This window comes from Ascaphus truei, chromosome 4 (assembly GCF_040206685.1).
Source record: "Ascaphus truei isolate aAscTru1 chromosome 4, aAscTru1.hap1, whole genome shotgun sequence".
NCBI lineage: Eukaryota > Metazoa > Chordata > Amphibia > Anura > Ascaphidae > Ascaphus > Ascaphus truei.
Window position 1 is genome coordinate 401,294,478 of NC_134486.1, and position 72,089 is coordinate 401,366,566.

Sequence of the window (72,089 nt, forward strand, 5' to 3'; positions counted from 1 at the left end):
TTTGCACCCCCCCTTGATTGGTAAAGTGGTCAGCCCTCCAACTGCTCTTGTGCCCCACAATGTCTCAAAAGTATTTAAGCACAAGAGAACATTGTACAGTCCATATGTTGGTCCATCAAAAAGGTATCACGCTTATAAATAATGTATTAAAAAATATATATTTGGGGGAATAGGAGTCACTGACCTTTAGGGCCTAAAGCGACGAAGGAGCAGCTCAGGGAGTATACTGACTGATAACTATGGCACTGAGTTTCTATTGGGGGGACCTGGTTAAATTCCTGGTGTCAGCTCCATGCGACCTTGGGCAAGTCACTTTATCTCCCTGTGCCTCAGGCACCAAAAACATCGATTGTAAGCTCATCGGGGCAGGGACCTGTGTCTGTACAAATTCTCTGCGTTGCGTACCGCGCGCTATACTGCAATAGTGAAGCGCTTGGAGTCCCATTGGAATAAAGTTATTATTACACGCTATCTGTACTAAAACACCCAGACATTATGGAAAGTATTATTATTATTGCTTGTACAGTAATAGAAATAGGAAGTGATTACATATAGAATGATGAATTCTGTTCTGCCTAATGTGAGCGTGTAAATCAAAATAAATAAATGAATTATAGGATCAGCATGGAAAAGTAATGCCAATTTGTAGAGGAACAGAGTGTTAAAAAAACAAAAACAAAAAGACCCTGAGACTTGACACACCTCTAGTAGATTATCACTGTCCCTTCTCTGTCTTGAGTAGTTGGGTGGTAAGAACACTGCTGGCGCGGCTTCTCATACTGACAGGCCAGAAAGCGACAGCTGAGGCAACAAGGGTTCCATAAAATGCTCGTCACCTGCAGGCAGACCATACTCTTAGTGCGGGCCACATGCATCAGCACAAGCAGAAGCAGCAACGGAAGGTGGGGGGGAGACTAGCCCTTGAACACTATTACATTGTTGAGTATGTCATCACCCTGACCATGTGACATGGACTCCTTATCTTACTGAGAAAACAAAAAGTAGTCTACATCCCAATTTCCACTTCACTAATCTGCAATGAACGGTGCCCATTCAGCAATTTTATTATTTCATTTTAAACCTATAAGTATCTATTTTATGTTTGCTAAATAACAAGTATTAATTAACGATATACCAGAAGTTTGGAAACTAACGAGTCACTGACCCGGACTACAGCAAGATGGGTCTCTGATCCGAGTTTAACATTCACTTGATATTATTGGCTTATGTTTCTTTGCTGCAGGAGGAAATCGCTAACAAAATACAGGGACATGAAAATATCTAGTGAGACAAACCCGTTACTGAGGAGACAATGTATGTATGTATGTCTTTATTTGTATAGCGCCATAAAATGTACATAGCGCTTCACAGTAGTAATACATGTCATATAAATAACAAATATAAATAACAGATCATGGGAATAAGTGCTTCAGACATACTGTAAAAGTAACATTAAGGAAGGAGTCCCTGCTCCGAGGACAAGAATTGAAGCAAACCCGAGACGCAAGAACAAGTATTGAAGAGGCAGAGCCGTGCAAGGTATCCGCAAACTGAAGATGTAAGGAAAGGTAACTGCGATATCGTAAGGAATACTATCGAAGATCATAGAAGCTTGAAGACAAAGCAGAGATTTATGATTGAGAACAAGCAAAATCATTGCACTCAAAGAAGACGATGGATGAACAATAAAAGACTGTACACTTACCATAGAGTGAGTTAAGGAGATCTACACTGAATTTACGAGATAACACAGGGCACAGTCCAGCAGAGGAAAAGCGAGAAGAAACCACCAAGGATGTACCATGCGTCCTCCCAGAAGAAGTGGCAAAGGCAATAAAATCCATGAAGAATGGGAAGGCCCCCGGGGAAGATGGAATTACCATTGAAATATCGAAAGAAGCTGAGGAAGAAGTAAAGAAAATCCTTGCAAAACTCAACATGGAGTTATCCTGATCCACAAGAAAAGGAGACAAAGACGACCTCAAGAACTACAGACCAATCAGTCTACTTCCAATCACTAACAGAAATGTTATCAAGATGCTCACTAATCTGCTGCAGCAGACCCTGGATTTTTCCCAGTCTAGAGAACAAGAGGGGTTTTGCAGTGGATACAACACAATGCACCACATCCAAGTGTAGCCCCGGTCTTATTTTGCCTCCAGAGACCCCCTTGTAGCGTGCTGAGCGATCGCGGGTGCTGCCGGAGGCAGCGACGGACCCGCCGGCACTACGCAAAGGTGGGGGCCGGAGCAGGGAGCGCTCCGAGTCCCCGGAGTCCCGGCGGCGCACCCGGCTAGCGGGGGCCGCCATTACCAGTGCTCGCGCATGCGCAGAAGGCTCACAGGAGCCAGTAGGGACTCGCGCATGCGCAGGGCAAGCGCGCACGCGGCCCCAATGGTACAGAGGCCTCCACGGGACTACAAGTCCCATGAGGCATAGGGAGGCAGGCACCAGGTGCCTCATAGTGGCCAATGAGGGCCCAGGATTCCCAGACATGGGAATAGATACATTTTGCGGGTTTTGGAGCACGGCAGTTGGAGCTGGGAGCAGGAAGGGGAAGGAAGGGTGTAGGGAGCAAGTGGCTCCTACACCAGGTAAGGTAGTTCCCCAGATCCCAGGCAGGCCCCAATCCCCACCAGGGTAGTGGGTAGGTACTGAGGGACGGCCCCTAGGTTAGGGACCCTGCCCTTAGGTGTGAGTGTGCAGTCTTGTCAGTGTCACGGCTGGCAGTGCTGTGAGTGCTGACAAGTAGGCACAGTGTGTGTGTGCAGTGCGGTTGCTGCAGGTACCAGGTTGGTTGCAGTGTGTTTGCTGCAGGTACGGTGTGAGTGCAGTGGGTTGCTGCAGGTGCCAGGTTGGTTGCAGTGTGTTTGCTGCAGGTACGGTGTGAGTGCAGTGGGTTGCTGCAGGTACCGGTTGAGTGCAGTGCGGTTGCTGCAGGTACTGTGTGAGTGCAGTGTGTTTGCTGCAGGTTTAGGTTGAGTAGTCAGAGGGGATCCGGGAGGTGAAGGGAGAGGTAGTGTGGGTGCAGGTGTCAGTGACCCACCTGCATAGGACAGGCTACCCCGCAGGCCCCTGGGAGTGTTCCCTGAAGTCACCGAAGTTTGCTGTGCTGCAGAGACGCCCATAGTGAGAGCGAGCATCACCCCTTACTGTGTGGACAGCTAGGGACAAAGGGACAAGCGTGCGGAGCAGGTTTGCTGGCGAGTCGTCTGGGACCAGACGGCTGGACATTGAGATCCAGGAGACAGACCGCTGATTCATCTGACCCTTTGTGAAGAGGTACCGGTCACCGCCGTGACCAGAAGGTACTATAACATCAAGTGCACCAACACCGGTCAACAGGCGCTGATCCCGCCTTAGGCTAAACTCTTTAGGAACACTGAGCGAGTGGTTAAAGAACTGAGTCTATACCAATAGTACTATACATGGACACGGTGTGTGGGGCACGCGGTGAGGGGACGGAAACGTTACTCCTGATGAGTGGGCAAGCCACTAAGGTTATACCGTTATAGTATAAGGTTATACGTGTTGGGTTATATTGCTATAAGATAGAGTGATATGGTATCGTGCATTGCATCATATATGTGTGTTGTTGTATTTCTTGCCCAGGGGAATCTCACATCACGGGGATCCTGGGTAAGTGGAGGCTATGCGCTAAGTAAGTGTATAAGTGTTACCCCAGGCTCCCAGCTAGCGGAGGCTCAGATCTCCTGGAGCCGCAGGTGTTGTACATTGACCAGTAGTTCCTTTGGGAGGGTTCAGAAAAAGGGCTACACAAGTCATACAAGAAGTGATTTCCAAAAGTAATGAATACGGTCTATCAGTCATCTCAGGATTTGTAGATCACGAAAAAGTATTTGATGCTGTCTACACCTCATCGGTTCTAAATGCATTAAGAAGACAAAGTGTTGAAGAAGCGTACATTGATATTATAGGAAACATTTACGAGAGTGTTACATCAACCATTAGATTACATTAAGATACAAGCAAGATAAGGATCAGCAAGGGGATGTGACAGGGAAACACCATACAAAGTTTTTCACAGCAACACTTGGAGAATTGTTCAAAACATTACATTGGGATGAAAAAGGATTATTTTTGCCATTGGTCCAGAAGACCTCCAGCAACAAAATCGGAGAACTCGCCGAAGCAAGCAAGAAAGGGAGTCTCCATATAAATCTCAGCAAGACCAAAGTGATGTTCAACATGTGTGTCAAGTCTGCACAGATCGAAATTAATGGAATAGAACTAGAAGAAGTCGAAGACTATGTCTAGCTTGGCTGACAAGTAACAATAGATAGTAACCCTTTGAATTAAAATCAATAGGAGAATGAAGATGAGATGGAGCACATTGAGAATAAACAAGACCATCTTCCAAAAGAACCTTCCACTGTGGCTTAAGAGGAAATTTTTCAACAAGTGTACCCTGCCCGTGCTCACATATGGATGTGAAACTTGGACCATAAATGCAATGATAATTCAGAAGCTTCGGACAACTCAAAGAAGTATGGAGATGTAAGCTGGGTATTACTGGGCGAGACAGGAAAAATAATGAATGGGTTCGAAACCAAACAAAAGCCTACGACATCATGGGCGAAGAAATTGAAATGGAAGTGGGCCGGATATATCGCAAGGAGAAATGCCCATCGTTGGGAGCAAAATAAAAAAAGGGTGGTACTCATCTGGATTCCAAGGGAAATTAAAATACCAAGATGACGACCAGAAGTAAGATGGGGAGATTAAATCAGAAAATGTGTTAGATCAATGTGGAAAAGAGAGGCTTGCAACCGCAGTACCTGGAAGATCATTTTGGAGACCTTCATCCAGCCATGGGGAGACTAGGGCCGAAGATGAAGATAAATATTATACACACAACCGTGTGTAATATTAATACACACACACACACACACACACAGGATCAGCACTCAAAAACTAAAATCACAGAAAATGAAAGACTTACATTTCCTTTTGGTCTCATCAAGTTTCTTCTTTAATGTATCACTAAAAGCAGCAATACAGAAAATATATCAGAACACACAGAGGGAAAGGGAAAGTTATCAGACACACTGTTATATGTGCACAATAGAGGCTGACGAAGACGTCAGGAGGCCTTGAAACGTTGCTCTATTGTGCACATATAACAGTGTGTGTCTGCTAACATTTCCTCTCCCCTGTGTGCGCTGAGATAGATAATTTTTCTGTATTGCTAATTTCTTTTTTTTTTAATACATTAAAAAAAAACTTGGTGAGACAAAAGGAAAACGCAAGTCTTTAATTTTCTCTTATTTATATTTTGAGTGTTGAGCCAGTATTTTTTGTATACTGTAGTTGTATTGCGCCTCCATCTGAATTATAGTATTAGTATGTATACTAATGTATGTAATGAATATGCACAGACACTCTATACTCCATCACGAAGAAGGAAGATACTGCTCACCTGTGGGACATCACTTCTCACAACCAGATCATTCCATAAATGATCTAAAAATCAAAATCCTCAATGGAATGTTTAAAAGCACCCAAGAACGGAAAACATTTGAACTCAGAATGATAAGACTCTTTGACACCAAAAACAAAGACTTAATGCGGACATGGGTTTTCTCACACCCTACCAAAATTGTCTGTAATTATCCTGCTTGCCTCTATTCTTATCCACACTTTCTCCCCCCCCCCCCCCCAGTATCCCTCCCCCTCCCCACCTTTTTTTGACAGTGTCCCCTGGCTTCAAACACTTAACAACCTACCTTATCTACAGTAAATATCTGTTGTTGTGTTTTTTTTCCTCTCTCCACACTGTTTTAGCCATAGATTCCGTTGTATATCAGTATTGCTTGACCTGATGAAGAGAGCTTAACTCTCGAAAGCTTGTCCTATGACATAAATTGTTAGTCCAATAAAAAAGGTATCACCGAATACTGAAGAACTAATTTATTCTGCACTATCGCAACTGGACTAACACGGCTCTTTATATATATATATAAAGAGCCGTGTTAGTCCAGTTGCGATAGTGCAGAATAAATTAGTTCTTCAGTATATATATATATAATATATATAAATAATATATATATATATAATATTTTTTTTAATAGAATGAACGGGCACTCACCCTGTATGTATGTATGTATGTATGTATGTATGTATGTATGTATGTATATATATATATATACACAGTGTTCGACAAACCTATACATTTGCTCGCCCCGGGCGAGTGGATTTAACCCCCGGCCGAGTAAATATTGGCCCAAGCAGCACACGTTTGGTACTAGGTGGCGAGTAGATTTTTTTGTGTGGCGAGTAGATTTTTTGGTGATTTGTCAACCACTGTGTGTGTGTGTATATATATATATATATATATATATATATATATATATATATATATATATATATATATATATATATATATATATATATATATATATATATATATATATATATATATATATATATATATATATATATATATATTATATATATATATATATATATATTTAGCCGAGCTTTATAATCAAATTATTCTGGTAGCTCTGGAGTTGGCTACCCCTGAAGTATACGGTCGTCTACCACGAGTCAGAGGTCAAAAGATGTGATGACATCAGAGGGCTCAGAGTACCACTACTATTTAATTTACACCTCCGGAGCTGCACTACGGTTTTTTTCCCCATTGCCTCTCTCTGCCTCTCTCTTTGCCTGCCTCTCTCTCTCTGCCTGCCTCTCTCTCTCTCTCTGCCTGCCTCTCTCTCTCTCTCTGCCTGCCTCTCTCTCTCTCTCTGCCTGCCTCTCTCTCTCTCTCTGCCTGCCTCTCTCTCTCTGCCACTCTCTCTCTCTGCCACTCTCTCTCTGCCTCCCTCTCTCTCTGCCTCCCTCTCTCTCTGCCTGCCTCCCTCTCTCTCTGCCTGCCTCCCTCTCTCTCTGCCTGCCTCCCTCTCTCTCTGCCTGCCTCCCTCTCTCTCTGCCTCCCTCTCTCTCTGCCTCCCTCTCTCTCTGCCTCCCTCTCTCTCTGCCTCCCTCTCTCTCTGCCTCCCTCTCTCTCTCTGCCTCCCTCTCTCTCTCTGCCTCCCTCTCTCTCTCTGCCTCCCTCTCTCTCTCTGCCTCCCTCTCTCTCTCTGCCTCCCTCTCTCTCTCTGCCTCCCTCTCTCTCTGCCTCCCTCTCTCTCTGCCTCCCTCTCTCTGCCTCCCTCTCTCTCTCTGCCTCCCTCTCTCTCTCTGCCTCCCTCTCTCTCTCTGCCTCCCTCTCTCTCTGCCTCCCTCTCTCTCTGCCTCCCTCTCTCTCTGCCTCCCTCTCTCTCTGCCTCCCTCTCTCTCTGCCTTTCATCTTTTTTAGCATAAATATTGGATGAGTCTTTCTAGATTTTGGTCAAAATAGCTTTTTCAACAGCATTACATTTAGATTATTTTGAAGCCAGACACAGTACCACTACTTTTCTTACACCCCCCCCCCCCCTTGTCCACCGAATAAAATTGTGCATCAAATAGAGAGCTACAGGCCCTACCACAATAATATGACTTTTACGTCCATATGGATAAGTGGTCCGTGGTTCTGCGAAGTCACAAATGTAACGGGATCCGCAGTTTTTAAATGTAACAGTGTTTCCCCCACCTGGTGGGAGATTTGGCCATTACTTAACATGTGGTGCATGATACCTGCTGGTAACAGGAGGGCTGAGTCATCCGCCGATGGTAGTGGGGACACAGGATCAGGTTTCTGGGGTACGTGACCCACATGGTTCTCTAGCAGTGCAGGGACTCCATCTGCCACAGCTCCAAGATGAATGGAGGCGATCTTCTGCGGTAGAAATACTTCTCCTCCTCCCAGTAAGATCACACCTAGACAGGAGGTATATGCAAACAGGAACGGTCTTTATTGATACCACCACAACACAGCACGGCAGTGTTCTGCTCAATCACAGCTTCTCAGGATCAGCTATCCACTGGATGATGGTCCCTGGACAACCACTACAGGTCAGGGCCCCTGCAGCTGTCCTAGCTCTTCCCGACTCCCCTATTAGAAGCCAGGGTATAGGCTCACACTCACTCTCCCCCAAGGGGGGGAGAGGAACAGGGATGGCCCCAATCTCAGACCCCCAGTTGTGTGACCTTGCCTCTCGCAGTGGGGAGAAGCACTAATGAATTTGGGGCGGTACCGCCTTTAAGTACAGCCAGGAGAAGGGCACCAGGTCTCTTCCATGATTGGACATCCTCAGGCCCAATGTCACCGCCTCCCACTGTCACTCAAATGAAACACCATGGAGTGGGGAAACCCCATCTTAACGACTGGCAAGGCCCGTTCTTACCATGGCTTACTGCCAGTACAAGGGCGGGCTAGTAGCCACAGGTGGAATGGCTACATCAAAAAGATGAAATACACTGGTTTAGATTAACCAGGTAATCCTCACATTGCTAGAGCATACGGGATAACGCGCTCTCGTCATGTACTGAAAAATGTAGGATTTGTCTACTTTGTCCGTGAGAATAATTCCCTTAGTCCAATGCAAAAAAATGGAAGATGAACAATAATCTCCCGGGTTTTCTATACAAAACCTACCTGAAAAGAGTTTATCTCGGCCAGCCTGTGCTATAGCCGCTGAGCACACATATGGTTAAAGCAGCAGAACATGTAGCACTGCGCAATGTAATTGTTTTTGTTACAGGATTGAGGTAGAGCGTCTCCGGAGCGGAACTGCATTAATATTTCAGCTCCGGGGACCCCCTGATTCGAGAGATGCTTACCTCCGTAGCGGTGCCAGTATCTGCAGCCAGGGACCTTGTGTCTCTAACGTAATGGCAGCGTTTAAATGCCTCACGGGCCAATAGGATCCCGTGATGTCGTCCCTTGCGGCTTCCTATTGGCCCGAGTGACCTGGACATTTAAATGCCACAGAGATACCGGCAGCACCTACAGAGGGAAATATCTCTGGAAGCAGGGGGCGCCGCGGGGCTGAAATGAGCACAGTTCAGCTCCCGAGACCCCCTTGCTTCAATTCTATCATTTAAAAAAAGGGGTTTATAAAAATCGCGCAGTGCTACCTGCTTTGCTGCTTTTTACACTTTGGCTGCAGGAAGAACAGCAGCGTGGTGCAGTAATGGTGTACAAAAGATCTTCCTCATACTGTTCCATGGTGCGGCCACGCTCGGTCCTGTCGCCTCAGGGTGGCCTGTAAGACGCGCCTGACATGGTTTCGGCAGCCTCAGCACGTGGAAGTCTCGCTGGGAGAGGGAAAAGAACAGATTAGCCATTCAGGAGTTACATTTACAAAACATCTCAAGTTTAACTTATGTTAAGTTTAGACGACAGATACTTGATCCTATACTGTATTTGTATTTACAGTATTTTGATCGAGAGGAAGGCAAACAAAAAAACCCCAGCCTCATGCTGTCTCATAAGGGGAAAATATACAAGTTATTTTTAATGTTTTATTATTACTTTGCTCTTTTCTCCCCGGATATAAAGTACACGTCTTGCATTGCTTAAACTCTGCAGAATCTTTCTGGGGACAATTTAAAAAAAATAATAATATTTACAATGACCAAATTCCTGGAAGGCTCATCTGGGACAGGCAGTCAGGTCTGCGCTTTGGGAGGGAGGAGAGGATGGAATTATAGTGAAAATATGGGGATCGCAGTTTTATTTATATAGCCTGGCCTTCGGCAGCTATGTATTCTTCTGGGTCTTTCCTCTGTCAGTCCTGTTAGAACAGGCAGTGGAAAGGTTAATTCCTCCAGTTGGCCTGTTTTGCATTTCAGCTCTGAGTATGTAGCAATATTCAGGGGCAGACCTAAGCAACATTTGAATGTGTTAATCCAAAGGGTGGATATGGGTTGGAACACCCCCTGATGTGTGTGTGAGCCAATCGGTATCCAGCTTTGAGTTGTAATGATTCAAAACTAGAGACACTCCCTGAGGATATTCAAATTGAGACATATTCCCAAATTCAGTTAGTGATCAGTGAGTCTAGAGAGAGCTGAGAGATAAGAAGCTAAGAAGAGGTCTCCCCCTCTTGCCCCACCTGGGTAAGGGGGGTTGGTGGGAATTCAAGCTGCCATGAGCAGAGAGGCAGAGATTACACCATAATATCATGCTGTATGCTGTCTGCACACCTATGCTGAATAAAGATCCACAGAAAAGAAGCTGCAGAGTGTGTCCCTGTTCCTGTGTCTGGAGAATGGAGTGTCAGTGGGGGTCTCTCCTCTGGAGACCCCAGGTGATCCCTGCTGGCTGTAGGCGCTGTGCACCCTGAGAGAGCAAGGTAACCTGTCCCACACCACACCTCCTGTCCCTATCCTGGGCTCTCCCCACAACACCGCGGAGCACTCGGCCCTCCTGTTTACCAGCAGGTCACAGCACCCAGACCACTCAGAGTGACCAGGAGTGTACCCCCCAATCTCATGTCGGGTGGGGTACCATAGAAGGGTTACATTTATATATTTTTTTCTTATATAGGACTCACAGCATACACACCAATGTGAATATAGTTCTGCCGGCACATGGAGTCCTCCCGCCCCATAAAGCAGGGGTGCGCGAGGTTGCAAAGGCCCCGCGGTTGCAAAGGCCCCGCGCTCTCTCTTCCCCAAGGCATTTAAATGAAATACCATGGCTCCGCGCGAGGACTCTGCAACTCGCTTACCATGATTCAGCCGGCGTCGGGCGACCGTCGCATGACCCCGCGGCGTCATTTGATGCCGCAACAAAAAGGTAAGGGTGGGCACGAGCACTGGGGGAGAGCAGGCAGGGGGTGAGGGGCAGTAGCTCCAAAGGTTTGCTCACCCCTGCCATATAGCTTTGAATAATTTTAGTGCTTGAGGCACGGAGATGGAGAGGCTGAAGTCGCAAGGAGAGCCGACACTGGGTTTTGAACCGAGATCACCCACTTCAAAAGGCAGCGGACATTACCAATGAGCTACCCCGCCAACCAGCAGTATACTCAGGGCTGATTAAAGGGGCGGCTCTCAAAATAACGTGACATTTTTCTTTATGTAAAAAAAAAATATTCAAAAGGAGCAATCGTGTATGTATGTGTGTGTGTGTGTGTGTGTGTGTGTATGTGTGTGTGTGTATGTGTGTGTGTGTGTGTGTGCGCACACACGGTATACACATATTGTACATCACAACTGTTAGTGCACCTTTTACAGTGTTTTATATATACATACATACTTTAAATCTTACCTAAACCAAGGGTCTCTCCGAACTGAGGGGAGGGGCTCCCCAGTTTTGAAGCAGCGAGGTGGATCAGCTGTTCATTGGGAAAATAAGGAAACAAAATGTATTTATTTATAAAATATTTTACCAGGAAGTAATACATTGAGAGTTACCTTTCGTTTTCAAGTATGTCCTATGGCTGCCGGGGCCAGGGCTCACACTTGTATTGTATGTCTTTATTTATATAGCGCTTCACAGTAGTAATACATGTGGTAATCAAATAATTAACACATAATATACATAACAGATCATGGGAATAAGTGCTTCAGACATAAAAGTAACATTAAGGAAGAGGAGTCCCTGCACCGAGGAGCTTACAGTCTAATTAGAGCAGGAGAGACGGCTGTGGGCTTCAATAAATCAGTTTTTAATTGAAGGACCTACATGACTAATTACAGGGTGAATAATTAATAATTTGGCAGGATTTATGCTGACAAATTTAACATTTATATATTTTAAACTAGGATGCTGTTAAAGCCCCAGCTGATCCCAAATATAATTTAATTTTCATAAATTACATTTTTCATCCTGATCACATCAAAATCGCGAATTATTTATGTTTGAGGAATATTGATTTTAAAAAAATAATAATAATTTCCCCCAAGCCCACCCAAAATGTAATTTGTTTTATTGTTCTGCCTTGATCACTGCCTCTGTGGAATAGCTGCTGCATAATGAGCCTGAAACCAACACAATGTTGCATGTATCTGTATTCCATGCATCAATCAACCCAGCATGGCCTGCAGCCTCACAGTCAAAAAGGTATTTTGGCCCTGATACCAGGGTACAATATTATAATATAAGCAGAATACAGCCGGTCCTCGGTTATCCAACGGAATCTGTTCTGGAAGTAGCGTTGGATAGTGAAACCGTTGTAAAGTGGGTCCCGTGTTAATCCGTGGCGGTGAGCGTTGGATAACGGCCCGTAGGGTGGCATTGCAAAGCGTTGGATATGCCATTCGTTGTAAAGTGAAACGTTGGATAACGAGGACTCCCTGTAATGTTGCCCGTTAGCTTGCGCAGCCATGATGTCACGCGGCTGGTTCGCCCTCATTGGCTGAACCGCCGCCATGCCAAAAATCTTTGTCTTTTTAAAACGCGGTCCCGCCATCGCGCTCCGTTGTGTGCGCGAGCAATAGGAGCGGCCTCATAGGGAGTCTGCACTTTGTTTTTGCCGCCCGCTTGCGTGCAAGCACAAAAGCATGGAGTATAAGATCAGCCCGAGGCTTCGTCCCTGGTGGCTGCGCGCGCGCCGCGCACAAAGTGCAGCCCTCTATGGGGCAGGCCCCAGTCGGCGTGTGGGCGCATGCGTACAAAGCACGATTTTGCCTTCGCCAAAAGACAAGATTTTTTGTTGGCCACGTCAGGGCGGCGGCTCTGCCAATGAGGGCGAACCAGCCGCGTGACGTCATGGCCGCTCCCCCCTCCCCTACTCAAGACGTGCGTCCCATCGCTACCCTAGACCACAGCTTAAACTGGTGCACGCACCGCCAGGTGCTCCGACGCGCGCAAGCAATGGCTGGGGCCGCAGCCTTAGGCTTGTTCTATAATAGGTGCGGGAGCGCATGCGCGTGTGACGCACACTTTTTGTGTATACGGTCCGTGCTGCCGGGAGGGACATGCTGGGAAGGTACTGTGTGTGTGAGTGAGTGAGTGAGTGAGTGAGTGAGTGTGTGTGTGTGTGAATAATTTATTTAAAAAAAAAAAAAACCGACATGTATGAATAAAAATTATTTACATTTACACACATACATTACAGTGGCGATAGCGGCGCGGAAATTAACTTTTCGCAGTCATTTCCCCGATCGCCCGGCTCCACGTTCACTGCCGTGCGCGCGCTCGGCCCCATTATGGAAAGCCTGGCTAACCACAGCCAATTATAAGTGCCGCGCGCACGGCGCAGCAAGTGCGCCCACTATATTACGGGCCTTAGGCTGCGCTTATAGTGCCGGCGACGTCAGGCTGAGATGACTTCCAGCGATGGCGACCAAGCCGTCGCGTCGTCTATAAGCGCACATGATGGCGGCAATGCATTTGTTTTGATGCGACGTCGCATCGCCGGCGCTATAAGCGCAGCCTCATGCCAGGCTACACATACAGCACATTTCCCATGTAGCTGCTCCATGTCTGTAAGTTCCCTGCATAGCTCCCCATATTGCAATGATCTCTGTACACGCCCATTATAGGCTGCGCTTATAGTGCCGGCGACAGCGACGTCGCAGCAAAACAAACGTTTTCAAGCCGTCGCGTGCGCTTATATTCGGAGCCACGCGATCGCTGGAAGTCACTTCAATTTGATTTTTCCAGCGACCGTAGCCTGACGTGAGCGTCGCTGTCACTATGAGCGCGGCCTAACATCCCATCCCACATTGCAATGCTCCCTGCCTGTACACGTCCATTTAACTTCCCATCCCACATTTCAATGCCCCCGACCCTAGCAGCACTTCCATACCCTATTCCTTGTTATCTATCTACAATTGTGCTCCCTGCTGGATTCCCCCACATTGCAATACCCCCTTATAAGCACCTGCTGGATTCCCCCACATTGCAATACCCCCTTATAAGCACTTCCCTGCCTGCCTTGCAATGCAGGATTTGCCATGCCCATAAAGCAATGCTGTATCCCCCATACTGTAAATGCAAGTTTCCCATAGTCCATTCAAGCAACATGATGGCGTTATTCCCCTGCGTGCATTCATGCCCAGCCTTGCAAAGTACTCCTATCCCAACTCATCAGGCACCCTGTGGCTGCATGCAAAGACCTGCTCCACACCGGCTTCCCTAGCCCCTCCCCCGGCTTCTGCCTCACATGGGTACAAGCACGTACACCCACTTACCCCTCACCCCCCTCCTGCAGCCACAAGATCAACACGTGGAGCTGTCTGCCTCACTGCAGCTCTTCTTGTACAGGGGCAGGGCTTCGTTTCCACTGTCCAACCCATTACCCAATAATGGGTAAGCATGCTGTGAGCATGCCCCAGTGATCTCAACCAGGATAGATATACAGTATATATATATATATATATATATATATATAGATATACAGTATATATATATATATCTATATATATATCTATATCTATCTATATCTATATATATATATCTTTTATGTCTGAAGCACTTCTCCCCTTCATTTATTATTTATATTATTTGTTATTTTTATGATTGTCACGTGTATTACTGCTGTGCAGCGCTATGTACATTAATGGTGCTGTATAAATAAAGACATACAATACAATATATGGGCCAAAATAATTATTCAAACAGGGTTGCAATGCCCGATTTTATTTTTATATATATATTTTCCCCTTCAATACTTCAAATATAAGCATATTGAGAGCATGTAAACACATATGTTACAAGTGATCAGCTGTTATTAATTGGTTTACCATGCATGTTGAATTCCCCTGGCTAATTATATACATAACACTTGCAGCATTAAAAAAAAAAATATATTATTATTTTACCGTATGAAAGTCTTTTTGTGTGTGTGTGTGTTTCCATAACAAATGCACGAGGTTTTCCCCTCCAGCCTGCCCCCCCCTCTGCACGTTCTTCTCATCCACCACTTCTGCGCAGGCTTCAGGAAATAAAAAAAATAAAAAAGCACATTAATAAAAACAAACACAACACAGGGATCCTTTCTCTGCGGAGGCAAAAACATTCTCAAAACATGGCCGAGAAAGTGCGTTTAAAGGGACTAGCTTAAAACAAACATCTTCCCATGCCAAGAGACACACCCACTCCTAGCAACACACGCACACATATATATGTGTGTATATATATATATATATATATATATATTTTTTTTTTTGGGGGGGGACAGATTAATAGTCTGACAGTGTCCGCGTGATTATGTGAAATGGCCCCCCTGGGGGAGGGGGGCGGCAATATGCACAAAAATAACAATAAATATAAAATAAAATAAGGGAACATAATAATTAGATTGTAAGCTTTTCGGGGCGGGGGGGGGGGGGTCTCCCCTTACGTGGTTATCTACCTGTCGTGCTTATCCCCATTTTTTTTGGTCATTTTTACCTTGTATTGTAATGTTGTAAAGCACGGCGTATACTGTCGGCGTGACATGAATAAAATGATGCATAACATACACAGCGCATAGGGGGAAAAATATATATATATATATATAAAATAAAAACCGAATAGACGATGCCGTTCTGTGGCTAGCGTTTTTTTATTATTAAGCTCGGCTAACACGGTACAGATACCTCTACATCAATATATATATATAAATTGGGGACCAGGCTCCATTACAGGCTTGGTGGGCGTGTGGATAACTGGCAGCCCTGCCACCAATGGGCTGGAGAGGGCTGAGCATGTGGGCAGCTTGTTTACAACTAAAGAGAAGAGGCTTTCACCCAGGCCGGCAGCAGGAGGAGGAGAGAGAGAGAAAACACCCATCTCTGATCCAAATGCACTGACATGTAAGGAGTAAAACCCGGAGGCGCCCGCACTGCCATGTGCACCCTGCAATAACCCCCGGCGCGCTAAACCGGGGCACGGAGGGGAGGGGAGCGGGCAGCTTGGTGTAGCGCTCTGCGTTTTGCTGCCACATGAATGAGTGGGGAGGCTGGTGGCACCCAGTGAGCTGCAGGAATCCAGCTCGGGTTTTTGTACGGGAGGCTGGGAGAGAGGGGGGAGAGGAGAGAGAGAGAGAGAGAGAGAGAGGAGGAGGGAAGAGCAGCAGCAACAGCAAGGAGCAGAAGCAGGAGGGGGAGAGAGCAGATTAATTCCCCAAACAAGCCCAGGGAGTGTTTACATCGAGCGGAGGGGACTGCAAAAGGTAAGAAAGAGCGGGGATAATGCTATTCCTATAAGGGTGCAATAGTGTGAGATGGGGGTACTATATATGTGCAGTATATATACACATGTTCTATAGGTATCTGTCTGCGCAGCTGACACATGTATGCATCATTTTATTTATAAAGTGCCAACAATGTACGCAGAGCTTTACAACATTACTCATGCATGCTTTATTTTTTTTGGGGGGGTGCACGCCAGCCCCGGGGGTCTGCACCTTTGCAGCCGTGCATCATGTTCTGCGGGTTGCACAGGGTGCCAGCAATGTGTTGCAGAAAGGCGCCCTGCTGGCAGCAGCCCCCCCCCCCCCCCGGCTGTGCAGAAAGGGTGCAACCCACTTGTTTACCACAGCCTGGCGTGGAGTTTTCCCTCTTTTTATAGCATGCAAAACGTGCCAGGGTGCAGGTTTAAAGTGCGTTAGCACCGGGCATGGCGCTAACGGGTGGGGGGGGGGAGGAACAGCAGCAGCGCCTTGTTTATCTGCTGAGTTGCAGAAGGGGGCGTGGGTGCCAAAGCCTGACTTGCTTTGCAGCGTGCATTTCTGCACCGCCGACTTTTTTACTTCGCAGCCTCGCACTGCACGATTACTGCGTAGCTGCAAAAAGTATTCACCGTCTTTTTCTTATAGAGCTTATGTTTTTTTTGTTTTTTTTTCTATATGATTGCAAAAAAGGGGGAAAAAAATGTCCCCTCCCCTGTCTGCACACACCCCCCTTCTCTGGTGCTTGAATGTCAGGGCGGGCTGAGCCAGAACCGGCAGGGACACACCCCCTGAGAGCTGGGAGGGGTGTCCAGCCCCTGTGCCTGCCTGGGCTCTGTTATGTGAGATCCTGTACAGCTCTGCTTGTTTCCAAATTACAGCACAGGGTCTCCCTTCCTGCGGAGTCTCCCTTCCTGCAGGGAGCTCCTGTGTATGTGATCCCACTGCAGAGACCCCGACCAGTTCAGGAGATAACTATTTCCAGTTGGATTTCTAGTGTTAATAAATATAGTTAGTTGCATCGTCATTATTCTCTTTAAAAAAAAATAATTATTCTCGCGTATGAGATATAGATTTTGTATTTTTGTTTTCTTTTTTTTATCTAAAAAAAAAAAACTGGGGGTTTCTACAGAACATTTCTGGCCTGTTATCCCATTTTACTTATTTATTTGTTTATAAAATGTTTTACCAGGAAGTAATACATTGAGAGTTACCTCTCGTTTTCAAGTATGTCCTGGGCACAGAGTTAAGACAAATAATACATGGTTACAAATACAGTTACATAAATGAACAGGGTATACATTATATACAAGACATTGCATGCACAGTTAAAGATAATATATATTATGGGCGTATGTAACAGTTACAGACCAGATTAAAATGTTAGACAGCCTTAGATTTGACTACTGGTTGTTAAAACCGATGTGGTCCTCCCGTTACTCTTGAGTATTTCTAGTATCTGTAACATGCTGCAAATATAGGGTTAAAGACCCTATCCCCCAACACACATGGCGATACCTCACCGCCCCCCTCTGGCTGCAGAACATCGCACGCTCCACCCCCTTTATTGCGTCATAGAACCCACTGCTTCTTACCATTCCCAAATGAAACGCTGCAACTGAGAGTACATTCAGATAATGATGTTGGGGTGCGGATGAACTGAGTGTGCTATGTAAACAGGACAGGTCCTGTACAAGATTAATGCCGTTACCCCAGGAGTGGCGAACTCCAGTCCTCAAGGGCCACCAACAGGTCAGAGTTAAGGATATCCCTGTCTCAGCATAGGTGGCTCAGTTGTAAACTGACCCACTGATAGAGCCACCTGTGCTGAAGCAGATATCCTTAGCACCTGACCTGTTGGTGGCCCCTGAGGACTGGAATTGGCCACCCCGGCGTCACACTTGTGTGTGCCACAGGTTTGGGAATGTCACACCTGTATTTTGAGATCTGCTAAACAACTGTGCTGTCATCTATCCCAACAGTATCACTGGATTAGTGACGTTATTGTACACACAGTTGTGTCCTGCCAGTGTGTTACGTTTCTGCCTGACGTTAATCTCCCTACAGTACACACCCCCTTTGCTTGTGGTGTTGTAATGAATGGGTCACATCCTGTGTTTAACGGAGCCTTGAGGAACGGGAGGGGAATTACTGGAACCCCCTCCTTTTCTGCACGGGATCCACATGTTGGGAGTTTAGGGTCGTAGTGCTGTCAGTGTTGTTATTTTAGATTGGACTGCAGTTTTGTACATACTTTAATTCCAAAAGTTATTTTGTTGCCAGGTGTTTTTTTTTGTGATTGTTTGCATTTCCTAACATTGTAACTTTGTTTAATTCCTTGAAAGAGGAAGTCCATGTGGCACTTATTAAATAGAATATATATAATTAAATAAAATATATATTTATATATTTTATATGCAGACTTTGATTATCTTTATTGAAAACGAATTGCCTAAGCTTACCAATATTCATTGGTTCTCCTGTGATCGATCAGCAAAGGTCCTGCATCCCAGGATTCGCTAAATGGCTGCCTTTCAGTTTCTATCAATCCTTCAGTCAGCGTCACTCAGCAGCTACAATGTATCCTTATATTGCTGAGGAAACATTATCTATTGCTACAGTTTGCAGCTCAAACTGCTGGGAATATTGACAGCAAATGATCACGAACAGGAAAATGTTGCAAAGATATTGCACTGCTGGGGAGGTGGGCTAAAACCTGCTATAGGAATCAAAGGATGCTCAGTATATTAAAAGTCATTAAAAATGGCATTCAGTTGAATAAAAAAATGTAGTAAGTCTTTAATACTACAGAACTGATTTATTTAAAAAACACACACAGGATATTGCATGGCTTGCCCCTTTAACTGCACTGTTACGGGGGCTGACATACTTTGCATTGCATTAACCTTTTCCATTCTGTAGAGCAACATGGCTTTCTTCCATACTTATTGTGCCCACTGTCACAATTTCTTTTAGTTACTGTTGTAACACTCCAGCGATACCTGCTTCTAACTGCAGTCTTTTGGCCACTTGTAAGATAGCTGCCCCCTGATGAAAGTAATAGGGAGGCTGCTTATGCCATTAAATGCTGCTTTTCTATTTCTGCTGTAATCACATTTTCTGTGTGACTTTCTTCCCAAAACGTTGACTAGAAACGAGTCCTCTACTAATATCGAAAAGTCGTGGGAAATATTATTAGTGTTAATATTATTATTTATGTCTATCTTCTGACATTTTAGTTAACACGATTCTCTCAATAGCCTATTCCCATCAACCCCTGTGCAAATTGTACCATGTTTTGGAATTTGTCCACTGAAAATTCGTCTGTGTGTGTGTGTTTATATGTATGTTAAAAAAAAAAAAAGATGTAAATACAGTGTCTTGTATTGGACCTTGTAGGAGATTTAGAATTTGATAAAAGGGGGAACACATGTATGGCCAAGAGGTAACTTCCTGCCAGCCAGCGACAGTAACCTCTCTTATTCTCTTTTACCGATTGGCTCGTGAGCTGGAAGCTGTCCTGCAGCTTATCCCATGTTGGCGATTTTTCATGGGCGCAGTATCTCGGGAATGAGATGGGACCCTGCACACGGGAGACTTTCTCACGTCACATTTTTTCCGTTTGCGAAACTGCTTGGTAAATGAGCTCTAATTGGTGCAATATTCACATATAAGCACATTTACAAAAACAATCGCACTGCATTCTGCGCTGTTCCTGCAGTACGGCCGGAGCTCACAAATATGTGTTTGAATCTATGCAACAAAAGTTCATAATAGTGCAGAAGGGGTTATATGGGTAAGTGCTCCCACTTCGATGTATGGTTGGTTTACACTAGTTTAATCTTGCAGTGTTGCAAGCTCATTGGGTGCTGAAGGAGTTCCTGGTCACACACTTCTATGCTGGATAGTTGTATGTAATAATATGTGACAGCGTGCATCAGCCGCAATGTCGCCTGGTTAGCTGCTGGAAGGTCTGAAGCACACTGCAGGGCTGTTTTATTCACACAGTAAGTGGCAACTTTGTCTTATGTGCGCACACACCTTAGGCGTGTAATATAGTGTGCGTGCGTCAATTAGAATTGGCTGTGTCCAGGCCTGGCGTGCTATACTTCAGCCGCGCGCGCAGCAGTGAGCGGTGGCGCGGCAGATGACGCAAATATGTGAATTTATGTTTTCGCGCTGCTGCCGCGCCACATGACGCTCTTTAGCCAATCACAGTGAGGCTGCAATACAGATTGAGAAAAACGCGCTGAATTGCGCATTACAACAAATTACAACTTTTTGAGTAATTTAAAGTTTTCAAAATAACACACTGCAAATGTTTATTTTTTATTATTACTAAGCACTACACAACCACGCCACCGCTTACAACTATATAAATGAAAGGCGTGCGCCACGTGCAACGCCGGGTGTGCGCACGCACGCCACCGCCTACTATATAACAAGCCTTAATGAAGCATTTTAAAGGAGCATACTGTATGCTCTCCTGAAAAAATGTCTGCCCCCCCCCCCTCCCCTACGTCCCGGTTCAGCTCTGAGGAGCCCACCTGCTTCCTGCGATACTTTGGCAAATAGGTTAAAAAAAAAAAAAAAAAAACGAGATCGAGATCCCCCAAGTACTCCGACTGCAGAACAGCAATTCTCTTCTTCAAGAACCCGAAAATCTTTTGTTTGAGTTAACCGTTACACAGATTTATAATTTAATAATCACTTTTTATTACTGTTACTTATTTCACATTAGCGCCCCTAATTTTTCTGCGTTGTGCACTTCCTGAGATGCTTACCTCCATCGCGGGTGCTTGTAGCGGCTCCACGCGGGCCAATAGGAAGCTGCAAAAGATGACTTCGCGGCTTTCTATTGGCCCTCAAGCTGCCATTTCCGTAGCCCCGCATCGCCCAGCTGGAGCTGCTACCGGCACCCCCTGCGGAGGTTAGCATCTCGGGGAGCAGGGGGTCCCCGGAGCTGAAATTAACGCGGTTCAGTTTCGAGACCCCCTGCTTCAATCCTATAACTGTAAAATAAAAATAAAAAACCAGGGGGGACAGCTCCTTCATAATAGCCTTGGCCTGAACTCATGACCGAGTCTCCTGACACCCACAGAGGCACTTCCCAAACCCTGTGGTCAGACACGGCACTTCCCCACTGTCACTACAAGCATCCCAATATACCACTCCGATTGCAAGCTCTCCGGGGCAGGGATTGTGTTTCCTAGTGTGTCATTTTTCATGTTTTTCGCACTAATTGTGTGATCCGTTTCTATATTCTATGTTTATTTTTATTTTGTGTACGATGTTGACACGTAATAACCAAAAATGTACATGCATCTGATATAAAACCCACCAAAAAAAATCTAATTTAGTCAAAGCCCCAGTTCCGAAAATAGCAGAAGGGGGGAGGTGTTGCTGTGAGGAGCTGGCGTTTTTTTTATTTTTCAAAGGAGAGTAAGCTGTTTCTCCTTCAGCACGGAAGAGGTTAATATTTAGCCCGCAAAAGTCCTTCCCTTTCCTGCGCTCTGAACATATTTCACTGGGCTGTCACATGCCCTGTCCTGCTCGCTGCTCTATCTTAGCAAATCCCCGTTCCTGTCTGCACTGAAAGAGGGGGGTGTGTCTGTTCTCCAGCCCAAGCTGTATATCAACGCCAGCACCAGCCCTCAAGGGCCACCAACAGGTCAGGTTTCCAAGATGCCCCTGCTTCAGCACAGGTGGCTCAAGTCGGAGCATGGATATCTGGAAAACCTGACCTGTTGGTGGCTCTGAAGAGCGGAACGTTGGCCGCCGCTGCTGCATACCGCGTTGCCGGCCTCAGCCGATAGATAATGACAGTCCCCACGTTTTATCAGCTCTATGTGCTAATAGGTAATCTTGGTAATCATAAACCAGGGCTTAGAGTTCAGTGTTGAAACAGGATCTGTATTTCGACACTAACTTGCACTGAGCGGGGTTTCCTTAACCTCACCGCTGCCGTGCTAAGTTTGCTTGTCGTGCTGCCCGGCAGAAAAACCGTCGGGGGGGAGGGGGTGAGTGGCCCCGCGAGTCTTTCTGCACGTCCACGCTTGCTTTTATATATTTATTTTTTGTTTTCTTGAAATACTCGCCGCCTCCTGCTTTTGCCTCGTTTTCTTCACGTCAACGATCCTTTTACTAAATGTAAAAATATTTGTATGGTTTGGAGTTCAAAAAAAAAAATTGTTAGCGTAGTTGTCTTTTTTTTGCACTTTTTAGGGGGGTTTCCACATTTTATTTTTAACTTCAGTGCAGAGATACAGTGGCGGCCGCCTTAACTCTAAAGCGGCTGCCACCGCGGGAATTTTTAAACCGCGTGCAGACTTTTTTTTTTTTCGACGCCTGCGGCGCTTCCATTGTTCAGCACCATTAGCGCTGAACGGAGATGCGGCTGGCGCGCGCCCAAGTTCGGCTGCTGTAGAAAACAGCCCTGAACAATTGCGGGTAAGCTTAGAATAAGCTTAGCCGCAGCTGTAAACAATTAAAAAGAATTATATATTTATTTTTTTTCCGGGTTTTTTGTTGTTGTTTGTTTTCCACTTCTTAACAACTTGTGTGAAGCCCAAGGGCGGCCAACTCCAGTACTTAAGGGCACCAACAGGTTTTAAGGATATCCCTGCTTCAGCGCAGGTGGCTCAATTGGTGGCTGTTGTTGACTGAGCCACTTGTGCTGAAGCTCGGGATAATCCTTAAAACCAGACCTGTTGGTGGCCCTGGAGTACTACAGTTGGCCGCACCTGGTGTAACTTAATGTCACTCAGTCACACACAGTTTTTTGGGGGGCTGCAGAGTTGTCTGATCACTACTGTAACAAACTAAACGAAGGCCAGCGGGCCTGGATATAACGTGATATTTAGCGAGCGTCACTCTTTGTGATCTGTATAGAGTGTCATGAAGCATGAAAATAGTTCATAAGCTTGAAGGGACGTCAAAATGAGTACAGCTGAAAAGGTAGTAGATACATGGGACAGCCTTCCAGCACCGTTGTTGGGAGTAATATATAAAATACATTTAAAACTGCTTGGGATAGACAAAAGGGTATCCGAAATATAGGGTGAAGAAGCAGCCAGAGGTTATTTTGTCCTTCATGGCTCGCCGCCTTTTCCCCTGGAGAAGTACCCCATTGCAACACTGGAATACCCCAGCTAGGAGGCGCTACAGATCAGAGGTGGTGGGCTATGCCAGGAATGATCACAGTGATAAAACGACACTAGATGGCGCTCTAATACTCTATTATAATAATAATAATAGCATGTTCTTGTATAGCGCTGCTAATTGTACGCAGCGCTTTACAGAGACATTTTGCAGGCAGAGGTGCCTGAGGCACAGGGAGATAAAGTGACTTGCCCAAGGTCACAACGAGCCGACACCGGGAATTGAACCAGGCTCCCCTGCTTCAAACTCAGTGTCAGTCAGTGTCTGAGCCACTCCTTCTCCCTCTAAAAGTGCAAATACATACTATTCAGTGTATAAAATAGTGACAAATAAATTGTGCAAAGTGACAAATAGATTAAATCACGTGCAGTAAATGAAGGTAAAAAACACACTCAAACCCTTGGAAGGACTGTTTCAAGGTCCAAACGAACATGGGCAAAGAAGAACCAGGGGAGCGATGATACCTTAAAAAAGAATAAAGACTACATAGTGCAATAAAGTCTAAACAAAACACAAATAGTGGAAAGCTCCCAAGTGAACACACACAATATGCAAAAAATAAATATGCAGTTATCCAACTAAGGTGGATGGTCACAGGCTGGAGCAGGTAGGAGGTAGTACAATCTCAAAAGAGAGAGACACGAAGCCAAGGTAAAATGGTAACACACGATTTATCCAAAACAATAAAATTGGAGGCTTACAAGATCGAAATGGAATGACAGCATAGAAGGTGAGATGATGATGGTAGCTGAGTAGCGATCTCAGGGTCACAACACACCGCTGCAAGCCTCCGTTCTGCGTCTCTGCCAGGGTCCGATACGTCACTTCCGGTGTTTCGGCCGGTTGAAGGTGACGTCACGGGATTCCCAGCAGCTCCCTCTCAATCGTAGGCTGAGGGTCACGCTGTACGCGTTTCGCCGTTCTAAGTGACGGCTTCGTCAGGATCGCTACTTTGCCCAGGAATGATCACAGCCCTACAAATCTATTAGATGGCCCTCTGCCAACTTATAATTAACGGCAAAAACGGAGCTCCTCATATTTCCTCCCAAACCTGGCCCTACTACTTCCTTCCACATTACTGTTGGAAGTACCATCATTCACCCAGTAGCGCAAGCACGCTGCCTAGGGGTCACACTCAACTCTTCTCTCACATTCTCCTCTCACATTCAAAATGTATCTAAAACCTGTTGCTTTTTCCTCCGCAATATTACAAAGATACGCCTATTCCTCTGTTACTCGACTACTAAAACTCTGACACAGGCACTCATTCTGTCCCGCCTCGAATACTGTAACCTCCTGCTGTCCGGCCTTCCTACCTCTCACCTGTCTCCCCTACAATCTATCCTAAGCGCTGCTGATAGAATCACTCTACTCTTTCCGAAATCTGTCTCAGCGTCTCCCCTGCTGAAATCCCTCTCCTGGCTTCCTATTAAATCCCGCATCTCACACTCAATTCTCCTCCTCACTTTTAAAGCTTTACACCCTTCTGCCCCTCCTTACATCTCAGCTCTAATTTCTCGTTATGCACCATCCCGACTCTTGCGTTCTGCTCAAGGATGTCTTCTCTCTACTCCCTTTTGTATCTAAAGCCCTCTCCCGCCTTAAACCTTTCTCACTGACTGCCCCACACCTCTGGAATGCCCTTCCCCTCAATACCCGAATAGCACCCTCTCTATCCACCTTAAGACACACTTGCTTAAAGAAGCATATGAGTAGCACTGTGGCTCATACTGTACTATACACATGATACATAAAGCTTGGCCCCCTGCAGACGCACTTACCAGAATGTCCTCCTAGTGTCTCTGTACAGTCTTTCTACCTACCAAGTAGATTGTAAGCTCTTCAGGGCATGATCTCCTCTTTCTAAATGTTACTTTATGTCTGAAGCACGTATTCCTATTATTTGTTATTTATATGATTGTCACGTGTATTACGTCTGAGTTGTATGTCTATTTATATAGTGCCAAAAGTGTACTCAGCACTTCACAATGAATACAGTACAGGAAATTATAATAATACAATAAGTGCAGCAAAATCAGACAATAGGAAAGGAAATCCCTGCCCCGAAGAGTTTACAATCTAAGGTTTGAGGGGAATTACAGAGACAACAGGTGAGGGAATAAGTGCTGTAGATGGCTGTGCTTGGCCACAATGAGTGACTGGGTGTGAGACAATAGCCATGAGTGCATGCTATTGGGATGCTTGATTTGTGGGGCGAGTTTTAAGGTTAGTCAGTATTAAATGAAAAGGTTGACACAATTTGCATGGGAGGAGATGGCAGGGAGGCATGAATGAGAGCAAGTGTGTATGTCTGGCTTCAGGGAGATCCCCAGCACCAGGAAGGAGTAGATAAAGTGTGTCGATAGAGGATTTGTGTGGGTGTTTTTTTTTATATTGAGGGGTAAAGAAGTTGTTGGGAGAGAGGTGTATAAATAATGGCGCAGTGGAGAAGTTGGAGAGAACAGAGACATTCACAAAGGAGTGAGGAAACAGTAAGCAGAAAAGGCCATAGTGAGACCATAGTGAGATGCAGGAGGAAAGACTTCCCAGGTACTGGAGGATAGTAAGAGTACAAATAATCACGGTGAAGTGCTATGTACATTAATGGCGCTATATAAATAAAGATAAATGCATACATACATTATGCCACAGAAGTTTAAAGAGAAGTGTGGACGAAAATGAAGCAGAAACCTGTTTCCATATTTGACCTTAGAATTCCGCTCGGAGTTACAGGGGGAGGACGGTGTCGTGACAAATGAAAGCATGTTTCAATGATTGGTTCTTGTATGCATTACACTCCATAATGTCCAGAACCAGTTACTTGGTTGCGTTGAAGGCAGGAGGCCTGGAGTTGGCCACCCCTGCGCCAAAGACATTCAAAATTCACCCTGCCATCCTCCAATAGGAAGTCGCACCCCTATCCCCCCCCCAGGAGACATTGCGGTCCCCTTTAGGACCTGTGAGATGTGGTGGCCATTTGTTATTCCCCTGAAGAGAGCAGAAACGCAAGCAACAAAACCTTGCCAAACAGAGGAGTCTCAAAATAAAAAAATAGTGCAGTTCATCTCCGGAGGACCTTCTGCTTCGAATTCTGTCAAATATTTTAAAATGGGACGGAAAAAAATGGCTGCTTTTTTTTGCTTCTTTGGAATTTTTTGTGACTTTGGGCAAGTCACTTTATCTCCCTGTGCCCCAGGCTCCAAAATTCAATTGTAAGCTCTACGGGGCAGAAGCTTATTGTGCCTGCAAAACTATGTACAGCGCGGCGTACACTGTTAGCGCTATATAAGAAGTGGCGTGTGTGTATATTTATTTTTGAAAGAGAAGTAGCCTACAGCACGGATTGTGTTGAGGTTTGTGAATCCACTCTGATTTTATAGTTTCAATGCTCTCCATCTACTTATGTCACTTGTGAGCTCATTCACATGTCTCAGACAGGCCTGCAACCCTGTCTTTCCCCATTATCTCTTAGCATACAATGCTTCTGTAGCCAAGGATTCTGGGTAATGACATGAGCACACAGTGTGTCACCTTTTGCTTTCTATACATTTTAATATGGACCCCTATAACAGCGGCGCGCATACTCCCTGTGCCGCGCACCCCCTACCTGCTCTGCTCCTCTGTCGCGCCCCCCCCCCCCTCGCCTCTAATGTTGCGTCAAATGACGCTGCGGGATCCATTTGACGTCACGTCTCCACGGCAACGGGTGTCATTTCGCACCGCGTTGTCATAGAGACGCGTGACTGGAGCCGGGCAAGTAAAGTTTACCGAGGCCTCGCGCTCTCAGCGCGGGACCTCTGTAAACGCCGAGCACCCCCTACAAAAGTCTTGCGCCCCCCAGTTTGCGCACCGCTGCCCTATAAGCGTATGCCTGCCTCATTACACAGCTTTTCAACACAGCCGGTGTTACAGAAGTGCAGAGCCTGTAACCCTAATCATAGTTTTGGTATTTTTGGTATGATTTTTTTTGTTTTTTGTTGTTGTTGCAAAGAAGGTTTTATTCTCTACCGGCCTCCCTCGTTCAAGCTATCTTGTTGCATCTATCTTGTTGCATCAACACTTACAAGTGTCAAACGTCCTCCTTTATCCTGCCCCTAATGCTCATCCAGTGTTTTACCCGAAACAACATGTTGGCGTCGCCCTATCTTGTTTCTGCTGGAAGGCTGCTCCGGTGCAGTCGCTGCCAGATCTTCACAGCTGAGAAACTGCTCCCATGTTCCACGTGGGTGGAACTGCCCCTTGTATCAATGTTGCTTTATTTAATGAGACGTTCCAAAGCCCCTAGTCCGTGCTGTATGAACAGTGCGACACCGCAGGTAATGCACAGAGCGACGCCGCAGGTAATGCACAGCGCGATACCGCAGGTAATGCACAGCGCGACACCGCAGGTAATGCACAGCGCGATACCGCAGGTAATGCACAGCGCGATACCGCAGGTAATGCACAGCGCGATACCGCAGGTAATGCACAGCGCGACACTGCAGGTAATGCACAGCGCGATACCGCAGGTAATGCACAGCGCGATACCGCAGGTAATGCACAGCGCGACACCGCAGGTAATGCACAGCGCGATACCGCAGGTAATGCACAGCGCGATACCGCAGGTAATGCACAGCGCGATACCGCAGGTAATGCACAGCGCGACACCGCAGGTAATGCACAGCGCGACACCGCAGGTAATGCACAGCGCGATACCGCAGGTAATGCACAGCGCGATACCGCAGGTAATGCACAGCGCGACACCGCAGGTAATGCACAGCGCGACGCCGCAGGTAATGCACAGCGCGACACCGCAGGTAATGCACAGCGCGACGCCGCAGGTAATGCACAGCGCGACGCCGCAGGTAATGCACAGCGCGATACCACAGGTAATGCACAGCGCGACACCGCAGGTAATGCACAGCGCGATACCGCAGGTAATGCACAGCGCGACACCGCAGGTAATGCACAGCGCGACGCCGCAGGTAATGCACAGCGCGACGCCGCAGGTAATGCACAGCGCGACGCCGCAGGTAATGCACAGCGCGACGCCGCAGGTAATGCACAGCGCGACGCCGCAGGTAATGCACAGCGCGATACCGCAGGTAATGCTACTTGGTTTTTTTTTTCATTTTTTATCTGTGTATCTTTATATAGCCCCCACAGTGTGCTTGGTACAATACAGGGAAGTATAATACAAAATCACACAATGGGAAGCGAAATCCCTGCCCCGGAGAGCTTACGATCTAAGTGGTATGTTGGGAGGCTTGCAGAGCCAGCCGTACCAACCGATCATATGGGAAGCAAGATGGGACCTGGAGACTTCTAAGTAAATGTAAAAGCATGTTACAGATTTACAATGATCTGTCTCGTTAGCACCTTGTTAAAGGGACAGTCCCACTGATGTATGTGTTTAATAGGTTAAATCTAGGTGAAGTTTATTATTATTATTTTTTGATTATTATTCGTATGAAACCAGAATAAATATTTCTGGACATTCTCGGTGTCGTGTGTTGTGGGTAATCCTGAATGTGGGAGGAATTTCATTGGGAACAAAAGAGATTGCCTAAGTAAGCATATTTATTTACACGCTTGGATGACCAATAACCAAGTAGAAGGATTTGGGCGGGCTGGACAAGGGGCAGATATACAGCAGCAGAAATAAGGGTGCAAACTCCCAGCCTAAATTACAGTTTATAATCGGGGTTACGTTTCAATATGTACTGTATAACACGGGAATGATATCTACACACCAGCCACCGGTCGCCTAGTTTTAAACAGGTAGCTGTGACTGGTTCAGTTTAGGGCCCCAGTGGTTCTCAGGGCTTTTCTTTAATAACGCTGCAGACAAAGCAATATGCTACATGTGTGTTTTCTTTAATAAATCAGTTCTGTACTATGAGAAAATAGTTGTAGCTTTTTTTTTTTTTTAAACAACTGAATTAATTTTTTTATGTATTATAATGTAACAAGCATTTTTAGTTTCTATAGCAATCATTTACAAAGTCACATCCCCTTCCTCTTCTGAAACAGGCTTTGGCACACCCCTTTTTGAGACCTGCCCTTTCTTTAGCAGTGCACCAATTGTCTAGTGACGGCCTGGTCACATGAACTTTGCATCTTTGGTCCTCTTCTGCTGCACTGACAGCCATTTAGTGAACCCCCGAGCCGAATCTTCGCCGATCGATCTGCAACTTAGCTGATTACTTATCATTGTTTGGATTGTATTGATGCACATATTAAAAGAGGGGGGGACACACGCAGCTTGGACTGCTGCTTTAAGAACCTTGTTTTAAAAAAAATGTTACTTGTAAAAAGCTGCCCTCATCAAGCTGGTAATTTATTTTTTCCTTGCACACGTTGCTAGCTTTCAGTGGTTATAGGGATGCTGCGGGCTCCTTATTTCTTTGCTCGGTCAGTGAGAAGCATTTTATTGGAGCGTTTCTCCCTGATCTTGCTACTCCGTGACGAGCGATGTAAATGTGCCAACATTTGAGTGCATCTTTTCTAGCATCTAACATACTCCGTGCACCTTTTCGTCTCTTGCAGCTGACATGGCCAGCATGTTGTCTAAACGTCTTGGGAAGAGGTCCCTTCTTGGGGCCAGGGTCTGCACCCCGAGCTTGTCTGCGGATGGGATGCTGGTGGAAGGGCAGATGTCCATGCAAGCCGAGCTCACTGGCGCGACACATCTTGGTCCTTACGAGAACGCATGCTACAAGGAGTATGCAGAGGAAAGTAGCTGTGCCTCGGGGACCGTGTCGATAAGTCGCTTCAAGCTTTATCCAGGCCAGAAGGTACGGGTTTTGGGCTTGGCTCAGATACTGGCAATTGACCAGATGTTGTGGGACACCAAATCGCCTGGCAGAATGTGCGGGTGAGGTGGTGACCTTCTTCTCCCCCCAGGTTTTAAAAAGCAGTGACCAGTGGGACAATGTTAAATATAAACGGGGCCCATGGGGAGACTCCTCTTCTTATAATAGAAGTAAAGAGTTAAAAACCTCTGGTGTAACTTTCTTTTGCTGTAACTTACTTAGCTTTTGCAATGCTTTGAATCCACTCTTCAACATGCAAAAAACAAAACCCTGAACCTTTACACTTTTCTTGTACTGTAAGTATTGGCCAACTTCATAAACCTCCTAGCTGTCCGAGAGGCTCGACATTTATTGCACATTAATGCATGGCTGCAGGCAGATAAGGAACAAACTAATCTATTTCCAGCCATAAATGCTTACACCCGTTTCTAGAATAAGAGGAGCTGCTGCTTCTGATTGCACGTTTGCAACCCCAGTTCATCTAGATCTGGGATGGGTAACTTCAGTCCTCAAGAGTCACCAACAGGTCAGGTTTTCAGGGAAACCCTGCTTCAGCACAGATGGCTCAGTTGAAGACTGCACCACCTGTGCTGAAGCTGCGATATCCTGAAAACCTGACCTGTTGGTGGCCCTTGAGGACTGGAGTTGGCAAAAATGTAGGTTTTTTTCCCTGTATCTTTGTGAAATGAACAAAACGTGTGTTCCCGCAGAAAGCTTCTCCCCCTCCCCAAGTACAGAGGGATACATGATGTGCCTAAACCTGGCACTGAACCCAATCCATTCTAATGTGGTGCTGTTTAATACCTCCCTTTATCCTCTTTGCTCCATATAACCACTCCCCAGCTGATCCTAGAATGGCAAAAATCCTCTGTTGGCACCAATTCTAGAATCAGGCTTGCTACAAAGTCCCCACATATCAGGAGAATGGAATGTGATGGGTTAAGTAGCCTGCCCAGTACAAGTGAGACACCTCCGTTCCTGAGGTTTCGCTGGATGGAAAGGTGGACTTAAGTCTCTGTAACTTTCTAATTAAAAAGCCCTTCTCAGTGGTTACATCTGCTAATGTGCCAGCCTGTGCAAAGATAGCTACAGTACTAATAACATTTTGTCTCGGATGGGAATTTGTAATGCTGTGGGGCACGTATTCCTAAGGGAAACCAGTATGTTCTCTTTCCTTGCACCAATAACATGTTGGAATAGTTTTATAGGCAAGGTTTGGCAAGTGAATACCGGAAGGGGTACTGTTCCCTGCCAGGGGACCCTGCGCTCTGCTGCATTGGAGGCCTCTCTGGCAGAGAAGGGGTTACCCCCTTTTTCTACCCTTCCTTTGCTGCGAAGTTGATTTTGCTCAATTGGAAAATCTGGCAATGTGAAAGGAATCTGTGTACGGTGCCAGGGACTGGTCGAGCAGCAAAGAGCATAGCTGCCGGCATTTACGTACTGGCCCCTGGGAGTACTATGGAAAAGAAAATGTCTTAACATGAACTTGTTGGAAAGTTACACCATTTGACTCTGAGCCATTAGTTCTGCTTCCTGGTTCTTGCACGTAACCCTTTTTTTTTTTTGATCCAGTAACTCGGGGGGTCTCAAATCCAGTCCTCAAGGAGCCTGCCTCTCCCCTCCTCCCCAACCCCCAACAGGTCAGGTTTTCGGAATGCCCCTGCTTCAGCACAGGTGGCTCAATCAGTGGCTGTCTTTGGACCACTTGTGCTGAAGCTGGGATATCCTGGAAACCTGACCTGTTGGTGGGGGGTGGGGGGAGGGTGTAGGGGGTGGTCTTGAGGACTGGAGCAGAGATCCTCTGCAGTAACCAGAGCAAGGTTTGGCCGCACTCCCGGGGGCCCGTGAGATTCTCTTGCGGAGAACAGAAGTCTCGTACAGAAGTCTGGCCTATAAAAACAAATCCATTGCTGTGTTTGGAAACATTTTCTTCCCTTGGAAGTAGACTATTTAATGTGTATTATGTGCAGACGCGATGCGTGCTCTCCCTCTCCCGTTGTCTTCAGAGGTGAAGGATAATCTAATAATGTTATAATTGAACATCGCATGTCCTGCAGTATGTCTATCCCTTCTACCTAATGGCTCATACATTTTGGTCCTTTTGCCGTTTAATTATGAAATCGGTTCCCCTTTTGTATATATGTGTGTACTCCAGGGGGTGCGCATCTCCAGTCATCAAGGGCCACCAGCACGTCGGGTTTTAAGGATATCCCTGCTTCAGTCCAGGTGGCTCAATCAGTCGGAGACTGCACCAACTGTGCTGAAGCAGGGATATCCTGAAACACCTGGCCTGTTGGTGGCACTTGAGGATTGGAGTTGCCGGCTCCTGGTCTTTGCTTTTACTGTATAGAATAAATACATAATACGAAGGGATAAAACACAAAGTGCGATAACGGCACCAAACATAAAGTATTTATCACAGGTAAATGTTGAGGGGAGCCACTGCTATAAAGAGTTTGCAATCAGAGTGATTTATTGGGAGGCTTATTGCTAGGGTCTAGTAGGAGTGAATATAATTGGATTGATATAATATATATTTATATTATATTGAGTGAATTAATCATCTTTATTAAAGAAGATGGGATTGGAATTTAGGGGGGGGGGGGGGAGACAATTTTTAGCAAGTTCCAAAGGCAGCAAGTGAGCGGTTTCTGGGGGAAGAGGGCAGAAGACCGGAGGGGCACAAAATGAGACAGCGTGCAGAGCATAATGGGGCAAATGGGCACAGTGGTGAACTGGTGTACAGCTGCAGAAAGACTTCTCCAGGGAAAGTGTATATTGAGTGTGCTATAAATTCCTGCTCTTGGGGGAGAATAGAGCAAGCGGCACACTTGCATAGCACAGTGGGGAATATGTATTGAGGTCTCTGGCCAGGTGTTGTGGTTTTAAAAGGATACCTTGGGATGCATTTTTTTAAAAGAACTCTCTCTATTAAAATCAATATATTAAGTACATTGTGCCCAGCTTGTCAGGAAGTGGATAGGAGGAGTAGATTTATTGAACTGAAGGAGAACTTGGGTATAACTGATATATATACACTAATATAATCTTTAGCGTATCTTAATTTTCCGTGCTTCATATGCCTGTTAAGTCTCTTTAAATCAGGATTCCCAAAGTTCAGTCTTCAAAAGCAACCACCAGGCCAAATTTTCAGGGCAACCTATAGCGCAGTATGTTGTCCTAATGATATTTTAGCTTTAAACTACAAGATGCGTACAAACTCCCACGGGTAGTGAAGCGCTGTATCATCCGGTCCAAGCAAAGGAAAGTGAATCTATGCACTAACATTATACAGGATTCAAACGTACAAGAATACATTGGACTTATCCCGACACCATGCTTGTCAACAGGCGGCCATCTCTGATACTGTAGTGCCGACGAGTATTCTAAGGCCTGGGACCCGGTGCGCCAGGCGGTGCGGGCGGCCACACGCGAGTTCCCCACCAGCAGGGGAATCCACCCGAGCCGGTCCCGGTCCCCCCTGGCTGCACAGCTCACTACACGCTGTGACGCGTCAGCCGCTACGGGATACAAGAGAATGGTGATCCCTAGCGTTGACGCGTCACGTGGTGTGGCTGTGAGCCAATGAGGAGGGGAGGCTTCGGGAAGAGGAGAGGCTTCGGGGAGCGGGGAGGAGAGTGTGGGGGGAAAGCAGCGTGAGTGCCTGTGTGTGTGTGTGTGTGTGTATGTGTGTGCCTGAGTACGTGAGTGCCTGCCTCTGTCTGTGTGTGTCTGTGTGTGTGTGTGTGAGAGAGTGCCTGCGTGTGTGCATGTGTGCCAGCCCAAGCCCGTGGAGGGAGGGAGGGGGGGGAGAGTAGCGGGTCCCTCCGCTCAAGCCACGCCCCCCTCCCGCTCAAACCTCCCACCCCCGCCCACCTCCCGCTCCCTACAGACTGCATATCGCGGTCTGTGTCTGTCAGCGCCCCGCCTGTCTGCAGTGCGGGAGCGCTGACGGAGGGAGCGGGGCCTTAGCCTTGGGTACATGCTGCAACATTTCAGTGACATTTCTGCAGACAGACTAATGGCCCATAGGATTAACAGCGGGGGTCCCTGGCAGTCCCATTCAAACTGAATGGGACTGCCAGGGACCCCTGCTGTGTTAATCCGATGGGCCATTAGTCTCTGCAGAAATGTCACTGAAATGTTTGCTGCATGTACCCAGCATGTACCTGGGTCCTGTTGGTTATAGCCCCAGATTTTCCAAGGCAAGTTTTAGAATACTCGTCGGCGCACCTGTAAATAACCACCATCGTGGTGGTTTCAAAGTCTCTCAGCTGCAAAACTGTTAAATCTGGGGCAGTATTTGTCACCCGTTCTGCCCCCAAAAAGAAAAAAATTCCATTGATTTTTCAATGGGAGTCCATTTTATTGATACATTTGGTGCAGTTCTTCTGCCCCAGTTTGGCACCCTGGAGATTTTGTTAACTTACCCCTAAGGAGTTTCACGAAGCCTCCTCATTTCGTTAGTGTTAATTGGATGCTAATTGGAGAATTCTGGAAAAACAGTTACCTGTTGGTGGCTCTTGAGAAATACCAAGCAGTAAGGGAGGGCCTTCTGCGCTTCCATGGTGGAATCAAGTCTCTCCCTATTTCCCGGCAGGTGTATATCACCCATAATGGCAAGGAGTGTGTTGGCTTGGTGGAGCAGCACAACCACGTGGACGACGAGGTGAAGGTGTTCGTCTTGGAGCTGGGGCTCCACTTGTGTAGAAAGATGGAAGACGTGCGTCTTGCTGAGGCCCAGAAATCCGTGGCCTTTTCGGTGGAACAAGCACTTCCCACAAGCCCTTCGGCAGCTTCCGGCACAGGACCGAGATCGGTCTCCCTCAACATTGATGTCCCTAAAAGGTTGGTGCATGACTCGAAGGAAGAGCTGTGAGGCTGGGCGGGACTAGTAAAACGAGATATTTCCCACCAATCGGATTTTGGTTGGCCATCACTCATTCCCAAATGTGGGGGGTTCACCTTTTCTGTAGTCACAACTGCTTCTCGTGTCTGACATCTTAAACCTGCTGCTGGAATGACCGTGCTTCTTATGTCATGGGCATGCCACCTCCATATTGCTTATGACTTAATTTCTATGAATCTGTAGCAGTGTTGTCTGTGGGATGGAGAACTATTGTGTTGATCCTTTGAAAGGTATCACAATCTGCACTACACATACAATTCCCCAGGGAACTCTGAACGTGGCGCACTGTCTTTGTGCTTACATACAGCAAGTCTGTTACTCGGCAGCATGTGATGCAGTAAAGGAAGGTTTCTACTATTAATGATGGTTTGTGCTGGTACTGCTTATTAACCTTGTAGGACTGCATTACAGGGTTGAAATCAAACAAAAACTTCCATTTAACATGTATTTAAATTTGCCTTTTCATAAACACAAAAATACCTTTGGGATGCAAGAATAAAAAGGTGACTTACAAATTAAATGGAGATATATTGGGGGAATCCTTGATGGAGAAGGATTTAGGAGTGCTTGTAGACTGCAAGCTTAGCTATAGTGCCCAAAGTCATGCAGCAGCTGCAAAGGCAAACAAGATCTTATCTTGCATCAAACAGGCAATGGATGGGAGGAAAATAAACATTATTATGCCCCTTTACAAAGCATTAGTAAGACCACACCTTGAATATGGAGTACAATTTTGGGCACCAATCCTAAGAAAAGACATTATGGAACTAGAGAGAGTGCAGAGAAGAGCCACCAAATTAATAAAGGGGATGGATATTATAACTTATGAGGAGAGGTTAGCTAAATTAGATTTATTTACATTAGAAAAGAGGCGTCTAAGAGGGGATATGATAACTATATGCAAATATATTCAGGGACAATGCATGGAGCTTTCAAAAGAACTATTCATCCCACGGGCAGTACTAAGGACTCGGGGCCATCCCTTAAGGTTGGAGGAAAGGAAATTTCACCAGCAACAAAGGAAAGGGTTCTTTACAGTAAGGGCAGTTAAAATGTGGAATTCATTACCCATGGAGACTGTGATGGCAGATACAATAGATTTGTTCAAAAAAAGGTTGGGCATCTTTTTAGATGGGAAAGGTATACAGGGATATACCAAATAAGTATACATGGGAAGGATGTTGATCCAGGGATTAAACCGATTGCCAATTCTTGGAGTCAGGAAGGAATTAATTTTTCCCCTTAATGGGGTTTTTTGTTTGCCTTCCTCTGGATCATTAAGTAAGTATAGATATAGGATAAAGTATCTGTTGTCTAAATTTAGCATAGGTTGAACTTGATGGACCTATGTCTTTTTTCAACCTCATCTACTATGTAACTATGTAACCTCGCCCAGCCACAAATCTCAAAATTCTCTCCTATGTACTTTATTTTACAATCAAAAAAAAAAGGGGGGGGGGGAATTAAATTTCATTAGTTGGATAGCCCAAGTAATATATTAAGGTAATCATCTTTATAGGGCTTTTGTCGTTGTTGCTATTTTAGGGTAGAGTATTAGCCCAGCATGGGATCTTTGTTCAGAAGCCCAGGTTAATATGTAAGAATAGGCCACTACGTAAGCTTCCAAGAACGACAAAGATCTTCTTCCTTGTGTCTGATGCTACAGGAGATCAGATGCAGTGGAGATGGATGAGATGATGGCGGCGATGGTACTGACCAGCTTGTCCTGCAGCCCCATTATACAGAGCCCACCGTCCAGTGACAGCATCCAAGGTAAGATTGGAACAGTGTGTGTGTGTGTGTTGTGAATATTTCTTTTTTGCCTGCAAATTGCTTCTCCTGTACTGCCTATCTTAATTGTTTCGCGTTATCTTATGTACTCAGAGAGGCCTCAGTTAATAGATATGGCTGAAAAATGCTTGGTAAATATGGGCCAATAAGACACCTTCCAGTCTATTGAAGTCAGTGGGTTGTAAAGTGTCTGCCAGCACTGGAAGCTGTTTTATTGCAGCAGACTGCTAAGTAAATATGCTTCAAAGTACCTGTCTCAAGGTTAGTTAGAAGCAGACACACACACTGGAATTGGGTTGACCCAAAAACATTGACCGCTAGATGACTACGTGATAACCAGAATCTCACATGCTCTTTGCAGGAGAAAACATAGCTTAACCCGTGGGTAATTGTCCTTGGTGAATACAAAGTGACTATTACTGTGGCGTTCATGTCGGGTAACGCTACATTTTTAGTGGCTTAACGCAGCTGGGTGAATCCGGGTCTAAATGTAGAAAAGGCTAGTGGAATAAAATATCTATATCTATATCTCGCCCCTAATTGTCTATGGAGGATACAAAGCATTTGTGCTGTAGGTCACTTTAGTAACATTGAGTGGTTGAAAGACCAAGGATGCAGGTTCCGATTCCACACAGAAAAATGTAATTATTCTCTTTAAAAAGAACCGGTATTCAGTTTCATTGAATGACTTTCTTTGCGTGAGAACCTGGCGGCCTCATTAGGTTTGCATGTCTTGGACTTGGACATTTTTGAGGAACGCCGCTGCACAAAGTATGTGTTGTTTTTTTATATACATCGTCGCTTCCTATTCCCAGCTCCCCAAGTGACTTGTGACTTGTGGAAGGAAAGTGGCGACGTGTCCGATAGTGGCAGCAGCACGACCAGCGGGCACTGGAGCGCGGGCAGCTGCGTCTCCACTCCCTCCCCTCCCCACACCGAAACCAGCCCCAAGTATACGAGTGAGGTCTACAGCGCTTCCCATGTCGACGAGGGGTTCGAGACCGACCCTGATCCCTTCCTGCTGGACGAACCCGCACCACGGAAGAGAAAGGTACGTAGAAGCTCAAGAACATTGCCACCGGTAGAGGGACAGTCTCCCTCTTGTGAATCGCTTCTGAAAATAAATGCTACCACTCACTTTAGTAATTAATTGGGGCCCTTCATGGTTTTTCATTTGTTTTCTTTAGCCTGTTTGGCATTACCCTATTAACATACCAAGCTCTCCACCTGCCAGGGTACCAGTCAGTAGAAGGATGTGACACTGGAGGTGGGGGGTGACCGTGTCCTTGCAACATGTGACATGACATTTTCAGGTTTACCGTGTTCAGAAATTGACCATGTATTAACGCAGATAGATGTCAAGTTGTTTTTTAAAATGGCAGCTCTGGACGACCTTTGGTTCTATTTCCTCTCACCCCCGCCCCCCCCCCCCCATCTATTTGGAGTGTGGGGTTGCTGTTTTATGTGTAACACTGTCAGTGACTTGAGCAATAACTAATGTCACTAAAGAAAGTTGCAGTTTACAACTAATTAAGCCAGAAATCAGTTGGCTGCGGCCTCTATTAAAGGACGTTTTCCTAGGAGTGATGGGGACGGAGTTGCGTTTGCCTGACTCCCAGGATTTCTGTCATTGCCGCCGCCTTTTAACCTTGTTGAAAAAGACCAAAAACAAACAAGACGTGTGAGTTTACAACACAGGGCTTAGGTGAACTTCCTAATAAACTGTAGATGAATGAAACATTGGGAGATAAGTCCAGGCAGGTGAGGATTTAGTCTAGTGTTTATATATATGCTTAAAATAAGCCAGTCAATTTGTTCTGTATCAAGCTGTGAGTGTAGCTTCTGTTGCAGCTCAATGGACCTTTTTAAGTGATGCAGAATATTCTTCTACACATCCTTGGCCAGCACAAAACCCCAGACCCACAGCATTACATACAGTATTTAATTGTGCCAAACGGAGTGCTACTTGGAAAGTAACCTCCACTGCACAGCAGTAAACAAGCCCCACTCAATGCACATTCAATGTGACAAATGACTATTTGAACTAAATAAAGTAAATGCGTTTGAGCTATATTGTGTACAAACATATCAAGCCTGTAACTACACCAAATTTAGACCCGTGTCCTACAGTACCAATTTTATACTGTGCCCTATGCAGTGGCGGAAATGGTCTACCTTGTCGCCAGGGTTGCTACCTCCGACTGAAGGCCAACCCGGCATCTTCCCCCTGCAACTCACTTCGATATGGCTGCTGCGGCATCTGACGCCGCGTTGCCATGACAACGTGGCACCGCAAGACGTTGGGACGTCACGTAGCGTCTCGCTGTCATGGCAACGGGCGTCACGTGACGCTGTTCCGTCATGTGCCGCTCCCGTTGGCATGTCAACGTGGCGCCATTTGCCGCCATATTGCCTGTATTTGCAGGGGGAAGATGCCGCCGCCATCAACGCCCGCCCACCCAAGGTTGCCACCTACACGGAGATTTACTAGGTAATCCCGGAGATACGTGGCCAAAACCCGTAGGCTCCGGGTGAAAACCGGAGTGGTGGCGACCCTGCTTGTCGCAGTTACAGGCTTGATATGTTCTGACCAAAAGATTGAACTACAGTAGATGATCGATACTTATGAGTAGAAAAAACCATGTAGAAATGACCAAAATAATTGATCATATTGGATGGGCATTCTTTGTTTACTCTTGTAACTTTTGATCAAAGTAACCACAGGTCGCTGACCATCTTGTTGCAGGTCATTTCTAGCATGAGTTAGGGGTCCTCAGGCTGGTCATTTAAAGATTCTAGGGGTGTTCTCTAAAACTGACTCCACTGTGACGAACCCCCCTTTTTTTCCCCCACTGGATAGAAACTGGGGCTCCTTCAGAGCATAGCAAAGCTATTTTCAGCTCTGTGGCTCCACCGGTAAAGTTACTAGTATTACTTCCTGGTTATTAAAGAGGGTTTAAATGACTGTCAATTAGGAAGCCACAACGGATGATGTTGCTGCTTCCAATTGGTCTGAGATGTGACAGCCATTATGTTTGCCCAGGAGGTTTAGATTTTAGCCCCGTAAGTATCAAGGGAACTGGGGGTCCCCGGTGCTGAAAATAGAGCAGTCCAGCTGTGGGGGGTGAACCCCTGACCCATGACCCATGTTCTCATTCCATTTAAAAAATAAATTAAATCACCTTTTAGAGACGACTTTGTCAGCGACCTCTTTCAATGTCTCCTCTATTAAAGGCTACAAATCCGGTCAAAAGGCAGTTTCTTTTTTACATTGCATTCCAGTATCTTTTTATCGTACAAAATGTTCGTGTTGCCACCGCTTTTGCTATTAATGCCTTCTTCAGGTTTAAAAATATTTATGTTATGTATTGTTTTGCAGAACTCTGTGAAAGTCATGTACAAGTGTCTGTGGCCCAATTGTGGGAAACTCCTGCGCTCCATTGTTGGGATTAAACGTCACGTGAAGACACAGCACCTTGGGTAAGAGACATGTACAGTGGCGCCAAGCTTTCATAGCGCACTTGCAGCATCATTGCTCCTAGGAGAGACCTACAGCCAGAGATTCCAATACCTCATGGGTAATTCCAACACCGTCACTGCTGAATTGGCTACTTTCTCAATAAAGAGGTTAAGAAGCGGCATATTTGAATGTTAGGCCGCGGTTTATAGTGGGCGCGACGGAGCGTGCTATTTTCCACGCTGCTCGAAACAAACTGCAGCAGCCGTATCGGGCCGGCTACAGTGGGCGCGATGCAGAGCGCCCAAGTGGCAGATGTTTCAAAATACAAATGATTTGGGGAATTTTTTTGCGCGGCGGCCACGCCACACAAGCGGTTCAGCCGATGAGGGTGACGCCTCCCCCATCGCTCGGGCGACAAGCGCACGTAACGCCAGGCCCTCCGTCGCGCACGTACCCTACTATAATCTCCGCCTTAGGCAGCATCTCTAAGGTTCAAAATTGGTTAATATTACTACCTTGCCCGTTTTTAACCCATGTTACTCCATGATTTCTATACTTGCCCATTTGCTGCGAATAGTGCCTGTGTTTTATTTTTTTTTTGCATTTTGAGATAAGTGGTGGGTGAGGCTTCTCCGCTGATATCTTGTCATTCCACGGGCAGGGACGGTGCGGATTCCGAGCAGCGTAAGAGAGAGGAGGACTTCTACTACACCGAGGTCCAAATGAAGGAGGAGGCTGAAGCAGAGACCACACCGAGAAGCCCAAGCACGGCCACTGCTCCGCTGCTCATTCAGCAGGTGCCGCCCAAGCCCGAGGCTCACGTTCTGGAGGTGCCATCCATAGAGTCCCCATTGCCCGGTGCTCTCAGCCAGTCCGCTCCAGGCTCCTTCTGGCATATCCAAGCTGATCATGCTTACCAGGTACACTCTCCTACAGTGCTGGGAAGCACCTTCTGCTCTTCTAGTCTAGACAGTGCGTACGTGACCCTCCCAGGGAGTGTTTACCCTTTGGGAATAAATATGTTAGTGGAGAATAGTCAGATTTGTTTTTTTTTTGTAAGCAGCGGGGTACGTAGATGTCTGTAAGCTGTATGGGGTAGATAATTATTTTGGCACTGGAAGATAAAAGTGACTTGGCCCAAAGCTACAAGGATAGACGATAATGGGTCTACAGATGTGTTTACTGCATTTAGACACGCAGGGAACCGTAACACACAGTCCGTATAGTATATAACGTTTTCCATGCATGTGATTTTCCATTTAAAGAACGCACATGTTAATAAAAAGCACGTGTTGGGATTGTGTGTACCTTCCGTTACCTGTGCGTTGTGTCAGGCAGGCAATGCAGTACACTCGTCTCATTGAGAAGTACATATACTGTACACCTCAACCAGTAACACACAAGTGGGGGATTCTTGTAGTCCCAGATTAAAAGATTTTGCACACAAATATATTGCTGTGAAGTTTCCAGCAAGGTTTATTAGAGGAGTTAAAATAAAAAACAGTTGGCTGAAATCAATGTGTGGAAGGGAGGTTGTGCTGCCCAAAAAATGATTGTAAGTTGTATTTGAGAACAAAATAAATATAAACATATTTAGGTTTAACTTTATTTCATACTGTATAGAGCTTTTCTCCCAGTGAGGCTCCAAGCGCGTCACAATTAGAGTACAGCGCGCGGTACGCAGCAGAAAGGAATGTTACAGACGCAGCCCCTGCCCGGAGGCGCTTGCACTCTGTTTTTGGTGCCCGAGGCACAGGGAGATAAAGTGACTTGCTCAACGTCACAAGGAGCCGACCCTGGGATTTGAACCAGGCTCCCCTGATTCACACTGCGTTTCATTGTTAGCAAAGTTAGTGTCTTTACTCACTGAGCTGCTCCTTCAACATTGATGTAACTCCAAATATGCAGAGGCTCTCAGCTAAGAATCTCATGTATGTCTACAATTTGAACTGTAGTTGCAGGATTAAATGACGCTGTTTTCTGTATATATTTCCCCCCTCACATTAGGCCCTGCCTTCCATCCAGATTCCAGTCTCCCCTCATATTTTCACCAGTATAAGCTGGGCTGCTCCATCCAGCATCCCGACACTCTCTCCGGTAAGTCTGTTGCAGCTGCTTTAAATATCAATAGAACGCAAGAAGAAAACGAGCGTTTTACTGCAGAACGCACATCACCAAGTGGCAGGAAGAGCTCCTGTCTGGCTTAGTGCGACTGTGTGTTCAGGCAGTAATTCGGCAACCTTCCCTTTCTGTGACCGCTGATCGCAATGGGACAATGGGACACAGAGTCCCCGCTGGTGTTTGGGCGCAGGGGGACCCTCCAACACAGCCACCCCGCCTCTGTCCGCTTCTACTAGGTTAGTTTTAGTATAGGGGGTTAACTTTAGGGGTTTTAGTGGTTAGGGTAGGGGGATAGCTTTAGGAGTTTTAGTGGTTAGGGGGTTCACCTTAGGGGTAGTAGGGTAAGGGGTTAAGATTTTTAGGGTACGGGCTAAGGCTAGTGACTTACCTTAGTGGCGACGCGGCCTGCGGCCAGGTCACTTACGGGAAAGCGCCAGTGGAGATTTGGTCGCAGCGAAACGGCCGCAACCAAATGTCCTAGACCGACCGCTGATGACCCTACAACTTTCCAGCCTTCGTACCGTGAAGCCATTCCATGCATGGAGGGGGACCTCTTATCTTTGGTAGGAATCGCCTATTCCTGATGAGTACATGTCAGTAGCCAACTGGGATTTAACATATCAATGGTGTAGAAATGCAGTCCATCTATATACTTTCCAGCATGGTCATTTCCAAGAGAGCAAGATATATATATTTTTTTTACATTCCCATAAAACATAACATTTTACTCCATCCCATCACAAAGTCTTGTTGCAAGCCCCATCTGGCAGTGACATGGTCTCGTGATGTAGTATTCGTGTTGTGTTTCTGTTCATTTAAACTTTTTTTTTAAGGAGTCTTTTTTTTTATTTTGGTGGATCACTCTCGGATATTGGAGAGCTGACGAGGACTTCGCTGGCCAGCGCCCCGACACGGAATTCAGGCTTGACACCTTCTCATTTGGTCTCTTTCCCCCCCCCCCCTCAGATCCGAAGCCGGTCACTTAGCTTCAGTGAACAGCACCAGCAAACACCATCGGTAAAGTCCCATCTGATTGTGGCTTCCCCTCCCAGGGCAAACAACAGCAACAGGCAAGGCATTTATTTGTATTCTGTGTACGACTTGTTTTCCCTTTTTGCATGAGAATATACTTATCTCTTTTGAGGAATTACTAGGTTAAAAATAAAAAACGGAAACATGCATTGTCTCTCAGGCTTTTCCAACATTAGCTTTTAGGGCTGGAGCACACACAGCGCTACACACGTTCGACACCGACCCCTGGCGGCCAATGGTAGTGTTCATTGTTGAAACTACCATTGGCTGCGAAGCGCGGCGTCGTCGGGGCCACTGCTGTAGCTGGAGTCTTTCAAAAGTGTGATTCCGGGCTGCAGCAGCGCGACGTCGGTTTCAGCAGCCAATCAATGTGCGTTTTCATTGATTTGCTGCTGAAATTGCTGAGGGACGGGGTTTATTATTTTATTGGTTTATTCTTACATATTTATTATTACTGTAACACTTCCCCCTCCCCCCCCTACACTCATCTGACATATCTAGGGTGTGTGGGGGCGGATTACATGTACTGGGTGGTGCGTACCTGTGTGGAACAGGAGGGCCTGAGTCTCCCGCGGTGGGGTGGGGGATCACAGGACCAGGCTTCTGGGTTAGTAGCCTCCATGCTTTCAGTGGTGGTGCAGCGCCTCCATCCTCTATACCTTCCCAGGGTATGGGGTAGGACTTGTATAGAAGAGTGACCCCTGGTCCCAGGGTGGATGCTCCAGAATCACACAGCAGTATTTAGTAAAAAGGTAATGTCTCTCTTTATTGGTCCGAGCTGCGCCCGGCAGTAGTGGTGACAAGGAGCCACAACAACAACAGCAATGTCCCCAATTCACACGGCCCTCCACTCTGTACAGGCCTTTCCTCCTCTCCTTCCCTCCAAGTGTGCACTCAGACAGGATGGACTGGGCTGGGGCCTCAATACCACGCTGCCCACCTCAGAGGGTATCCTCTGGGTGGGGGATGGATTCTCCCCATCACCCCATCATCGGGGTGAGGGGCATTGGTCCACCTGAACTCGGCTCGCTCTCCAAATGTCATAGGCCAGAGTTCTCTCTCTGGCTGCTCCCAGGACGGAGCTAGGTATACTCCTCTCACTCCCAGGACAGACTCCAGCATGAACTAGAATAGACTAACTGTCACTTACAGGAATGGGCTGCTAAATAGGCTTAGCCCCACCCATCATGATGTCAGCAGTACCTCCCCTCTGTCTCATGCCTGCAGCAGAGTCGGGCCTGCATCTATCACTCAGGGCAGGGCTTGAAGGAGGGAAAACCCATGATCACTACTGGTGCCTGCCCTTAACAGGACTTACCACAGTAGGGGGAAGATATGTATAGCCTGTGCTGTTTACAGGGGGTTTGAGCAACGTTTCAGAACTCTGATAAAGGACCCATAGTGTTCTGAAACGTTGCTCAAACGGCTGTGTCCGGTTACTTCACATGGTGGGAATAAATACCTTTTTTGACAACATCATCTTGGCGAGTGCTGCAGATTTTTCTCTTTTCTATATAGTTTTGTACTGGTTTGGGATCCCAGTCTTTCTGCTGGCACCCCACATTTTATAGCCCTTATATACCATGTCTTTTGCTTTTGGATGCACCAGGCAGAGGTGCGTGTGGATGGATATCTCTCGTGGTGGGAGAAATCCTTAAAATTTGACCCTCGTTGTTTAGTTTTCTCCTGATCTTTCCATTCAAGTGAATAAATCCTGTGTCTATATACTGTGTGTGTGGCTTTTATTTTATATTTGTATGTATTAGAATATCTGATTTGTGTTGAGTGGCTTCAGTGGGAACAATCAACATTTGTATTCCTAAAGGGTTACTCATTCAAATTTTACAAAAGGAAACACTTGCAGGTTGTGGGTTATTTAGTTACCTGACACCTTGTTTATATTATTTTGTTTTTCTTTACACGTCTCGTTTCCTTTTATTCCCTTCCCCGTTACTCGTTTTCAGTGGTCAATGTTTTATTATTTGGTGTAATAACAGGAAGTTAACAGCTGAAGTGACCGGGGAGAAATATGCATGGACAGTATTTTTAGGTTGCTCCGTAACAAATAACATTTGAATGGCGTTCACAAATTCCCCCAAAAGTGGGAAAGCATAAAACAACGGTTGTTCAGCAAAGGTTGCATAGTTACATAGTAGATGAGGTTGATAAAAGACATATGTTCAACCTACAGTATGGTATATTTAGACGACATACCATATATTTGTATTTACAGTAATTTGATACAGAGGAGGGCAAACAAACACCCCCTCCCCCCCAGTGAAACATCATTCAATGTTATCTCATAAGGGTTGTCATTTGTATGTGACTATAGATACTTGAACACACATTGGTAGCGTGTGGAGGAGGAGAGTGAAATAAATTTGACAGGCTTCAGTAATGTATGACATAATAAGTTGCTAAGTATTCGACTTACGTTAAAAGGCAGGTCAAAAGGCCGTGGGGCTATTTATACATTCCGTGTGTGTGTGTGTGTGTGTGTGTGTGTGTGTGTGTGTGTGTGTGTGTGTGTGTGTGTGTGTGTGTGTGTGTGTGTGTGTGTGTGTGTGTGTGTGTGTGTGTGTGTGCGCACTAGAAGAGGAATTTCTCCAATGGACATTAATTCATCTTTGCCAAATGTCATTTGCATGGTAGTACATTTGTCAACGAGAATATTCTGGGTATAAACCTGTGGGCTCTTGTACAGTCTCCCGTCTGTTATGTTGATCTCAAGGATGTCAAAAATAGCCCAGCTACAGCAGCCATTTGTATACAGAGCCAAAACCGTGTTCCAGCGCCCCAAATAAGGCACTCTGCCGCACTACAGTATATCCTACTGACTTCTCTGGCAGTGAAAGTGTTAACTACACAAATAGAATTCTGCTGGAGAGCCATCATATAATAATATAAACATTCCTCGTGGTCTCTTTCCTAAAGTATGTTGTTCATTTTTATCTTGCATTTTTGCTATTGATTTGTCTAGTTCCTGCAAAAGCAATTCCCACATTGTGTGCTCATTTGCATGTCATTTCCCAGAATCCCTTGCTGCAGCGGAAAGCACTGTTTGCTGGGGATAATGGTGAAAGGCAAGGTTGCAGACCTGCCTAAGAAATGTGAATGTGGTCACAAGTGATCCTTTTTATTTGCTATATGCAATATGGTGGAGGTTTCTTGTTGCCTTTTTCACCCACCATAACTTAAAACGTGATGGTAAACCCTACAGTCTTGAAAATGCAAAGCCAGCAGTACAACCAACTTCACACTGATGAGACCCATTAAGGTTGAAACATGTCTGTGAATAGTTTCTCTGGCTTTGCAGCTGATTCCCATGCTGTGCTTTAAAGCTGTGTTAACAGCGAGCATTAGCTTATATGGGCTCCATGTAACAATGGTTCTTCAGACAAAAGGTGACACATTGTGTGCTCATTTGCATGTCATCATATTGTTTATGGGAAAGTATAGATTTAGTGTAGGTTGTAGACATTTTTAGTGATCCAACAAGGTCTCCTCTTCCTGTGAATTGACCAGAAAACACCTTGTGCTACTGATGTTAATTACATTTGGTGACTTGGGGGATATTCACTAAGAAACGACGGCAGCCACATTGGGATGTGATATCATACATCTGCGCTTAGTGCAGGGGTGGGCAACTTCACGCCTCAAGGGCCATCAACAGGTCAGGTTTTCAGTATATCCCTGCTTCAGCACAGGTGGCTAAGTCACTCAAAGACTGAACCACTGATTGAACCACCTGTGCTGAAGCAGGGCTATCCTGAAAACCTGACCTGTTGGTGAGCCTGGAGGACTGGCGTTGCCCACCCCTGGCTCTGAGAATCCGTGTCATTATGTGTGATACTGTATATGGGTTACATGAGGACAGGGGGTGCAAAATTTTGTAGGTGGTGGGGGGGGACACAGAGTGAAGCAGGGTGGTGATAGAGGCAGGTGGGGGGAGATGATGGTATGTGGCAGTGGCAAGCCACCAGCGTTAAGCAGAAGAGCAGCCGGCAGCAGAGTTAGGAGTTGCACGGAGGCAAAGCAGGCCGGCCGGGGAGGAGAGTATTCCAGCGGTTCAACCCGGGAAGTCTATATCTTCCGGTGTCTATGCTGCTACAGCGCTCTCCTCCCCGTCTGCCCGGCACTGCCTCCGTGCAACTCCGCTGCCGGCTGCTCCTCTGCTTCACTCTGGCGGCCCACCGCCGCCGTTATCATCTCCCCCCCCACCTGCCTCTATCACCACCCTGCCCCCACAGGTAGGCATGGAGGGGGGAAGAGCTGTAGGAGAGGAAGAGAGCGGAGGAGAGATGATGATGATGATGAGAGGGAGAGAGGATGGGGGTGAGGGAGAAAATAATTGCAGTCCATATTATCTCATACTACTAAGCTGATTTATTTAAAAACACACCTATAACATTTGTCATGTTTTACTACTGTTTTAAAAATGTTATACCTATTTTCTTTAATAAAAGAAAAAGGTCGTGATTTAGATTACATCTACAAAGGGGGGGGGGGCTCGGCGTTAAAAGTTTACTCACCCCTGCTTAGGATACACATTTCTTAAATCTTTGCCATTTGCTGTTATATAGAATCCACGCCAAATCATTGGCGGGTAATCTCCAAATACAGGTATCACTTAGATCATCCAGTGGGGAACGTTCGATAAATTAAGGTACCTATTCACCATGGTTGACGTTCATTTAGTTCAATGGCCATTAATGCTCAATAATGGCAATCTAACTTCAGTGAATATGCCCCAGTACGTGGTCACTCTTGCCGTCACATGATGCCAGATTTGACCTCACCCAGTTGCCTTTCTTATTTTTTATTTTACCAAGTCGGACACTCTCTCTAACAACTTGCTTGCCTTTCTTATTTGTTCTCGTGTAGGAAAGTCCGCGGGGAAGCCAAAAAGTGCCGCAAGGTTTATGGCATCGAGCATCGGGACCAGTGGTGCACCGCCTGCCGGTGGAAAAAGGCTTGCCAGCGATTCCTTGACTGAGCGAGGAATATGCAGAGAATGTACTCTTGTCTGCCGAAAGGTGGACAACCCGAGCTACAACGCCCTAAGGCTCACGGAGTTGTATTCAAAGCATCTCTCGGATGTGGGTGGTGACTAAAGACTTTACCAATGTAAATTCCAAGACATGTACAACATTGTATGTTTGCCAGATTTCTTTTTAAGCGCTTTTTTGTTTTTAAATATAGACCATAGGATTTTTTTTTTTAATCTTTGCTTTATGGAAGTGCAGGGACCAAAAAATGTTTTAACCTTGTTTTTACAATCCCACGTTGCTACAGTTTCATAACGTTTTAAGAAGTTTCGAGGATAGAGATATCCGTCCTAATGTAATATAGCGCGTCTGAAAAAGCATTTCTCTCGTCTCTTCTCATTCACCTGTAACATGTCCTAGACATACTACCATATATATATATATATATTATTTTTTTTTGTTGACATCAGTTTTGAAGGCAGAAAAGTGTACATACAGTAAAGCTAAAGTTTTAACCCCTACAGTGTGAGGGACCATCACATGCTCTCTGTTTGGTCACTTGATGAGAAATTTGAATTCTGCATTGCGCTTCTTCCCTCCCTAACAGTAACCATTATTTGCACCTTGAACACATTCACTCAAAGGGGACAGTTGGGAATAATGGGCAAAAGTCTGCTGAGATTTTGAGTTATGCACAAAAGTGATGACATATAGAAACCAGGGCGGGTAGAGACCTGTGCTGTGTTCTTTCTTAGTCGGGGATTAGTGGGGGCGTTTTTATCATGGCACTTGAGAAAAGATGGTTTCCATCATAAATGTTATGTCTTCACACATTGGCCAGGATACACGAAGCTCAGGTTAGAGGTATCCGAGCTCGATCTGGGGTTAATAACTGCTTTTGACTTTAATGTCCATTGATGCTCGATCTCTGATCTCCCTTCTGTTGACCGATTTTCCAGTGGACCCTACATTGCATACTGAAGTGATGCGCAGCCGTACTTATTTGTTTTTCATGTCATATATTAACTATTGTAATGGTGCTCACGTACTAATGTTTTTTAAGATCAAGCAGAAGGACAGGCAGGCAGTACAAACTTTGTATAATCCTCCCCTTATTTATTGTTGTTTAATTCATATCATGGTCTTCAGGGCCTATACGGCAAGTGGTGTTCATTTTTGCATCTTATCTGTGGGGTTTCACTGGTGCTTGGAGAGCGAACACAACTGGAGCTCGTTCCATTTTCCTCTTCGTTGCCTTGGAAGTCTTAAGGGGAAAGTCAGCACTTGGGGGTTGGTTTTTCCCTTGGCGCCCGGAAGCAAAGCAATGTTGGTTGTTTCCTTTTCTTCTTTGTGTGATCTTGGAGGCTGTAGGATTACCACGCTGGGTGACCTGGTGCATCAGTGTCCTGCGTGGAAGTGCGTCGTCTCCACTATATTCCATTGTGTCGGGGGTTCAGTAAGATGCTATTCATTAAGCCGCATGTTCATGACCAGTGGCTACAGAACCCTCACAATTCGTCTGAACAAGCAATGCCCCTTAAATCTCATATTTCCCCACAGTGACGTAGTTCTGTTTGCTGCTGTCGCCATATTTTACTGGGTCTCCTATGAAACTCATTGCCTGGGCACCGAAGAAAGCCCTTTGTATGCAGTAAAACAGTATCTCTCACTGTTCAGTTGCTTACTCATTTTCAGGTCCACTTAGTGAAGGTCAAGCTGCTTCTTTCCACCCATTCGCTGCCCTGCTTTCCAAAGCATTGCTGGGTACTGTGTCAACAAATAAGTTACTATAAATGCACCACTTCACTTATCCCGGCGTTAAAATTTGTGATGCACTGATGGAACGGGGTCCTGGACTAACATTTCCAGTAGTTTGCAGGCAAGTGGTCACATAAGCTATGATGTGATCAACGTTTTTGTTCTAGTAGCTGAACCATGGATACACAGAAGGGATTGCATATGCACTACTGTAATCTTCCTGGTGAAAACTCAGCTACTAGGTTGCAATGCCGACTATACACAATCTTTTGATTTTTTTTTTGTTTTTTTTTTTTGTTTCATGGGAGTAGCAGCAGACGCGTCACTCTAAGGACCTTTTATGCACTATACAGTATGTGGAAGCGCCCGTTCAAACCATATTCATCCGCAAATGGCCCAAAACGACCATTTTTGGACAATATACCCCGTGAGAGGTTCAAGCCGCAGCAATAATTACCCAGGAAGGGTTTTTTAATTTGACATTTTTTTTCTATTGATCCACATTTAAATACAGCAAATATTTATAGTGACTTTTTGCCCTATGAAATCTTTAGACATTTCTACATTTTGTATCATCCTTACTGCAAAATACATATACAAAGACTGGAAAAAAAAGTTAAAGAACAATGGAACCTTTTTTTTTTTTAAAGTCCATGCTGCACAGAAATATTTGGAGTGGCGAAATCTCCGGGCTTTAGGGTGCTGTTTTATAGGCTGCTTGAACCTTTTAGTGTTAATGTGGTTACATAAGCGCCAGCTTTTCTTGTATCGGCCAGCTGTAAGAAGCCCATGTGCTGTACTGCAGTCAAATCACATTTGTGTAGATGATTGAATGAATCACTTTGCCATGGTCCAGTCAGCACATGGTGTATCTGGATAGTCTTCCTGCTTCGGACTTTTTTTTTTTCAGGCTGAACGTAATTGGGCTGTTTTGGTAAGATATTAAAAAAAAAAAAAAAGGAAAAGAGATGGTTTGCAGCCTCAACACATTTCCAGAAACCATAACGAATATTTTTTTCCCCCATGTACTGCCGCCCCAATCCCTTCCCCCCTCCCTCCTTCCTAGGAAGACACACGGAATCAAATTCACAGCGAATCGGGCTTATTAAATATTAAAGCTGATGTTCCACTTGCTCTTTGTACAAATTGAATTAACTTTAAAAGAAATAATAATAATTCATAGCTTTCACTGTGAAACTCTCTTAGCACTTTTCTATAAAAAAAAAAAACACCAATTCACTAAAAATAAAAATGTCCATCACCAGCATTATTTTCTTAAAAAAAAAAACCCTGGTCTTCGTGATGCTGGAATTGCCCCAACCTTTTCTACTCACTTAGGTGTAGGCCCCTTAATCACCCTTCTGTATACTGTAGAAGTACGTATTGTATGCTCTGTGATCTTTGATACCTGTGCTTTTTGGAATTAATCTCCTGCCCTTCAATGTAAAATGCCGGTGAACAGATCTGAAAAAGAGACTGAGTAGACGCTTAATGGGAGGGTCTCCTGACGCCGACCCACGTTCATTTCAGCTCGGGCGGGGAGTTTAAAGGTCCCGTGTCACATGGGCCAATTGGAAGCCGCAGCTTCTTCCCTTGTGTCTTCCTATTGGCTCACTACGGAGCTTTAAACCTGCATTGGATACCAGCAGCATCTTTAGAGGTATCTATCTCTAGGAGCAAGGGTTCCCCGGACCTGAAATTAACATGGACCCCATGTTTTCCACCTATTGGGGACGGGGATACATTTTATTTGAAAAACAAATGCTTCTTTAAAAGTACAGTAGGTGGCGCTGTGGCTCTGTTTCAGGCAGGTTCTGGAAACAAGACTAATCTTTAAATGCTTTGAGCGTCCCATCTCGTAGCACAGGGGACTTGTACCGTATGTAGCGAGTCTGGTTTCTCTACGTGTGCCGGCCTCCTCGTTTTAACTTTGCTGCTAATCCTAGACATAGTATAACATAAGCTATAAAATGTGTTATTTCTCTTTCCTTTTTCTATCACCTGTTCTCAAAATCTTTATTTACTTGGGATCCCTTGAAACCACTTTAACTGTTTGCACCTTGTTGCTCATAGGATATTTTGAACATTCTGCCGAGCTTGGGGGTTGGGGTGGGGGGTGAATTAGAAAGAGGAGAACTCTAAATTTTGCACATAAATTATTATTTTTTGTAATGCAGATTGACGTCCTGTCCAATTCACTTTTTTTTTTTAAACTCCAGAGGAAATTCTTCGCACAGAAAGGCAAGTTGAGTTTCCTGATCACGTTACTCACAGAGAAGCCGTTATTCAGCGTACACGTTCTGCATGTTTTAACTACCTTATTTTACATTTGACGTCGCATTGGCCGGTTGCCATCGTTTCTTTGGGATGTCATGGTAGCGTTGCTGTCACCAAGGCAAAGGTGTTATAATTCATTTCTGTAGCACAAATGTATCATATATTTCCTGTGATTTGTAATCGCAAATTAGAGGTGGCTGCCTCTTGCCCCCTGGGAGGAGAATGAGGTAATCTCATGGGGCTACTGGATTTCCACCTTTTTATATTTTCAGGCTGTGGAAATGTATGACTAGTTGCAATTCTGGAGTAGACCCTTAAACAAACTTTTTATTTTTAAACCCTTTTTGATAAACCTGGACCACTGTAAGCCCCAGACTACTTTACTTTGTGTTCCATTGACCGTGACCTGACTTAGAACAAGATGTCCGCCAGTGACGTCACTTGCAGCCTTACACTGGCGTTGACTAAGATGTAAAAGAATAGCTGATTCTTTTAAAATAAAAAATCTGGGGAAAGGTCTTGTTTTGGATATAGGAGACGAGCACCGTCTCCTACGGAGTGGTCTCATTATCAAAATCTGTCAAATAACAAAACGATTGGATTTCACCATTTTACAGCACAGAGACAACGGGGTCTGTTTACTAGTCTACTGGGCCAAAAAAAAAAAGCACCATATTGATAATTCTAGGGTCTCCCAGTCTCAGGACGCCCTTTAAAAGGAGGTATCTGAGTTATTGCACGCTCTTAGAAACCTCGTGACCCGTTTGTAGTGGGTTAAAGGAGAGTAGGGAGCAAGGGAATCTAGAATTTCCCACATGTAACATAAAAGGAAGCGTGAATATTGCAATATATAGTGGTCCCCAACCAGCCAAATGAAAGGCCTCATGTCTCGAAGGCCTTCTCAAGGCCCAACTACTAAGTTCATCATGTTACTCTGATATTTTATGGCAGCTAAAGAAAGGGTGAGGCCTACACTTCATTGCCCGCTTACGTTTTTACATGCTTCTTTGGCCGCTTATCATTTTAAAATGGAAGTAGACTTTTTTTTTTTAAAGCTTTAATGAATCTGAAGCAAACACGTTTTTGTTTTTATGGGGTTAACACAATGTTTCTATTCTGTGACTACACATCATAGAGCACTTCAAATAATTGATAGGGGGATATAGTTACAACATTACTTTGATTAATATGTACAGGAATTAACATGAACGTGATCAGACTCTTTGCACTTATCAAAGTTCATATAATTTGACATAGGTGTGCAAGTCATTGTTTTAGCGTGGTTCTTTTATTTGCACTCTGGAATTTCCCATGGCAGCACGGATCCTGGAAAACGCAAGCTGTGTAAAACAAACCCTATAATCACCGCGCTTCTCCATATAAGGAGCATGCAGCTGGTGAAGGAATTGGCCATACAAATGTGCAAAACAGAAAGTGAAGCCCTGTGTCTTCAGGTTGTGATACCTGTCGTGGGATTCAACATTGCAGCTCTTCATAGGCTTTGCATTATATGAACTCGCATTATTTCCACCAAAACGTGTATTTTCCATCCAAAAAATAGCCACGTGTGGCCTTATAAACAAATCTATTCCGAAGTTGATTTAGACATAATAGCCCACGAAAGTAGATTAATAGCAGGCCGTGGTACATTTTTAATAGACTGACGAGCGTTCTTCCTACTGTAGATGTGATTTGTACAGAGCTTTACAAACATCTTGAAATACCAAAAAGTTAACATCCACATAGACCCATCTTGTTGGCACCAAGAAAGGTATCGCAATCGGAAACAACCATTAAATGAATATACATCAAAGACTTACACAGAGGAAAGGATCTATCCTATCGCCTGTTGTGCCGGATTGGCCTGCAACGTCTCACCAATTCATAGGTTGGGGGGAAGGGATTATAAATCTGACCCTTTTCGTGTGGAATTTGTTTGGTCTAACCAATCCCCACAAAGTATCATGTAATGAAGTAAGAGCTTGTTTACCTTACCATTGTTTCAGCGCAAGTCTGCAGAATAAATAATTCATGGCTGCAACCCTACTGGGGCTAGCATATTCATGGACGGGGTGTTTGTCCAAATCCGTTCTACTTATTGAGCTATTCTTTTGTGCAAAGAAAATCATACTAGCAAGTGAGCACCAGATTTTTTTTTTTTAAAGGGTGAAAAGAATCACTTTGTTTGGAGGGGGTCTGGAGAATATCTCATTACACCAGGTGCTGATTGGAAGTTTTTTGTAATTTTTGTACATACTTTTTTGTATTTTTTTTTTTTCTTTGTTTGAAACCCAGCTCTTAAATTTTTATTTTTTAACGCTTTGCCCCTGGAGGGACCTCCAGGAGCAATCTTGTTGAACTAGAGGACTATCTTCTGGAACTACACATAACAAATTGAATTGTTGTATAAGGGGGAAGAATTAACCCTGGGGAATCGCCTCAGTTTTTGCCATCGGCACCTGGATTGTTCAACCAGAAGTGGATTCTGACTTCTAACTTTGACAATTCAAGGAGCCCTCTGTGCATATTGTGATCTAACAAAGAGTAGCTGCACTAATTAATTAAAACCCTTTCAGATGTAGATTTTCTGTATTGGTTACAAATGGATCTCATAGAAACTGAAGGGCTAAATACTCAAGTGTCACATCAACTAGAAAGTCTATTTCCCTACTGTACTTTGCTTCCATATCAAGAAGGAATTTTTGTTGCCATTGGAAAAGCTCACTATATGGTTTTATTGTATGTGTATATAACATGAACGGTGCATATATATTGATAACAGAAGCTGTGGAATACCATGTTTCTGGTTTTGTGTAGTTCTAAGTTCTAGTAGCCGTATTGGTTCTGAAGAGCAGATTCTTTGGAGGTTTGATACCATTTAGCAGACCATCGGCAGAATTCTTCAAAGATTACATTCGAGTGTACAGAATTTGTGAACAACTTGAAGAAATCTGAGGGTTTTTTTAACGCTCTATACTAAAATGTATGTGTGTGTGTGTGTATGTGTGTGTGTATATATATATATATATATATATATATATATACATACATACATACATATATATATATATATATATATATATATATATATATACATACATACATATATATATATATATATATATATATATATATATATATATATATATATATATATATACACACAGTGGTCGACAAATCACCCAAAAATCTACTCGCCACCTAGTACCACACGTGTGCTGCTTGGGCCAATAGGAGCTCGCCACGATGTTAAATCCACTCGCCCGGGGCGTGCAAATGTATAGGTTTGTCGAACACTGTGTGTGTATATATATATATATATATATATATATATATATATATATATATATATTTTATATATACTCTAATGTTGGTCCGTCTAAAGATATAACAACCTACAACGTACCTGCTCTTCTACAACAAATCTGGTCCTGTGTGAAACACTAACCATACCCACAAGACACCAATACACTTTTTTTTTTTATAGTGACTGGGTTACCGTATATTCTGTGTTTCTTTTACAGAATAATACAGAAAGAATAAAAATGTTTATTTGTAAAATGACTATGTTGTTTATGCGCATGTTGTAACATTTTGATTATTATTTTTTTTTTTTTTTCCCCGCTCGTCTTGCTGGAGCTTTTTTTTTTTTTCCAGCTGTCTTCCAAGTATTATTTCTATTGTAATACAAGAAACAAATGTGAACTTGTATGTTTATACAGCGGCGATTTGAAATATATTTTATAAAAAAAATAAATTGGGTGGTAAATTGTATGTCTGTTTTGTTCAAATTTTAGTTCACATTTGTCCATGCGGGAGACGTGTGGATCTGCTGCAGGGTCTGATACCTTTTTAGGGGAGCGACAGGAGTTCTTAATGGATGAAATTATCACGTACAACACTTTCAATAGAAAAATAATAAATTGCTGCACACTAATAATTGAATACAAAAAAGGGATACATCTACCCGGGGCTCCTAGATACAATGACACTCCTCCCACAGGAGAAAGAAACGATGCACCGCCAAATAGAAAAATTGCAAAGGCTGAGGCAGTGACTGGTAAAATTTTGACAAAGAGCATCGGCATGAAACGCGTCAGAGGATCCGCCAGAACTACACCACTATGCTCCAATAAATTTTTCCAGTCACTACCTCAGCCTTTGCAATTTTTCTATTTGGCGGTGCATAGTTTCTTTCTCCTGTGGGAGGAGTATCATTGTATCCAGGTTGCTTCCGGTAGCAAGCCGGGTTGCTGTACCAGCTGATCAGTTCAGGTCATAGATCATTCACCGGGACGGAGGAGTCACCTGGTGGATTGCGGTGTGTGCCTGCTCGACGGAGGATGACATCGTTTACGGGGCTCGGCTGCATTCTCTTCACAAACCGTGAGTCACTCCATTCTCAATAATACTAAAGCTCTGGTGAGAGCCAATTGTTAAGAGAGACTGTTTACTTTCACGGGTTAATATTGAAGATTAGCTGTTGCCCTATCTACATACATTCATCACATGAGCAGGATTCAGCAACCTTATTGACTTTTGAGCGCCGGATTGGTGAACTTTTTGGTTTACATTAGATCTACATACTCCTGGTTCAGAATTCTCTGTGTCAATCCAGGGTATAGCGAAAGGAAGAGAATCAGGGCTCCACAGATTTGCTTAACAAACTCATTTATTGCCAATAGACAACGTTTCGGCCACACAGGCCTTTCTCAAAAGCAAAAATGGCATAATGTGCACAATTTGTGCAAACAAAGCTCAAAAATGACTAGTCACAATAAAGCAGTCAAATTCAGGCAGTCATCCAACTTAAGGGGTGGATGTTCCCTGTGTATACAGCAGCCACCAGCCCCCAACCTCCAAGGAGAAAAAAAGAAGAAAAGAGACCATATAGTGCAGATGGTATTTAGAAAAGGGGATTCAAAAAAATGCAGGCTTACACTTCATATGATCGAGGTAGGCAGTATGACATTATGGGTAGTGTGTGCTCATCTGGTCGCGATCCTTTTGAGTTCCTCACTATCCTCTGCTCCACCGCAATACTCTCACGTCCACGCCAGGCACTCCCGTTGCGTCACTTCCGGTTGTTCAGCGAACTTCCGGATCTGATAGCAGGGGTGGACCTCAGTTCTTCCTCATAGGTATGGGCTGAAACACTCTACATGTTTCGCTGTTGTTTTACGGCTTCATCAGGACCTGATGAAGCCGTAACAACGGCGAAACATGTAGAGTGTTTCAGCCCATACCTAAGAGGAAGAACAACTGAGGTCCACTCCGGTCATCAGATCCGGAAGTTCGCTTAACAACCGGAAGTGACGCAACGGGAGTGCCTGGCGTGGACGTGAGAGTATTGCGGTGGAGCAGAGGATAGTGAGGAACTCAAAAGGATCGCGACCAGATGAGCACCCACTACCTATAATATCATACTGCCTACCTCGATCATATGAAGTGTAAGCCTGCATTTTTTGAATCCCCTTTTAATACTAAATACCATCTGCACTATATGGTCTCTTTTTTTTCTCCTTGGAGGTTGGGGGCTGGTGGCTGCTGTATACACAGGGAACATCCACCCCTTAAGTTGGATGACTGCCTGAATTTGTCTGCTCTATTGTGAGTAGTAATTTTTGAGCTTTGCACAAATTTATTCACAACAGTATTACACTATGTAGTGTTTCTTTATTTCCTAACTACGAGACGAGCTCCCCGGATTTGTTGGAAGATCACCTGGTGCAAGACAAGAGGAACAGTCTTTATCAAGGGTTGCAGTTTGTTTCTAAGTTTCTTAAATTTTGTTTCTTTAGATCACTTGATTGTTCTTATTATCACATTGCTTTATTATTCACACGTGTGGTTGAATTGTATATTGTCACATTTAGGTGTGTGCCTGCTCGACGGAGGATGACATCGTTTACGGGCTCGGCTGCATTCTCTTCACAAACCGTGATAGAGCGCTATTGTTAGTTTTTTCACATAATGTGCACAATCACAGACTCAACCCTCTTATAGCCCCAAACTAGGTGTCATGAATAGTCCAATTCCGTCCCTCATCATCCAGCACCGTCGCTCTGTTAAAGTCTCTTTCCTTGTTGACATCATGTGTTGATGTCTCCTCCAATATGAATCTTCTTCCATATTCTCGCGAGAGTTCCTGCATCAAAGCTCCTCTGTTAAGATGGAGTGGTGTCAGTAGGGAACCGCCTCATTGTGTGATGTCATACCATCGGCGTCCTCATCAGTGTCATGACGTCACTGGGTCTGGATCCCTGTGGTGCTCCCAATGTCTTTACTCCATCTGCAGATTGGCAGAATAGCCTGCCATGCGTCCTGATTGGCGACGTTCTGGCGGAGTGACTTCATAATGTCCATCTCCTAATGCCATATCCTAGTTGATCCACTGCGTAGGCAACCAGTGACTGCAGACAGAGTTACACTTTCAATGCCTCACGGATTCATTCTTCTGCTATATTCCAATGTCTTAAGGGTCTAGCTGGCAGTGAGGAACTCATGTCCAGGTCAACAGAGTCCGGTCAGCACCATTAGGCTGAGTCCCTGGTGGCCGCTGCTGCGCTCGCCACACCAGAGCACAGCCCTCTATGGGGCAGGTCCCAGTCGCTGTGTGGGCGTGCAAAGCGCAATGATGTGACCGCTGGAAGGGAAGATAAGGGTTTGGTCTTTCCCTGCAGCGAGGCAGTCACATGGTTGACTAGCAACCAATGGTTGTGCAGATAGAATGTAAGCTCTTCGGGGCAGGGACTCCTTTTCCTAAATGTCACTTTTATGGCTGAAGCATATCTCCCCTTTGTGTTATTATTTATATGATTGTCACGTGTATTACTGCTGTGAAGCGCCATGTACATTAATGGTGCTATATAAAAAATAAAGACATAGTGTAGACCATCATGGCCCCGTCTCCCGACCGACATGGCTGCGCACCCCCCTCCCCCCCCCCCCCCGTGCGCATCACATCGCTATCCCTAGACCGCAGATCACAGCTTTTATTTGTGCACGTGCCGCATATATATATATATATATATATATATATATATATATATATGATAATAGAAACAAAAAGGATGAGCGCACAATCCTAATAACCTAAGAATATAATACAATTTAATAAATGAATTTCAGACATAGTGCGACCATGAAGATATAAGGAAAACTCGATTTAAATATAATAAAAGGAAGTTGGTGAAAGCTGTGTCCAATTGGAATGGAGGAATAACCCTGAGGGTTAATGTGTGTGTGTGTGTGTGTGTGTGTGTGTGTGTGTGTGTGTGTGTGTGTGTGTGTGTGTGTGTGTGTGTGTGTGTGTGTGTGTATATATAGCGTGTGTGTCCTTAAATGTCCTCCTAGGATACTGATGGTATACAGTACATGACCCGTAGGTGACTCCAACTTAATTCCACATACAGAAATACTCCAGATGAAATGGTACACTGATCTCCTGACAGGACAAGCCTCACATGTACTGACTCGGGGAAACCGCTGGATTGCGCACCCGTCAGCTAAGGCTAAATGTCCAGGATGGAGAGAGAGAGAGACAGTCTGTATTGTGGATCAATAAAGAGGAGTGCCTGATGGAAGTCAATGGAATTGGAGACAGCGTCCCTCCGCCGGGGTGATCCCAACACGGCTCCGTTGGCAAGAACAGTGGCAGTATAACAGCCACCAGTGTGTCACGTCTGAACCTCCAGAGCGGAAGGTGTGGAGTCCACCGATGATGGTAAATCCGGCTACCACAATCAGGATGGGGGACACTCCGCCACAGCCACAACTTTTTCAGGTTCTTCACACGCTGTTAGACTGCACGCAGCCTCTCTGTGTACTGGCGTTAAACCGGTGCTGCACCTCAGGGAATCCTCACAGCTGTTGCACCAACAACCGACGTGATGACGAACCCAACGTCGTTTCGTTGGTTAATACGCCAACTTCATCATGGGATATGCCGAGTTGGGGGGGGGGGATATAGAGGAGTATTTATAGCCCTCATGAGAAATCTAATAGGTGGGCTATAAACTTCAATTTATAATGCAACAAAGTGTACTTAAACATATACGTGTGAATATGTGTATACTACATTAATATACCAATATTGAAGTATAAAGAACGAAATGAAAAGATGGAAAGATAAAAATAGGATAATACAAAATTTAAATTCAACACCTAAATGGGCTAACGGACACATGAACAAACATACACCTCCCCCCTACACTAATAATTTTACCATACCATACAGGAATTTGACCCATGATACACTGGTAGGGATTCACTAGCTGCTACACCATAGGGTTGGTATGAGGTCATTGACTCTATAGACAACCCCTACCTTTCAGTACTGTGCAGTAGAAGTTAAGTTTGTTTATAGAGTTGTTGACATCACACCAGCCCTGTGGTGTAGCAGCTAGAGAATTGCTACCAGTGTATCAAGGGCCATGGGTTCAATTCCTGCATGGTATGGTAAAATTATTACTTTATTTTAATTATAATTTATAAATTATTATTTTATTTATTTTATAATTTATATATGTATGTGTGTCGGTGCTACATTAAACAAATATTGTATCCATCAGTCTGATTCTGAAATATTATCAGAATAGCGTTCCCACAATGTTAAACACATTTCCAATTTTTTGCAAGTCAGACAAGACCACTACTATTTTTTATGACCCACGTCAACCACGGACTGAAGCATTTAGAGATCCAATGACAGACAAAAAATACCGATTGATTTCAATGTTTTATTTGATCAATATGGTGCTGCAAATTGTATCTTTTTTTTTTGCATTTTTTCCCTACAATGATTGCCTTCCCACATACTGAGACCCCGGAGATGTGGCAATTTAATTCCATTTACTTCTGACTCCCCATTGAGGCCTGAACTAAAACCAACGAGACTCACTCCAAATCAGTGAGACTCCCCCGAAAATCAGTCATCTGTCTTCCTAGAGTGTAAACCTGCTTGAGTCATTTATTATACTGTGATAGTGCCGAGCGGGACACTAGCTCACGGAAACACCCATTGTCTTCCAGATTGTACGCTCCTTGAGGTACGTACGGCCATGTTATTGTCTCAGTTTGGCTTAACAGGTCCTGTTTTGACATACAATGTTATTGTCCTCCCTCCCACATTGTATTGCGCTGCAGAATATGTTTACACCATGCACATAAAAGACCATTATAAATTGGCTTCAATCGGGGCACTATTGTCATTGAATGAATAGCCGCCAGTGTGCCTGTTTCATATTCTTGCTCTGATGGTTTATCCCGGCTATGACCACTAGATGGCCCCAAATGTATCCCAATTAGTGAAAAGTTGGAGACACAACACAAGGACACATGAGATATATATTAATTTTATTTGGCATACATTATCCAGGGTTTTTGCCCCACGGGGCAGGTCGCACATCGACAGACGTCAGCTCTAATTGGGTTCTCTCTCTCACTAATTTGGAGTCAATGTCACTTATTCTTAGCCTCAGACTTTAACCGTTTCGCTGCCGGAGGGGCCTGCAACGCATTGCTCTGCAGGGAAATGGCGTTTCACAGATATAAATGAACACTTTCCCATTAAGATGCAAGCCGCAGCATTACTGATTTCAGTCCTTGAAGGCTGGCGCCTCTGCATTCATAGCAAGCCCAGGATAGGACCAAAGGGAGCTAGTGGCATGTGTAATATGGTGGGTGCATTGGCGTTTAAATTACAGGGAACATGGGTGGCATGTTTGGGGGGGAAGTTCCTTCTCGTTATTCACCGCTGACCCTCTCAGAGGGAGTGCAGGGCACTTACATTTTGGTGTTTTCTATATGTAAGTGTGTGTGATTCGTGTATACTTATACATTACTTCATAAACGTAGAGAGGGTCAAAGAAAGCACAATAGGGCAGGGGAGTCTGGGTCTGGCACAGAAGGGGGGGGATCTGGGTCTGGCACAATAGGGCAGGGGAGTCTGGGTCTGGCACAGAAGGGGGGGGGGTCTGGGTCTGGCACAATAGGGCAGGGGAGTCTGGGTCTGGCACAGAAGGGGAGAGGGAGTCTGGGTCTGGCACAGAAGGGGGGGGGGATCTGGGTCTGGCACAATAGGGCAGGGGAGTCTGGGTCTGGCACAGAAGGGGGGGGGGAATCTGGGTCTGGCACAATAGGGCAGGGGAGTCTGGGTCTGGCACAGAAGGGGAGGGGGGAGTCTGGGTCTGGCACAGAAGGGGAGAGGGAGTCTGGGTCTGGCACAGAAGGGGAGGGGGGAGTCTGGGTCTGGCACAGAAGGGAGGGAGTCTGGGTCTGGCACAGAAGGGGAGGGGGAGTCTGGGTCTGGCACAGAAGGGGAGGGGGAGTCTGGGTCTGGCACAGAAGGGGAGGGGGGAGTCTGGGTCTGGCACAGAAGGGGAGAGGGAGTCTGGATCTGGCACAGAAGGGTAGGGGGGAGTCTGGGTCTGGCACAGAAGGGAGGGAGTCTGGGTCTGGCACAGAAGGGGAGGGGGAGTCTGGGTCTGGCACAGAAGGGGAGGGGGGAGTCTGGGTCTGGCACAGAAGGGGAGAGGGAGTCTGGGTCTGGCACAGAAGGGGAGGGGGAGTCTGGGTCTGGCACAGAAGGGGAGGGAGTCTGGGTCTGGCACAGAAGGGGAGGGGGAGTCTGGGTCTGGCACAGAAGGGGAGGGGGGAGTCTGGGTCTGGCACAGAAGGGGAGGGGGAGTCTGGGTCTGGCACAGAAGGGGAGGGGGGGAGTCTGGGTCTGGCACAGAAGGGGAGGGGGGGTCTGGGTCTGACACAGAAGGGGGGGTCTGGGTCTGACACAGAAGGGGAGGGGGAGTCTGGGTCTGGCACAGGAGGGGAGGGGGGAGTTTGGGTCTGGCACAGAAGGGGAGGGGGGAGACTGGGTCTGGCCCAGAAGGGGGGAGTCTGGGTCTGGCACAGAAGGGGAGGGGGGAGTCTGGGTCTGGCACAGAAGGGGGGGAGTGGGTCTGGCACAGAAGGGGAGGGGAGTAGTCTGGGTCTGGCACAGAAGGGGGGGGGGTGTCTGGGTCTGGCACAGAAGGGGGGGGAGTCTGGGTCTGGCACAGAAGGGGAGGGGGTGTCTGCGCTGGCACAGAAGGGGGGGGAGTCTGGGTCTGGCACAGAAGGGGGGGGGGGTCTGGGTCTGGCACAGAAGGGGGGGAGTCTGGGTCTGGCACAGAAGGGGAGGGGGGAGTCTGGGTCTGGCACAGGAGGGGGGAGTCTGGGTCTGGCACAGAAGGGGGGGAGTCTGGCTCTGGCACAGAAGGGGGGGGAGTCTGTGTCTGGCACAGAAGGGGGGGGGAGTCTGGGTCTGACAAAGAAGGGGGAGTCTGGGTCTGACAAAGAAGGGGGGAGTCTGGGTCTGGCACAGAAGGGGGGGGGTGTCTGGGTCAGGCACAGAAGGGGAGGGGGGAGTCTGGGTCTGGCACAGAAGGGGAGGGGGGAGTCTGGGTCTGGCACAGAAGGGGAGGGGGAGTCTGGGTCTGGCACAGAAGGGGAGGGGGAGTCTGGGTCTGGCACAGAAGGGGGGGGGGTGTCTGGGTCTGGCACAGGAGGGGGGAGTCTGGGTCTGGCACAGGAGGGGAGGGGGGAGTCTGGGTCTGGCACAGAAGGGGAGGGGGGAGTCTGGGTCTGGCACAGAAGGGGGGAGTCTGGGTCTGGCACAGAAGGGGAGGGGGAGTCTGGCACAGAAGGGGGGGAGTCTGGGTCTGGCATAGAAGGGGGGGAGTCTGGGTCTGGCACAGAAGGGGAGGGGGGAGTCTGGGTCTGGCACAGAAGGGGAGGGGGGAGTATGGGTCTGGCCCAGAAGGGGAGGGGGGAGTCTGGGTCTGGCACAGAAGGAGAGGGGGAGTCTGGGTCTGGCAAAGAAGGGGAGGGGGGGGAGTCTGGGTCTAATACAGCAGGGGAGGGGGAGTCTGGTTCTGTCCCAGAAAGGAGGAGGAAAGGACAGAGGAGCCAGGACTGGCCTAGAGGAGACAGGAGAGTCGGGGTCTGTCATAGAGGGAGGCAGGGTCTGTCATAGAGGGAGGCAGGGTCTGTCATAGAGGGAGGCAGCGTCTGTCATAGAGGGAGGCAGGGTCTGTCATAGAGAGACGCAGGGTCTGTCATAGAGGGAGGCAGCGTCTGTCATAGAGGGAGGCAGGGTCTGGCATAGAGGGAGGCAGGGTCTGTCATAGAGGGAGGCAGCGTCTGTCATAGAGGGAGGCAGGGTCTGGCATAGAGGGAGGCAGCGTCTGTCATAGAGGGAGGCAGCGTCTGTCATAGAGGGAGGCAGCGTCTGTCATAGAGGGAGGCAGCGTCTGTCATAGGGGGAGGCAGCGTCTGTCATAGAGGGAGGCAGGGTCTGTCATAGGGGGAGGCGGGGTCTGTCATAGAGGGAGGCAGCGTCTGTCATAGGGGGAGGCGGGGTCTGTCATAGAGAGAGGCAGGGTCTGTCATAGGGGGAGGCAGGGTCTGTCATAGGGGGAGGCGGGGTCTGTCATAGGGGGAGGCAGGGTCTGTCATAGAGGGAGGCAGGGTCTGTCATAGAGGGAGGCAGGGTCTGTCATAGAGGGAGGCAGGGTCTGTCATAGAGGGAGGCAGCGTCTGTCATAGGGGGAGGCGGGGTCTGTCATAGAGAGAGGCAGGGTCTGTCATAGGGGGAGGCAGCGTCTGTCATAGAGGGAGGCAGGGTCTGTCATAGGGGGAGGCAGGGTCTGTCATAGAGGGAGGCGGGGTCTGTCATAGGGGGAGGCAGGGTCTGTCATAGAGGGAGGCAGCGTCTGTCAGAGGGAGGCAGGGTCTGTCATAGGGGGAGGCAGCGTCTGTCAAAGGGGGAGGCAGGGTCTGTCATAGAGGGAGGCAGCGTCTGTCATAGGGGGAGGCAGGGTCTGTCATAGAGGGAGGCAGCGTCTGTCATAGAGGGAGGCAGGGTCTGGCATAGAGGGAGGCAGCGTCTGTCATAGAGGGAGGCAGCGTCTGTCATAGGGGGAGGCAGCGTCTGTCATAGAGGGAGGCAGGGTCTGTCATAGGGGGAGGCAGGGTCTGTCATAGAGGGAGGCAGCGTCTGTCATAGAGGGAGGCAGCGTCTGTCATAGAGGGAGGCAGGGTCTGTCATAGAGGGAGGCAGGGTCTGTCATAGAGGGAGGCAGGGTCTGTCATAGGGGGAGGCAGGGTCTGTCATAGAGGGAGGCAGCGTCTGTCATAGAGGGAGGCAGGATCTGTCATAGAGGGAGGCAGGGTCTGTTATAGAGGGAGGCAGGGTCTGTCATAGAGGGAGGCAGGGTCTGTCATAGAGGGAGGCAGGGTCTGTCATAGAGGGAGGCAGGGTCTGTCATAGGGGGAGGCAGGGTCTGTCATAGAGGGAGGCAGGGTCTGTCATAGGGGGAGGCAGGGTCTGTCATAGAGGGAGGCAGCGTCTGTCATAGAGGGAGGCAGGGTCTGTCATAGAGGGAGGCAGCGTCTGTCATAGGGGGAGGCAGGGTCTGTCATAGAGGGAGGCAGGGTCTGTCATAGAGGGAGGCAGCGTCTGTCATAGAGGGAGGCAGGGTCTGTCATAGAGGGAGGCAGCGTCTGTCATAGAGGGAGGCAGGGTCTGTCATAGGGGGAGGCAGGGTCTGTCATAGGGGGAGGCAGCGTCTGTCATAGAGGGAGGCAGGGTCTGTCATAGAGGGAGGCAGCGTCTGTCATAGAGGGAGGCAGGGTCTGTCATAGAGGGAGGCAGGGTCTGTCATAGAGGGAGGCAGGGTCTGGCATAGGGGGAGGCAGCGTCTGTCATAGAGGGAGGCAGGGTCTGTCATAGAGGGAGGCAGGGTCTGTCATAGAGGGAGGCAGGGTCTGTCATAGGGGGAGGCAGGGTCTGTCATAGGGGGAGGCAGGGTCTGTCATAGAGGGAGACAGGGTCTGTCATAGGGGGAGGCAGGGTCTGTCATAGGGGGAGGCAGGGTCTGTCATAGGGGGAGGCAGGGTCTGTCATAGAGGGAGGCAGGGTCTGTCATAGAGGGAGGCAGGGTCTGTCATAGAGGCAGGCAGGGTCTGTCATAGGGGGAGGCAGCGTCTGTCATAGAGGGAGGCAGGGTCTGTCATAGAGGGAGGCAGGGTCTGTCATAGGGGGAGGCAGGGTCTGTCATAGAGGGAGGCAGGGTCTGTCATAGAGGGAGGCAGGGTCTGTCATAGAGGGAGGCAGGGTCTGTCATAGGGGGAGGCAGCGTCTGTCATAGAGGGAGGCAGGGTCTGTCATAGAGGGAGGCAGGGTCTGTCATAGAGGGAGGCAGGGTCTGTCATAGAGGGAGGCAGGGTCTGTCATAGAGGGAGGCAGGGTCTGTCATAGGGGGAGGCAGGGTCTGTCATAGAGGGAAGCAGGGTCTGTCATAGAGGGAGGCAGGGTCTGTCATAGGGGGAGGCAGGGTCTGTCATAGGGGGAGGCAGGGTCTGTCATAGAGGGAGACGGGGTCTGTCATAGAGGGAGGCGGGGTCTGTCATAGAGGGAGGCAGGGTCTGTCATAGGGGGAGGCAGGGTCTGTCATAGAGGGAGGCAGCGTCTGTCATAGGGGGAGGCAGGGTCTGTCATAGAGGGAGGCAGGGTCTGTCATAGGGGGAGGCAGGGTCTGTCATAGAGGGAGGCAGGGTCTGTCATAGAGGGAGGCAGGGTCTGTCATAGAGGGAGGCAGCGTCTGTCATAGAGGGAGGCAGCGTCTGTCATAGAGGGAGGCAGGGTCTGTCATAGGGGGAGGCAGGGTCTGTCATAGAGGGAGGCAGGGTCTGTCATAGAGGGAGGCAGGGTCTGTCATAGAGGGAGGCAGCGTCTGTCATAGAGGGAGGCAGCGTCTGTCATAGAGGGAGGCAGGGTCTGGCATAGGGGGAGGCAGGGTCTGTCATAGAGGGAGGCAGGGTCTGTCATAGGGGGAGGCAGGGTCTGTCATAGAGGGAGGCAGGGTCTGGCATAGGGGGAGGCAGGGTCTGTCATAGAGGGAGGCAGGGTCTGTCATAGAGGGAGGCAGCGTCTGTCATAGAGGGAGGCAGGGTCTGGCATAGGGGGAGGCAGGGTCTGTCATAGAGGGAGGCAGGGTCTGTCATAGGGGGAGGCAGGGTCTGTCATAGAGGGAGGCAGGGTCTGTCATAGAGGGAGACAGGGTCTGTCATAGAGGGAGGCAGGGTCTGTCATAGGGGGAGGCAGCGTCTGTCATAGAGGGAGGCAGCGTCTGTCATAGAGGGAGGCAGCGTCTGTCATAGAGGGAGGCAGGGTCTGTCATAGAGGGAGGCAGGGTCTGTCATAGGGGGAGGCAGGGTCTGTCATAGAGGGAGGCAGCGTCTGTCATAGAGGGAGGCAGGGTCTGTCATAGAGGGAGGCAGGGTCTGGCATAGGGGGAGGCAGGGTCTGTCATAGAGGGAGGCAGGGTCTGTCATAGGGGGAGGCAGGGTCTGTCATAGAGGGAGGCAGGGTCTGTCATAGGGGGAGGCAGGGTCTGTCATAGAGGGAGGCAGCGTCTGTCATAGAGGGAGGCAGGGTCTGTCATAGAGGGAGGCAGGGTCTGTCATAGAGGGAGGCAGGGTCTGGCATAGAGGGAGGCAGGGTCTGTCATAGAGGGAGGCAGGGTCTGTCATAGAGGGAGTCTGGGTCTGTCATAGAGGGAGGCAGCGTCTGTCATAGAGGGAGGCACCGTCTGTCATAGAGGGAGGCAGGGTCTGTCATAGGGGGAGGCAGCGTCTGTCATAGAGGGAGGCAGGGTCTGGCATAGGGGGAGGCAGCGTCTGTCATAGAGGGAGGCAGGGTCTGTCATAGGGGGAGGCAGCGTCTGTCATAGAGGGAGGCAGGGTCTGTCATAGAGGGAGGCAGCGTCTGTCATAGAGGGAGGCAGCGTCTGTCATAGAGGGAGGCAGCGTCTGTCATAGAGGGAGGCAGGGTCTGTCATAGAGGGAGGCAGCGTCTGTCATAGAGGGAGGCAGGGTCTGTCATAGAGGGAGGCAGGGTCTGTCAGAGGGAGGCAGGGTCTGTCATAGAGGGAGGCAGGGTCTGTCATAGAGGGAGGCAGGGTCTGTCATAGAGGGAGGCAGGGTCTGTCATAGAGGGAGGCAGGGTCTGTCATAGAGGGAGGCAGGGTCTGTCATAGAGGGAGGCAGCGTCTGTCATAGAGGGAGGCAGGGTCTGTCATAGAGGGAGGCAGGGTCTGTCATAGAGGGAGGCAGGGTCTGTCATAGAGGGAGGCAGGGTCTGTCATAGAGGGAGGCAGGGTCTGTCATAGGGGGAGGCAGCGTCTGTCATAGAGGGAGGCAGGGTCTGTCATAGGGGGAGGCAGGGTCTGTCATAGAGGGAGGCAGCGTCTGTCATAGAGGGAGGCAGGGTCTGTCATAGAGGGAGGCAGCGTCTGTCATAGAGGGAGGCAGCGTCTGTCATAGAGGGAGGCAGGGTCTGTCATAGGGGGAGGCAGGGTCTGTCATAGGGGGAGGCAGGGTCTGTCATAGAGGGAGGCAGCGTCTGTCATAGGGGGAGGCAGGGTCTGTCATAGAGGGAGACAGGGTCTGTCATAGAGGGAGGCAGGGTCTGGCATAGAGGGAGGCAGCGTCTGTCATAGAGGGAGGCAGGGTCTGTCATAGAGGGAGGCAGGGTCTGTCATAGGGGGAGGCAGCGTCTGTCATAGAGGGAGGCAGGGTCTGTCATAGAGGGAGGCAGCGTCTGTCATAGAGGGAGGCAGGGTCTGTCATAGGGGGAGGCAGCGTCTGTCATAGAGGGAGGCAGGGTCTGTCATAGGGGGAGGCAGGGTCTGTCATAGAGGGAGGCAGGGTCTGTCATAGAGGGAGGCAGGGTCTGTCATAGAGGGAGGCAGGGTCTGACATAGAGGGAGGCAGGGTCTGTCATAGAGGGAGGCAGGGTCTGTCATAGAGGGAGGCAGCGTCTGTCATAGAGGGAGGCAGGGTCTGTCATAGAGGGAGGCAGGGTCTGTCATAGAGGGAGGCAGGGTCTGTCATAGAGGGAGGCAGGGTCTGTCATAGAGGGAGGCAGGGTCTGACATAGAGGGAGGCAGGGTCTGTCATAGAGGGAGGCAGGGTCTGTCATAGAGGGAGGCAGGGTCTGTCATAGGGGGAGGCAGCGTCTGGCATAGAGGGAGACAGGGTCTGTCATAGAGGGAGGCAGCGTCTGTCATAGAGGGAGGCAGGGTCTGTCATAGAGGCAGGCAGGGTCTGGCATAGAGGGGAGCCACGCCTGGTATAGAGGGGACATTCTAGTCAGGGTTTGGCATATAGGGGAGCCACGGGCTGGTATAGAGGGGACATGCTAGTCAGGGTTTGGCATAGAGGGGAGCCACACCTGGTATAGAGGGGACATTGTAGTCAGGGTTTGGCATATAGGGGAGCCACGGGCTGGTATAGAGGGGACATGCTAGTCAGGGTTTGGCATAGAGGGGAGCCACACCTGGTATAGAGGGGACATTGTAGTCAGGGTTTGGCATAGAGGGGGGGGGGGCAGCAGAGTTGTAATCTGGCATATTTCTCCCCAATGTTCTCTCTTTTTATCGCCACTTCTACTTCCTATCACTTTTATTTGATTATACTACTTGTACATCTTCTTTTCAAATACAGTCAGCATTTCCCCTGTAGTATTACATCCAGTAGTGATACCAAATAATCTGTGAAGGTGTAATTATACAGCGTGCCACTAGAGGGCAACGTTTTCCATAACTTGTCAGAGACTATAATGTAGCATATACAGTAGCAACCACTTCCCATTTGGCTTAGAGTTTAAGAAGCGATTCGTCAACAGGTTTATCCAAGTATTTAGAAATGCAGGTTAAATGTCCCCATAGCGCATACATGGTTTACATAGAGTATACAAACCCTGTTCTTGCATTTGCCTTTCTTTCAAACGGTCACAGAGTAATTTAGCGGACAATATTGTTCTTGCTCTATATATCACTCGCTGTACACAAATAATGGTACTGTGCCCAATGAACTGCCCTTTGTTAGGGCGGATTAAATTCAATTAGTGCCACCAATTTTCCAATTAGTACAGGTATATTACACTTCAGTGTCAGTCTGCACATCACCCTCCAAGAGTACGTGAGTTTATAAGGCCAAGCCCCCAGTGGTGACGACTGCGTGCACGTGGCGGCGACGGAGTGCACGTGGCGGCGTGTGCGCCGCACACCAGTCACTAGCCTCTGTTGCTGCAGGCCCCGGTGTCTCCTTCTGTTTTGGCTCACGAGGCGCCCTGGCGCGTCAGCCAGCAGGGGACACAACAACATTGTGTTGTCGTGCGGTGACGCGGTCACATGGTGCTATCTGAGCCAATCCAGAGGGGACGTAGCCCGATCCAATGGGAGTGCTGCTTCACCATAGCATAGGCTTTCTCAATTGCAGACTTCTGATCACCGTTATATTCCTTCAAGGTGAGAAACTAAAAGGAAAAAAGACAGGTGTGTGGTGCTCTAAAAAAAAGCCTATTAGTTTAAAATACACTTCGCTGAAGAATCCTGTAATGTGTACTCCCCAGTAGAAGAATAAGGGATATATCCCAAAGTATTCAGAACAATCACAACTCCATAATAAACCGACTAGTGGACTAGGGTCCCCACAAGCACTGTAGTAAGGGACCTCACAATAAAGTGACCCAACATAATGTATCGGAATGGAGAATGTCCAAGTGAAATGAATAACTCACTCAGAGTAGAATGTATCATCCAGATTGTTCAAACTTCAGCCACAGTGGGGAGGGTGCTTCCGTTTTTTCAATATGCTGACAAGAAAGACAATGGGAAAAAGCAGGCACCAACAATTCAGGAACAAAAAAAATGAATGAATATCCAAGGGAGCGTGTGCCCATTAAAAGTGATTATTTAATGGATTCTTGCAAAAAATAACAGCAGCATTACGGGGTAATGGTTTTCGAAACGCGTTGGTGGGGGGCTCTGTACCCCATAATGCTGCTGTTATTTTTTGCAAGAATCCATTAAATAATCACTTTTAATGGGCACACGCTCCCTTGGATATTCATTCATTTTTTTGTTCCTGAATTGTTGGTGCCTGCTTTTTCCCATTGTCTTTCTTGAGAAACTAAAAGGAGACAGCTCAGTGTCACAAAGTCTGTTAATATCCTTTCGGAAATCAGCAAAGCATTTTTTCTGTCTCCAGTTTAGCCAGAAGAGCGGCCCCCATCTCTTCTCACTTAGCCGGGTTGGCGACTTGAATGTAGGCAAATGTTTTGTACAGTTAGGAGTCTGGTTTACGACAAGAAAACCATTGGTAGGGGAGAGAGGATATCTGTAGCAGATGTAAACTTGTCATGGCCCCGCCCCCCGTCATGGCCGCACCCACCACCTTTAAGCCATGTCTCCCCCGCGTCTCCGATCGCTTCTAACAGACCACAGATCACGGTTTTCAGCTGTGCATGCACTGCCAGAACGCCAGGCGCGCGTGCTGCAGCCTCCGGCAGGACCTTAGCCTAAGGCTGACAGGAAGACATATATGTAAGTTTTATTATATTCACACCGGGGGATTTGTGCACCCACAGTTTACCTCTATAGTAAGGTAACTATGATACTGGCTTTAGCCAGCTTTTAATTGCACTCATCACAATAAGCATATGCTTTATTTAACCCCTTCACGTCTTTCTTGCATTTATTCACTAGTCCATGGGACAATAATTACATATATTCAGTGTAGGTACCTGCACATTCGGTTATGCCTTGATGTGGCGTGCAGGCTTATAACGCTTTGGCCAAAGGATTTAACTAAATTACCCTTATTCATGAGACTATTTTATTTTAGTCTAATTGGTAGGAGCGCAGGAATCGTTCTTTTTGTTTTTAGTGCCATACTCAGTGGTTGAAGTGCCTTCGA

The 72,089-nt window shown here is 46.7% G+C and overlaps 1 protein-coding gene across 2 annotated transcripts; it reads left to right on the forward strand.

Annotated features, from left to right (window-relative positions):
* Positions 1–15,558: 15,558 nt before the first annotated feature.
* Positions 15,559–56,060, forward strand: ZNF395 (zinc finger protein 395). Of its 2 annotated transcripts, none has more exons than XM_075598654.1 (10): positions 15,559–15,639; positions 29,685–29,932; positions 34,551–34,798; positions 36,526–36,632; positions 37,466–37,701; positions 40,030–40,130; positions 40,772–41,030; positions 42,118–42,207; positions 43,198–43,301; positions 48,148–56,060. In XM_075598654.1, exons 2-10 carry the CDS (start codon positions 29,690–29,692, stop codon positions 48,257–48,259), a joined length of 1,500 nt encoding a protein of 499 aa, XP_075454769.1. In that variant the 5' UTR covers positions 15,559–15,639; positions 29,685–29,689; the 3' UTR covers positions 48,260–56,060. The 2 variants fall into 2 exon arrangements, with proteins under 2 accessions (XP_075454769.1, XP_075454768.1); XM_075598653.1 differs by lacking the exon at positions 15,559–15,639 and adding an exon at positions 15,646–15,998.
* Positions 56,061–72,089: the final 16,029 nt, after the last annotated feature.

What these genes read in the sequence shown, in the direction of transcription:
- ZNF395 (XM_075598654.1), top strand. Translation starts at nt 29,690, where the DNA reads ATGGCCAGCATGTTGTCTAAACGTCTTGGGAAGAGGTCCCTTCTTGGG. An exon ending in GTCCAGTGACAGCATCCAAG is followed by an intron (nt 36,633 to 37,465) that starts GTAAGATTGGAA and finishes TCCTATTCCCAG; the next exon opens with CTCCCCAAGTGACTTGTGAC. An exon ending in AAGCTGATCATGCTTACCAG is followed by an intron (nt 41,031 to 42,117) that starts GTACACTCTCCT and finishes CCCTCACATTAG; the next exon opens with GCCCTGCCTTCCATCCAGAT.